Raw genomic sequence first — 72,089 nt, 5'->3', positions numbered from 1 at the left:
TATAGTTCTACAACTCGACTGAATTAGTTAATTAATCATTCGTGAACTGGTTGGGATTTTTATTTTTATTTTTAAAAAAAGCGAGTTAAAATAAAAAATGTCCTCTCTAAGTAGGAAAGCTTTTAAAGTACATAATTAAATTAAAGTGAGTAAAACTTACAGGTTACTTTAATTTCAAAAAACATTAAATGCATCATCGATCGTTGTTATTATATAAAAATTTTAAATAGAAAAACTACCATAAATAGAGGCTAAAACAGTTTTACTAGCCATCAGGGATGTTATACACGTCTACACTTGTCGTGATTTTTTTTTTTTTAAATTATTTCAACCCAAGATTTTAAGTTTAGGTAAGTATTTAATTAATAATTTTATATTAATTTTTATGTCATTCTTTGTATAAAATTTAATTGAGCTTGAAGGATAAATAATCACATAATTATTTACCTATAACAAACTTCATAATATTTAGTTATTTAATAATATAATAAAGGATAGTTAGAATTAAATTCATAATCACTTAATCATAGAAGCTTTGATATCATGTAAAGCAGTTAATTCAACACTAGTGAATACATCATTATATATATATATATATATATATATAGAGACAGGATCCTTTGACACCGGTGTCAAAGAAAAAGTTTGACACCTCATCTGAGAACCGTTAGATTAAAAAAAATCAACGATTCTGATTTGTAAGCATGTGACACCATTGATTTTTTTTAATCTAACAGCTCTCAGATGAGGTGTCAAACTTTTCCTTTGACACCGGTGTCAAAGGATCCTGCCTCATATATATATATATATATATATATATATATATATATATATATATATTGGCAGGGTATATATATAACCTTACTATACATTTTCCATGAAATTGATGTTCTTCTCTTACCTTTTATGACCGTATCTTCCATTAATATGAAATTTTAAATAACCGAATATAACAGTTTTAGTGAAATTAGATTAAAAAAGAATCTAAAAAAGTCATTTATTTAAATAAGGCCTAATTTGCAAAAAATACTTCCTTTATATATTTTTACAAAAAGAAGGGTTCTAAATCCAAGAGGGCACATATATTGAACGTCAACAAATTCAATAGGGTCGGCTATCCATGGACCACCGAACCCGTCATACGATGCCAAGGCACACAAACCCAACGATGCACCGCCCAATAGGGTCGGTCGGCTATCCATGGACGACAACATCACATAGGGTTCGGTACCCTCAACTCGAAAAGACTACCTCACTTTCATTCATTATTCACCGACCATGAATTAATCAGAATAAACCATATCTTCCCCACCTTCTCTTTTTTCTGTGTATATCAGTTTTGCCAACCCCACTTTCCTTTAAAAAGTCTGCACTTACCAGGCGCACGCAGCCAAACAATCACGCGCCTTGCCATTCCGCGGGACAAGCACAAGCCAGAGAACTATTGATTTTATTCTGTGAGTTATTTTCTTTAAAATTTAAATACTTGCTATTTCGCAGTATTTATTCTTTAAGTTGAACAAGGAAGAACCTTTCTCTGAAATGGAATCAAGTTTTGGAGGAGTATTCGAAGTCACGATAACACTGTATTATGAATAAATAATTTAAATTTTTAATGCTATGGCTTGTAATTTGAATAGTTGCACTTGCACCATATATATCATCAATTCTAATGCAATAAATTAATGAAAATTCATTTAAATTTAGTAGGGAAAAATATTTTATGATTTTAAATAAAATAAATGAATCATTCGAAAATTACAAAACTTTGACATAAATGAATATTTTCATACACTTATGTCTATCATCACAAATATTCTATCACAACTTTAATCATATTTTTTCTTTGAAATCTATTTTTGTCATCGTATATATAAACTTTTTGTTCAAAAATATGTCTATAAGCATTAATTTTTTAACATAATTCATAATATATCACTCTTTGAACTTAACATCACAATAAAAAAAATCATTATGAAAAACCTGGAAAATATAAATTATATGATTTTTTATCAGAAAAATATTTCTGCAGTTACTGCATGCAGATAAGTTATCTGCATTTGTTCCCAAAACGACGTCGTTTTGGTGTCGAAATATTAAAAAATTATTATTATAAATACTATTATAACTCTGAAATAAATTAAAATTACAAAAATACATTGATTTTCGTCCAAAACGACGTTGTTTTGGGTTCAATGCAGATAACTTATCTGCATTAACTGCAGAAAAAATGAACCCTTTTTCTTATTGTTCATTATTTATAATGCAAAATATTTACCAATATAATTTCTAAGATAAAAAATAAAGATATAATTTATAAATATAAATAATGTGAAAAAAGAATAAATAGCAAATAAATATTATTATTGTTGGCTAACTCGATTAACGGTAAAACAATCTATCCCAATTTTTACTTTTTTCTAAAACTCATGCTCCAAACAAATTCTTAAAAATTTGTATGGTTCTCTTGATTTGTCTATGTGAGAGAAGTTGATATGCGATTATAAAACTTAATGTGATCCCGAAAGCTTGTTGTAATTAAAATTTTCCAAAAGTAAAAAATAAACCTTGGATCCTCTTTCTAAAATCATATTTATAGGTATATTTTGTAATTTGATTATTTCTCCTAGGTTGTTAAATGTTAATAGACTTTTTTATTGGCCAATCTTGTACATTGTAGACTATATTAATATGGAAGATAATCTTGGTGAAGGTAGAGTTTCTTTTTTGCCTTCTTTAAAGTCGTATAGGGTTATTAAAAATTTGGATATATCCGAATATATAGACGATTGACACGTACTCTAAAATATAGAGGGGTAGACTATATAGACGATTGACACGTACTCTAAAATATATTGTAAGTGAAGAATCTTAATATTTATAACAATTTAAGAACTTTCCAATTTACTAATACTGAAATATACTCATAAGTAAAAACTATAATTTTCACCTTAAGAATATAAAATTTTAAATGATTGTCCCAATGCATCCCACGTTTCAATCTACATGATCCAATGTTGATGGACCACCGTACACGATACAATGTAATACTCACAGCGGAACCATGTCTATGCCATACGCTACCCATTGGCATTGACAGACAGTATTCAGTGAATATCCCACGAATTGCAACCAATGGATTTTGGACGACAAATGTGTCGATGTTTCTCCACACTTGAATTAGTGCTTGACATTTATGGCTCTGGTTTAGGTCATGTTTATCATCAATCAGCGTTAAGCACTTAAAATTCAGGGAAGTGTCTTCTCTCGGGTACCCCCCTATACTTTTCCAAAGTTTTCTTTGGTTTTTATTGCCTCACATCCTCATCTTTCCAACCCTAGAAACAAAAGCCTAGCAAGTAGCAATATCCACTAAGTGTGATCCATCATATACCACTATACCAGCCTTTTTCATCGGTCTTCAGTTTTCCGCTGTATACTTGATTTGTTCTGCCTTATTAATTAGTGAATAGGATGAGACTTTTATTTGTTCAACAGGTCCTTATTTTGCTAACATGATAGGCTGTGGGCGATTTGGGTGGCTGCACAGAGCAACGCAAGGCCATTTTTCGCAAGTAGTACCTGTGGCCCTTGCGGTTGATTTTGGATTAATTAATGGGGTCGTTATTATATTTTATGGGTTTTTTTCTTCGGGAAATGTGGGAGTTAGGAGAACTGAATTACCAAACAACCTATATATATATATATACACAAACTGGCGGACCCAGTCACAAGTGCGTACATGAACTTTTGAAAAATAAAATAAAAATTTATTTACATATAAAGACTGCGAGGAGAATTTGGCCATTGGGTAGTCAATAGTGGCCACAGTGGAAAGAGTCTTCCATGATATGCCTTCTCGGTCTCAAACCCAATATATATATAAAAAAAATATCAGTTATCCGTATAGTTTGTCTCAGTGTTTTAAAACTCCACCCCACCTCCCGGGTTAACCCTGACCCCTCTCCTCTGAGGGTTGGGGTCACAAGTTGGACCCTATATACACATCGACCCCTCCGACCCCCAAAACTCAGCCGGGTTTCAGTGACTCCCGGGTCAGAGGGGTCAAAGGGGGTCACTGCATATTTTTTTTTAAAAGAAAATTCCATGAAACAACATCATTTTATTAAAAAATAAAAATAAAAATGCTTGCAAACTTAAATCTAATCTTTCTCTTCTCTCCAAACGACCTAGACTTGTGGCATCTTGATAATTTGGTATCATTAGAATATGAGTTTTGTACTTTGGTATCATGATACTTTAATTAGGTTGTGTAATATTGACTTGTGGTTATAATTGGTAAATTATGTTAATGATATTTTGAATCTTTGATGATTGGTGATTTGCATTTTAATATTTTCATATAGGATATATATATATTTATATTTTTTTAATGGAAAAAATATTTCTGCAGTTAATGCATAAAGTTATCTGCATTTATTCCCAAAACGACGTCGTTTTGGTATTGAAATCTAAAAATTTAAATATAAAGACTATTATAACCTTGAAATAAATTAAAATTATAAAAACACCATGATTTCCGCCTCAAAACGACATCGTATTGGCTTACTGCAGATAACTTATCTGCAGTAACTGCAGAAAAAGCAAACCCTTTTTTAATATATAAAACTGGGACATCGTAGTGACCCCGGGACCCCCGGTTGAACCCGTGACCCCTGACCTCGGCCGGGTTGGGTTTTTAAACACTGGTTTCTCTCCCCTCCAATGTATTAGTGGATATAATTTTTTCGTCTTATTATAAGGTAAAATACACACATATAAAAGTATATTAAATTTAAATTTTATTTTTCTTTCATATTTTCACATAATTTTATATGAGTCTCATATATTTTCATGTGTATAAAAATAATTGTTCTATTATAATAATTTAGTTATTCTTGGTTATTATTATTTTATGTTAACTTGAAATTTTTTTTTTATATTCTTTTACTTTTAATGTATTTTTTTGGGACCACTAAGTGTGCGGAAATCCCCTCACTAAGTGTGCGGACAGGAATAAAATTTTCTGGGTCCGCCACTGTATATATGTATATATGTAGGATTTTATAAGAGTTATGTTGTAGGAAAAGTGATTGTGTAATGTTATAGAGATTCGTTTTGCGTGTCGTAATTTTTTTTTTTCAAAAAGTGTGGGCCCACAAAATGTTGTGTGTGTAGAAAAGTTTGTTGTGTAATGTTAAATGACAAAAGCAAACCCCATATATATATATAGAGGTAGGATCCTTTGATATCACTGTCAAATTTCAAATTTGACACCTCATCTGATAGCCGTTAGATAAAAAAAGATCAATGATACCAGATGCTTACAAATCAAAGTCGTTGATTTTTTTTATCTAACGGCTATCAGATTATGTGTCAAATTTAAAATTTGACACCGATGTCAAAAGATCATATCTCATATATATATATATATATATATATATATATATATATATATATATATATATATATATATATATGGGATTTAATTACGTAAAGTAAAGTATATTAATTGGATCTTTCAGGCGTTGAAATTAGAAGGATCCAGATTTTCTATATTCAACGAATAAAGTTAAAAGACACATGTACTATGCATTCTTTTTTATTCGAGGGTGGTAATTAAGAAATGTGCTTGCGTTTATTGAAACTCGTACACAGGTTTTTTTTTTTTTTTTTTGGTAAACAACTCGTACACAGGTATTTAATCTATTGTGAAAATATCATTAGGTGTATATTCTTCATATTCATTTCATAGATAATCCACCAGTACGACATCTTAAAATTTTAATACACTCATAATGTGAATAGCTACGCTGTTTTTTCGATAGAAAGTGACTCTTGGTAAAGTTGAAATCCTAACAATCTGTCCACTGGTTGCCATGAAAGTTAATTAGTGGTATCTTATTAATCCGCGTTGCCAGTTTAATAGTGGGGCTATTTGTTCTTTTTTTCTTGCTATCAATTTAATATAATTGGGTTCTTTTGCATAAATTAGTAATGCATCTTATTCCATCTGAGGCCGAATAGTTGGGTACCTGGTGCCGCGTCAATGCAATTTAATGAATAAGAAGGAACTAGTTCTCAACTTTTCGAGCAAACTTTGGGTGCTACAAATAGAGGTGACAAAGTGGACGGCCCGCCCTGCCCCCGTCTCACCCCGTCATCAATCTGTCAAAAAATGAGTCAGCTCGCCCCGCTCTGCTTTTGAAAGTGAGCTGAAAAACTCAGCCCACCCCGCCCCGTTTGGCGGGTTGCCCGCCAGCCCGAATTTATTTTACACTGACCAACCTCGGCCCGTCTATGCCCGCCATCAACCAACCAAAAAATGAACCCGCCTCACCCCGCTTTTGAGATGGGTTGAAAAACTCAGTTCGCCCCATCCTATTTGACGGGTTGGGCGGATTGGCCCGCCGAACCGAGCTTATTTTTCCGGCTCTAACTACAAATGCATGGTGCAGCGGTTAAAAAAGGTCAAAAAAATTTAGGATTTAGATGGAATGAAAAATTAAAGTGCAGGTAAAAATGGGAAGAAAATTTTCATTTTTTGAAAAAAGAATATACCTAAGTGGATACATCCAATGTATTGTATAGAAGAAATTTTCCAACTTTTCCCCTTCCTTTCTTACACATGGACATATAATTACATATTTAAAAGAGAAATATATTCACTTACCTAATGGTATTTACCCTTGTTTTTTTGGCAACTTTCAACTTTTTTAAAAATATAGTACACTACACCAACCAGCACTAAAAAATATTCTCCTTTAGATGAGCAAACCTAAGTTTGCATTTATTCCAAGACAAGAAATCCAATGAAATCCAGTATTAAAGTTGTTGTTATTTAAAAAAAGCAACCTAATTTCATAAGTACGAAAATCTAGCTAAAAAAGGTACATCTTATGTATATTTTTGGATACTTCAACTTTTTTAGATAAACTTATCGAAACATACAAAAAGACAACAAAAGTATTTTTCTAAAATCTTTGTTTATCAAGAAAAGCACAACAAAAGTAGCAAATTTTTCATCAATAACCATTAAAGCAATTAATATGGGGAAGTGAAAGTACTTTTGAAGTGTAGATTATTGAAATTACTAAATTACCAAGCAGATCCAGCACGTATTCCTTGCCCTGCTGCAAACGGTACCTCAAGTTTGTCTTCTCGTCCCGCTCCTGTGCTGTTATTGTCCACGTCTATACAAGTCCCTTAGCTGGCCATGACTAGACTAAAATAATGATTTCCGCCGAAACTTGAAAGCTAGCACCACAAACTCATTGAATTTGGTTTATTACTTTATATTAGGTGAGAATAACAAAACAGCAACGCGTTATCAAGCTGGCAACTCTGCCAGTTAACCTCACTCCACTCACAAACAATCCCCATAATTTGACTTCACCTTTACGCCCTCTCCTCTTTTATTTTGTCTCCTTCCCTACACCTTCCTTTCTATATCCCAATCCCCTCTTACTATATATACCTGCAACCATATCTCTCTTTTCCATCACCTCATCTTTCAAGTTACAACTTCTCACTTCTTACACTCTTTTATTTTCTATCTCTCTCTATACAAAATACAAACAAATGGCCTCTCTTATATCCTCATCTCTTCTCTTTAGCCTTTTTCTCACCATTTCCCTACTTCACTTGAGCTCGGCTAGGAGACTCGCTGAGTCAGAGTCAGAGTCAGACCAGCAGTTACAATTCAAATACCACAAAGGCCCTCTCCTAACTGGCAAAATCTCTGTCAACCTCATTTGGTACGGCAAATTCAACCCATCCCAGCGAGCCATCATTGCAGACTTCATCACATCACTCTCCTCTCCCAAACCCATCACCACCGCATCACAATCACAACCAACCGTGGCAACATGGTGGAAGGCCACGGAGAAATACTACAACCTCATCAACTCCAACAAGTCACCCAAGCTAGCCCTCTCCCTCGGTTCCCAAGTCATCGACGAGAAATACTCTATGGGCAAATCGCTCACTGATGACCAAATCGTGAAGCTCGCATCAAAGGGTCCCCAAAAACAAGCCATCAACGTGGTTCTCACAGCCGCAGACGTAGCCGTTGATGGACTCTGCTCCAGCAGGTGTGGGACTCACGGTTCCTCAATGGGTGGACGCGTGAATGGGAAGAGGTACAGATTCGCATACATATGGGTGGGTAACTCGGAGACTCAGTGCCCTGGTCAATGCGCGTGGCCATTCCACCAACCCATATACGGTCCCCAGAGTGCACCATTGGTTGCACCAAACAACGACGTTGGTGTCGACGGAATGGTCATCAACGTGGCAAGTCTGTTGGCTGGGACTGCAACAAACCCATTCGGGAATGGGTACTTCCAAGGACCCAAAGAGGCACCACTCGAAGCTGCATCTGCTTGCACTGGTGTCTACGGTAAAGGGGCATACCCTGGCTACGCTGGGGACCTCCTGGTGGACCCCACAACTGGATCTAGCTACAATGCGAATGGCGTCAATAAACGGAAATACTTGTTACCAGCTCTCTTTGATCCTAAAACATCAGCTTGTTCTACGCTCGTATAGACGCACGTCGTGCTTCCCCAACTCTAAAATTTTCCACTCTGTTTAGCTATTAGGCAATGAGATATTCTTTCATTTGTTTATTACTTTTGTTATAAATTGGATACAATTATAAAAATATGAAATTTAGTTGATGTTCTTTTTCTTTTTTTATCTTCATCTATACGCGCAACACACAGATTATGCACTCCACATGGCATACCTCGCTGAGGCTGAAAATCGGGAATTATTTTATTGTTTGTGAAGTATGTACATCAATATATTGAACTAAAACATGCTATTGAAACCCAAAGTAAAAAAGAAAATAAATTCATATCCCTCCGTTACTCTAATTAATTTTCCCAATCACGCTCATCAGGTTGAGGTTTTTCTTTTCTTTTCTTTAAAAAACATGGATTAGAGACGGAATTTAGAGACAAAAAAAAATCCATCTCTAATAGAAACGAATTCTGTGATGGAATAACAATCCTTTGCAAATAGGGAGGGAATTAGAGACGAAAATATTTTTGTCTCTGTTATTGATGGATTTAGAGACAGAAAACCAATCCTTATCTAATAGACACAAATTCGTCTCTAAATCTGTCTCTAATAGAGATGCCTATTTCTCCGTCTCTAATAGGGATAGATTTAGAGATAGAACATAATATATAAAAATAGGAATAATATTAAGGATATACGTTTGGGCTTAGTGAGGGAATTTAGTGATAGATTTTTTTCCATCTCTATCGGCGATGGATTTAGAGACGTAACTACATGTTACGTCTCTAATTCTGTCACTAATAGAAATGAAACTTTTTTGTCTCTATTAACGAGGGATCGTGTTCCATCCCTAAGAGAGACATTATTTTTGGTCCTCGTTTAAGACGAAAAATAATGTGTCTCTATTTGGGATGAATTTTGAGACGGAAGTAAATGACCCGTCTCAAAATCCGTCTCTAATAGAGATTGATAATTTTCTGTCCCAAATACGGACAAAAAATGATTTGTCTCTCTTAGGGATGAAACAAGATCCCTCATTAATAGCGATTGATTTTTCTGTAACTAGCGGTGATGGAATTAGAGATGCAAATACATGTTCCGTCTCCAATTTCGTCACTGAGAGAGATGGAACTTTTTTTATCTCGATCAGTGAGGGATTATATTTCCTCCTTATTTGAGACGAAAAATATTACGTCTCTATTTGGTATAGACTTTGAGATGAAAGTAAATGATCCATCTCAAAATTCATCTCTAATAGAAATAGATCACTTTCTGTCTCAAATATGGACAAAAAATATTTCGTCTCTATTAGGAAAGGAACAAGATCCCTCACTAATAGAGATGGAATTTTTTCTGTCTCTATTAGTGACGGAATTAGAGACGAAAATGCACATTCCATCTCCAAATTCGTCACTGACCCATTTTCAAAATAGTACAAGCTTGGACTAATTAAAAGACTTCTTTGGAAATCAAATCACAAACTTATGAAGAGAGACAATCGCGTCTGATAGACCCATGAGATATAAAAAAAGAAGAATAGAATGTCCAAAGATTTATTTCCTTTTAATAGAAAGGGAATGCCTCTTGGTCTTCTTCCAGAATCTGCTTCATTAATGGGGTGATTGTTCTTAATATATGGCTCTTGGTCGTGTTTGTGTCGAAGGTTTTAACCCGATTTCAAATTTGTGTCGTATTCGTTTTGAGCATTTTCGTGTTTGTGTCAAATTTATATTGTGTCGTGTTGTGTTGACTTGAATTGCCACCCCTATGACAAGCCGATAGGATTCATCATCTCTGCAAGTGATAGGTTATCCACAAGAGACCGTGGGAACTCGAATGATGTAAGAACCATCACCGTTAATTAAGGTAATTAATTAATTAAGTATGAGAATTAGGAAATAATTCCATAATTGACCCTAATAATTATTAAGAGGCTGTAATAATTATGATAAGTGATTAAGAATGCTGAAAGTCGCTTTACGGAAGAAAAGTGTAGATACCAGTTCTGCTAGTCAGTATAAATGCGTACCGAAAAAGTATCCCGAAAAATTATAATAAGTGCTTGATAATTACTAGAATAATATATAGGACTTGTAAAACGAGTTTCAAGTCAATATAATGAGAACTGGTGCCAGAAACTGATACTGGCTATGAAAAGCGCGTACCAGAAAGGTGCTCCGAAAAATATAATAAAAATAGGATCATTCTTGTAAAATCGAGTAGGTTAAGAATCCAAAGTTTGGGATTAAAATGCTAAGCGTAGCAATTAAAGTTAATACTGCGTGTTTAATGCTTAAGTGGCTATATATACTCATGTTAGGCTCAAAACCCTAGGTAACTATATTTCCTACGTGAGAATTGAGAGTGGTTGACCAGCCTTGAGCCTTGCTTCATGGTCTCTTCACCATTGTGAGGGTTTGTGACCTTTCCTTCCAATTCTTCTTCTCTTTTGTGGAGTAAACACTTGGGTGTGTGATTGGGAATGAGTATGAGGCTTCGTTTCTGAGTTTTGGTGGTTGTGCTGTGCTTGAGAGGGGGTTGTATTGGTGGTTTGTAGTGTTGGAGCCTTGGTCTTGGTGGTTAAAGCTCCAAGTGTCCATCTTTATGAAGATAAACCAAGTCTTGAGCACCATTTTTGTATTCTTTGGAAGTCTGAACCTTGGAGGCAGATTTGAGAGCTCCAAGAGCCTTTCTTTCTCTGTTTTGGACTTTGGTAAGTTGTACCAACCTTGATCATGTGTTTTGATGAGTAGAAGATGTGTCTTGGTATGTTTGAGGAGTTAAACAAGTAACCAATAGTTGTATAACCTTAATGTGCCTAAAAATGCATGTTTTAACGTGTGTAAGTGTTAAAAATGAAACCTTTGAAGGATATCTTCGCGAAAATGCAGAAACTGCATTCTGGCGCGAAATATCTGGATATTGATATCCGGATATGGGGATCTGGATATCCGGATATTGGATATCCGGATATTGACAGTGAGATATCCGGATATTGTATATCCGGATATGTCCCCGAGGAATATCCGGATATTCTGAGATTTCGTAGAACAGTAGTTGTGCTGTGTGTACAGTAGGCTATTGGGGGTTTGTGGACCCTAGAGTGATGAAGTTGAACTTCTATAATTAATGAACTAAGTCAGAATCATGTGATTAAGGGCTTGTGGCTTTGTTGGAACCCTTAAGACGTAAATCGTTAAAGGAGAACGTAGTCTTTATGTTAATGCTTTAGAGCTATGTATGTTGATATACTTGCTGGTCTTAAATCAGATTGTGATCTGTTGTGTGTTGGACTTGAGCTGTGAGGACTCTTGGCATTGGATAGTTAGCTTAAGAGGTAAGCTTTCGTGTCTTCGGTTTAGCCATGTTGTGGTTCCACCATGTCCCATGGGGGTATGGTTATATGAATGATGTGTTACATGCTTTGGATATTTTGAAATGCTTTTGAGCTGTTATATGCTAGTGCCTTTATGATATACATGTGGTGTTCCACCTATACGGTAAGCCTGAGTATGTGGTACATACAATAGGGTGAGGTTGTGGGTGAGGTGCAAGCGGTGTTCCTTGTACTACATGTAGGTGATAGACGTATTTCTGCATTTCTCTGGCTAGTAGAATAGTTACAACACACATGGCATGAATATCTGTTGCACTGCAAAGTTTTGGAACTGATATTGATATAAATGCTTTTAGAACTTATATTGCACATGTAAATGAGCTTGGGGTGGAAGATCCTTGAGGACCCCTTGTCTTTCCTGAGATTTCTAGTTTAGAGATCTCACCCCACGTTTGGGGAATGCTTATTTCAGGATCAGGTAATGTAGGGGTTGAGGTCCCATGCGGCAGGAGGCCGGAGCTGAGTTAGATATTGATGATATTATATGCTGACATGTTGGATGCTGGATATGCTTGCTGTTTTTATGCTTTTAGCTTCATGTTATGATTTTTTTTTTTTTTTTGTAAATTCATGTTATGATTTTGGATTATCTTGTTGAGACTCTGTTGTTTGTGTTGTTGATTTGGTGAGCGTGAGGATTGTCCATGCCACGTAGACTTGTTATGTCTTGTTTTAATTAGAATTGTATTAATGTATCAGGATATTTTCCGGATTACGTGATGTAATGTCGTGACTTAGATACTCACTTTATATTTTATATTGAGGTATTTCAGTTAGTTGTCTTGCAATTTACATACATGCATTGTTTTTATGAAATTGATTAAGTAATCAGCTCGGCTAAGTATAATGACGTCATAATTGAAAAAGAAAAAGATATTCCACAATTTTTAATTAAGCGCAGCTTAATACGATGTAATGTTAACAAGTCGGGTATACACGGGGTGTTACAAATGACTTCTGTAAGACTTGAGAATCTGTGCCCAATAAAGGGATTATAAAAGAGTCCATGAATCCATCTTTAGAGTTTATGGAAGAGGACTCCTAATTCTGTAAAAGCTAACTTCCAGTCATTCTAGAGTTGATACGATATCCTTGCTCTTAACTGGAAGATAGATAACGAGATGAAACGATGGATTGGCACAGTAACCCTATGGGAAAGATTGATCACTTGATCGTTCATCTAGCTTTGAGGCCACACAATATTGCTAATACTTTGTGTGATCATGTCAATCCTATTAAAGAGGCTTAATAAGCCCATGCTTATTTATATCGGTGGCTATTTGGGCCTAATATGTCATATACCTATATCACTAAGTTGGCTTGGACTAGTATATGATTTTGGGCCTATAAGAGTATAATGTAGAACCTATGAGATAGGATCTTGCAGGTGTTAAGTGGATATAATATTTGGAAAGTTTAAATATAATATTCATAAAGAATTAGATAAGTATTTGTAAAGTTTAAATATAATATTTAAATTAAATAAAAACTAGATCCTTATCTTAATTTAAATTTTGAATTTGAATTCGGATAGGATAAAGATAAGATAAATATCATATCAATGAACTTTAAATATTTTAAATTTCATTCATATCTTAATAAGATTAAAATGAAGCTTTATCTATAGGATTTGATTAAAAATAGTAATATAATTTGAATTCAAATTCAAATTATATAAAGACGCAATCCGTCTACGTTGCGATCAAATGTATGAAGCATAAATTCTATATAAAGATGAGACCTTTATATATAGGGAAAATTGTATATCATTATAAAAGATATAAAGTTATGTCATTTTAAGTAAGAGAAAGAGATAGATAAAGGAGGAGAGAGAGTGTGAATAAAAAAATATAAAGGTGTGAGTTCCACCTCTTTGTGAGAATGAAAGAATATAAGATGTGTCATTTATAAGAATAAACATTTTTTCCATATATATATATATATATGTGTGTGAAAATCATACTCAATATAGAATACTGTATACTGTATCGTACTTTATAGGTCAAAATTAAATTTGGTTTCAAATTACGAAGAATGGAATATTATTTTCCAGTAATTGATTGATAAATAAAAAAAACACACACAAACCAACATATGTTCCAATATAGTGTGTAATATTGGCCTAGTTGTTTATGTATTGGCGTTTAATATGGGAAAATCTATCGTGAGTAATACGTCTACTCATTGTGTGGCTTATATTAACCAATTATTTCTAAGCTTTATGTCCAATAATTTTTAATGATAATTTAAATTTTTATAAAATATATTTTTTAATGATACTTTATAGGTCAAGATATATCACTCATTATATATAGTCATATTATTCTAAATTTAAATATTAAAGTGAAAGTTATATATATGTTGATTGCATGTTACAAAAAAAAACCATACTTTAAATAAAAATATTAACCCGCCATCTTAAAAATTATTAACCCATGTTATTGTTTAAAAATTATTTAAGAAAATATTCTAACTTGTATTAAAAATTAAAAAATAATTGAAAATAAAAAGATAAGATTTCATAACTTCCCACTCACAACATCCCCTTAATTTCTCTTCCACCTCCCTATCTTTTCGATTCTGAAAGTTGAGTATCCATTGAGCATGGTTGAAGCAATTAGCAAGAAAAAATTATTATCTCTTTGGTAGGTGTTTTTATTTTGTTTAATCCTTTCACCTCTTCTTCTTTTGCTCATGTCGATTCATCTGAGTTATTTATTTGATTATTATGGCAAAACTAAACAGGGAAACATAACCCAAACAAGGTAGAAGAAGCTTTGCAATTCACCATTTTTCGACTAAATTTCCCCTGTAAGTATTATCTGCTACCATTTAGCAATATAATTACAAATGTGCAATCTAATTTAGTTAAATTGTACTGTTGTCAATTGATTGCTAGCTTAGTGCGTGTCGCCACACGGTTTTGCTATTACTATAAGCGTCCACCTTGAGGCCACCCGCCGCTAATTCAAGAGACATCATTTGTGGGATTGATTACGGGTTATCGTTTAGGCTAATGATTTTCTCACTTTTGGCATATGATGTAAATAGTAATAGACACTAATTTAAAGGTGGACCTGGCATTGGATGTATCTACAAATTCCTATACGATTTGTGACTTTATATTCATGGTTCTTTTCTATTATGAATTCTTACGAGACTATTTTTACATTTACATGCCAATGGTATTATCAAAACTAATATCTATATATATGCAAATTTTTAAGTCAGTTTTCATTTAAATTTGGAATTTTAAAAGGCAATGGTATTTTATTGTAATTAAGTTAAATCAAAAAAAAATTGTACCTACTCTAGTTCAGATTTAACTCCAACCATTAAAAAGTTTTGCATTGAGCCTGTACCTAGTTAATATGGTTTCCTTTTCCTGTCAAATCATTTAAAATACTTGTACATTATAGGCAAGGAAGCTCGAAGCTGAGATTGAAGTTACAAGGAAGGAGATAGAAAAACCAACAGAAGTTGAAGTTGACCTCAATTGAAGGCTTCATCAAAAGACTGATCATTTGATATAGAAACAATCCAAGGTGTGTCTTTCATACATCCGATTGTTTGTAATATTTTTGCAAATGCTCACGAATCACTGTTTGGTGGGAAAAGTCTTAAAACTTTGGTATTTGGTTTTAACTTGGTAAAGGTTTTAGAAGCTGATATAAATGTGCCCTTGATTCTACAATTGCCAAAATTGCAGTTTAATATTGATGTTAATATGATGATGTGTTATTATTGCACTACTAGAAAAAACTTGTATAGCGACGGAATTGTTATGGAAATTCCGTCGTTAATTTCATCCTCGCTACTACTTTCCGTCACAAATTCCCTCGCAAACGATTTTGCGAGAAAATTTGCGACGAAAAGTAGTATAGAGGATGAAATTAGCGACAGAATTTTCATAACAATTCCGCCGCTATAGAGATTTTTTCTAGTAGTGTTGCAAGTTGTTGGTGGTATGAACAAGAAATGTTGAATATATGATTTAGGTGCAGAGGCATGGATTTATAAGTCCACAAAGATTTCTGCCAGATCGTCAGGAATCTCTACAGATGAGTATGATTGCATGAGAGACACGATCACCAACTTATCTAGCCAAAACGAGCAGCTGAAGCAAAAATATGAGAACACACAACAACAAATGACTATTATGAAAGATCAAACAGATCAAAAATAACAATATGAAAGAGCAGCTGGCGATGTTGACGGCTCATTTAGGAGGGGATGTGCGCACTTTCACCACTATGACTCCGGCACTAGATGCACAACGTGATGATTATGATGATATTGATGCTCAGTTACATGGCGATAATTGATAGGATACATATTTTCTTTTCTTATTTTCATTTGTGAATATTATTTGTTGTCTCATACATTTGTTATTTTTCATGAATTCACGTTAAAACTTATTGTATTACAATGGTTGGATTTTATTTGGTACTTCATTTTCACTTAGTATTAGCTACTTCATATTTTGTGTTAGTTTGTTGTAGGAATATTATATTATAATTAATAAATTAATATTAAGTTTCAATAAAAATTAAATTTTCAATGTAATTTATTTTAAAAAAATTCAAATATTAGGGATGAAAAATAGAGAAAGAAATATTTGTCACCAATTGGGATGGAAATATTGTCACTAATAGATACAAAAATTTCAGTCACTAACAGAGACAAAAACAATCTGTCACTAAAAGAGAGGAAAAAAAATATTCCTCACTAATAGAAAGATAAAATATTTGTCACTAACAGAGATGAAAATTCTTCGTCGCTAACAAAGACGGAAAACTGTTTGTCACTAACAAAGACGAAAAAAATCCCTTACTAATAGAGACGAACAATTTCTATCCCTAATAGAAACAGATTACGCAATTTCATGTGCATAAATTAGTGACAGAAAATAATATTACAGAGACGGATTTATCCATCACTATCAGGAAGGGAAATATTTTTGTCTCTGATAGAGACAGAATTTTTTCCGTCTCAGATAGAGACTGGTTTATTTCGTCCTAAAGTTCGTCTCAATTAGGGACAGATTCATAATTCTGTCTCAATCTGTTAGTGACGAGCCATAATGTAACGGATTTTTGTCCGTCTCTAATTCCGTCACTAGTCTACTTAGTGACGAAAATATTTCACTTAGTGATGAAATTATTCCATCTCTAATTGATATTTTTTTAGTAGAACTGGTTGTTGAGGTTCTTAATATTGATGCATTCTTTGCTATTAGGTTCTTAATTTTCCCAATCACGCACACCCTTTAAAGATACTATCATGAATTGTTATGTGTCAAAAATTAACTCTCTTAAAAAAAATTAAATTGTTAGGTGAATGAATATTCAACATTATATATATATATATATATATATATATATATATATATATATATATAAAAGGTGATAATAAAATATTTATATGGTTTCAATAATAAAATTGTTTAGATTAAGATAACTTTTCGACATTATATGTATGTTGTAAAATTGCTTGCAGTTTCCAAATTTATATTCATACACAGAACATATGCATAAATGGCTACTAACACTCTTTACGAACTACTGTCTTTAGACTCTTGTTATCCAGGAGTTATTTTGAGTCCTCACTAATTCGAGTCAAGTTGGATGGAATCACTTTGGGAAATAAAGTTCTTCTAATGCTGTTTTTCTCAATTTACAAGAATTGAAATGGGAAGCTGAAAAATCTCACCTTCCACATTAGCGATTGAACGAGTATAGAAGTCCTTGTTTCAATTTCCCTTTTTCACTTTATGTTGATTCCTCTTGCGCGAATTGTGAAAAGAGTAGTAAGATGGTTCCTTTATATCTACCATTTGGGTTTTACTGTTTCTAGATTGAATATTTCCTTATTCCTTTTGTCTTAATGTAGCAAGTTGCAAGAAGTACAAATTGGTACACAACCACACGATATAGATCAATTTCACCCACTAAGGGCATCTTTCTTTCACTACACGGTTTTTAATTGTGGATGCGGGCTGATGCTCACTTCTTGTAATTAATTGCTATCTGAAACTACCAATTTAAAGCCCTGTTTCACTGAAACGCGACCCTCAATTGTTATTGAAAATAAGACAATGTAATTTTTGTAATTTTCTAGAGGCGGTGAGGCACCCTAGAAAACCTATGAAAAATATTGGCCTTCTCTTTATATATATAAGTACTTCTATATTAGGATAAAGGAGAACAAAAAAAAAAGGGTATAGTACCCCCTAGCTAATAGGGGTTTTTTTTATCTTAAAAGACCAGGAGAGGGACCATATGAGCTATGGCTCACCGAAAATGAATGCCCCTATTTTAAGTATTAGAGCTTTGCATTTCATGAAGTGAAAAGGTAAAAAACTTGGAACACAAATCATTCACAGGTTTTCTTCAAAGATTGTAACGAAACAATAGATTCAGAAAATATCAAGACAACTCAGCGTTTAGTGCTTGCTTTGACCATCGCTCAAATAGTAACATATCAATTACACCAATAAAAAATCTAAGATAAGTTTGTAAAATTTAATTTCCGACGAGGGCAAGCCAAGCTGCCTCATTTTCATTGATATACATCATGCATAGAGCATGTAAAAAGTCTAGGGTAGAAGCATTAGATACAGAAAATAGAAAAGCATGCAATTCCAGCTCTATGGTGATGCAGGCCAATGCATTCCAGCATCTTCGATACTTTCATAAAACCTGAACTCAAGCTCCTCTAGCCTTCCTTCATCATCCCACACCCCATCATAACTCTCACCTTCATCGTCATAGTATTCATCCATGTCCCCCCCAGCCACAAATTCCCAACCCAAATACTCAGAAGAATCTGAGATATCAGAGCAATCTTCCCAGTCATCCCTCTCGTAATAGTAGTAGTCTAGAACAAGAGGCCCCAAAACTTTCAGTTTTGGATAATTCTGCTTTACAAACACGTTGTCAAGTTTGACACCCCAAGACCCCCTCAGATCCAAAAGTTCAAGCTTAGGACAGTTTGAAAGAATTTGAAGAACACCATCATTGCTGATAACATGGTAAACCATTTCAAGATGCTTGAGCTTAGGCATAGTGGAGGCAATTGCAAATGCTTCATCATCTTCTAAAGGATTGCCTGCAGTATCCACTGGATGCATGTTCCGACACAAACCTTCAAGCAGTTTGCAGTTCTTGCCAATTATATCTAGCGCATGTGCATCAATTTCAAGACAGTAGCTCACATCTAAGAAAGAAATCATACAAAGCCTTCTAGTAACCAGCTCCACTATATGATCATTCATATTGCTCCTTGGCAGTCGCAAATTTTGGAGGGAGGCAGCACTTGCAAAAGAGTAAATGGAAACCACATAAGAAAGATGTCTAATTTGAATACAAATCCAGCTAAAACCACCTTAATTAATTCTAGTACTACACCAATTTGATATTCCAGTTATTTAATGCATGACAAAGGGGATATCAACATAGCTACATAGAGAATTTAGTTATGGCATTTTAATGTGAACCAGCAGAATTTAAAACTTAACTAAATGTCAACTTCATATTCTACATTTAGCAATGAACATAATAATCAGTGAAGTATTTAATCTTAAGAGTTCCTCTTAACTGCAATAAACACCAAATAATGGGGCCATGTAAATTGAAATCTAGCAATTCTGCTTACTTTTCTGCAATGAAAGTGAATATTTTCTCAGTCTGAAGACCAGAAACAGATAGCTTGCGGAGGGCTCCAGAGCTTCTTGTGATCAGCATCTCAACCATCCGGTCAAGGTGGTCAGGCTCGCAGCGGCGGCTCCACTCCTCAATGTCTATCTCTTGCCAGCAGTAAGGTCCAGTTACTGCTTTAGCCCATGATTTACATACCCTGGGAATCACCGTCAATCTTTCCTGGAGAGAAAGATTTGAGAAGATTATCCCAAGAGTGTCAGGCATTAATTCATCCCAACTACGAAAATCAGATGCTACTTCCATATGTCCTGCAACCGAAGAAAATCTTGTAATGTTATGTTTCGGGTTAGGACTCAAGAAGCAAATATAAATCCGCACCTTTAAAGCATTACTAGAAATGGAATTCCTCAATAGAAAAAGTCATATATCATATTACAAGACCAGGCTCAAAAAGATCTCTCACAACCATATGAGTAATAGTTCAAAAGCACATTCTATAAACAACTGGTAAGGGTATTTCTTTCAGAAAGGATTAGAGAAATTGAAAAATTGGATTTTTTTTATTTGGCAAAGCATGAAAGTAAACGTGGGCAAATATAAGATCATAAAATTTTGTAGCATTACATGTTCATATGATGGGAAGAATAGAATTGCCAGAACATTTGTATAGGCATAGCTGTCGGAAGGTTGGGAGAATGCTAACAATTATATACATGCAGTACAAGTCATTGATAAAAAGAACAAATACTCCAGGCCTTCGATGAAAAATAATCGGTAGATTTTAAAAAAAAATAAAAAAAATGAACTTTCAGTTTCAAGATTGCAAATCTAGATTACATAAACATTTCCCAGATAAAAAAAACCTTTTTTTTTTCTTCCCCCCTCCTTTCTCAGTTCCTAAAAACCCAGAGAGAGAGAGAGTACAAATCACTCACATACAACCAAATAGATTGGAGATTTACCAGTCCAAATCTTTGGCCAGTGCTCTGTGTTTCTTTCAGAACTCGAATTATGTAAGCATTCACCAGCTAATCCGCCACATGCGCAAGGAAAAAGAGAAGAGAAAGAAAAAAGATGCAAGGGGTAAAGCTCAAGAAAAAATGAAAATGAAAAAGAAAAAGAAAAAGAAATCCAAATCCACCCACCTCAACTTCAATGCAACAAGAACAAAAGTAAAGACAGTGTATCAAAACAAGCTACTTGTAGAGAAGAGAGTTAAAATGGGCCTGAAACACGAGATGACGTTGCGAACAGATTTTGCTCTGAACAAAAAAGAGTTTTTAGATATATATATACTTGGAAAAATAAATGAGAGGAGGAGGAACCCCATAAGCGGAAAATATCCCCTTTTTACTGCCACACTCAAACTGTCAAAATCGGCTTCGCCAAAAATATTAAAAATAATAATATTCTTAGAGAAAACATTTCATTTCTCTTTAAAAAGTTTGGCATTTATACCAAAATAAACTTCCATATTAATGGCATTTTATGTAGCTCATTTTAGTTGAAAATCAAACACCTGTCTTTAATACATTGTTTTTCTCTCTTCCATGTAATAATCAGCATTGGTGTGTTTGATTTTTATTGAAGGAATATATGGAAAAATGGGTGAGACTGTAGTATTATAGAAAATTCCCATTTTATGATGATACTATTTAATATTTTAGAAAATATTTATTCCTCCCTTCAATACGTTACTCTCTTTAAAATTATAATAAATTATAGTACATGGACTCCGTGGCATTAAAAAAATGAAAGAAATTAAAAAAAACGCGTATATCAAATTAAATAAGTCCATATAATAAATTAAATAGATGTAACGCTAAATTCTTGAGAAGTACAGTAAATACGATGAGAGAAGGGCATGGACTGGTCAAGGTGTACTTAATGTCAAGCTCCATTTTCCGGTGTGGACTTTCTTGTCCCAACACTGAATAACTTTGATCCTTCTTTAATGCTGTAAACACGATTTAAAATCATATCCCAAAACACAAAACAAAAAATAACTTGGTGGTAAATAAGTAATTACATGTAACAGTGTATTTATTCGTATTTGCTAGAGGTAGGTGGGTTTATAAAATGTGATTGTTCCTGGCGTTACTAACTACCCAGCACGCCAGACGAGTATGGTAGCTGTATGAATTTGATGGTTTTCATTGGAAAAAGAGGTTCATTGACCGTTATAGGTTTTCATTTTAGCGAAAGCAACCCTTCACGAGACTCGTGAAATTTGCAACCTGCCACAAAATAAGGCCAAAAGATTTTGAAGAGGGCCGAGCCATGTGAATACTCACGGGCTGGTTCATCTTCATTATAATCCGTGGATTTTAAACTATATTCAACCATCCCATTAGTATATATGTTACGAATTAACGTATGATATGTTACGAATTAACGTATGATATGTTTCGACAGTTTGCCACAGAATTTGCTTCCATAACAAACAATTGAATTTATCATAGAGTACACACATTATCAAGGATGCCTTAGCCCAACTAAATGTCAAAATAAAATGTACATTCCTAATTGTACAACTAGCTTGTAACAAGCAGGATTGTATGAACGAGTAATGTCATTTACAACGATTAAATGTAGAGTTGACGGAGCAAGATGGGGCAATGCAGTGCTGTGTACAATGTGTACTCACAGCTTTTCTCTTACACAACAGATGAATAGAGAAAAGTACTAGAAACAACTGTAGTAAGAGAGATACAAACTGAACTTAAGCTTACATCTATTTTTGCGTTACAAATCTCTTGTTAAGACTTTTTGACCATCGAGGCCTTTTTGACCAAATAAGTATTACTTTACGGATTTTTTTTATTACGATATCGATGCACATTTTTTTGGATACTTCTTTTTCAATAAAGAAATTTTATTTTATATTTATATCCCTATCTTCTTTTTAAATCACTTCTCACTCTTTTTTTTTTTTTTTTTTATCAAGGCACACCAAGGCCCGATCCACCGTAAATGACCTCTTACTTTATCTCTGTTCTAAAACATTTCATCAATTTGACTATTGACTGAATCATATATTTGACTACATGGTCTTATATTTGAGTATATTTCGTATTTTGTATTTATTTTTTTGAATATTTATTCAAGTGTAGGATTCAAATACTTGAATATTTATTGTTCCATGCAATATACTCGAGTATAGAGGTCATATACTCAAATAAATGTTCAAAAAATTTCCTACTCGAATTTTTCAACACGTAGAACTTGAAAAGTCACGTGGAGTAAAAAAAATAACACATGATTCGGACTTCCAAATCAAAAGTTATGGCTGTTGGAAATTTTACTCTATAATTTTTAAAATTTTGTAATGCCGATTGATTTTGTGATACCCACAAAACACCCCTTAAAGTTCCAGTAGGAAAATAATATTTACTCGAGTACAAGACTCGTGTACTTGAGTATATTACGTGAAACAACAAATACTCGAATATCTGAATCCGATACTCAAGTAATTGTTCAAAAAAACCAGAATACAACATATATTCGAATATAAAGTCATGTACTCAAGTATATGAGTCAGGTCAAATAGAAATATATTGGTGAAATATTTTGGAACAAGGGCAAAATAATACTTATTTTGATAAAAAAAAAAAAAAAAAAGAACACAATGATCAAAAAAATCCCCTGGTTTATGTGAGAAAGTTATCTATGGAAAATTTGTTCACTATTCTATCGTGAAGATTCACTACATTAATTATCTGAATTTATTTTACCAATTTTTTAAATAAATATTTCTGGGTAGAACAATCAAAATGATACAATTTTGAAAAATAAATATTAAAATAATATATTTTGACCAACTTTAATCAAGTGGATCTCATGAACGCGACATTGGCAAGTGCCATATTTATGTGACTGTATAGTTAAAAGTGATCAAAATTAATTAAATTATATCATTTTAATAAATAAACTTTAAATTATATTAAGATAATAATTTTAAATATATTATCTTGTTCATTATCCTGTTTTCAACTTATAAACTTGATAAGATTTACCTTCTTTAAATTATTTTAAAATTTCTCTATTGTGATATGATATATACGTGTCAACTTCAGGCAAGTGTTAAAAATATTATCTGTATATATTACATTGTTATCTATGAATATTTATTTCTTTATTTCATTAAGATTTGGATTAGGTCCGGACTTCTCTTTTAAGCCAATTAAGTTCTCTATATATTATACATCTTTGTATCAATTTAATACACAATACAATATTGAGATTTCCATATTCTCAAGTTCTTTTAACTTATTGGGCATTTGGTAGAGAAGAAAAAAATTTGTGCTTGTGAGTCACAATTTAATACACAATACAATAATATAATTTCTCACTGTCCCTGACACAACTTTATTGTCATTGGTTGAGGCTAGGTCACCACGGATGGCATTATTGCCTGTAGGAGTTGACTTTTCCCCCTCACTACTAACTATCTTATTTTTTGCGCTTTGGGATTTGTTGTTTGACTTCGCCACTCTACTATCCTTGATCCTGTCGCCTGCTACCTGTACATTCTTTTCCTTGTCAGCAGCGGTGACCTTTGCTTTGGAAACTGTAGCTTCTCCCTCTTGCTTAGAGTCGTCGGAGTGCCTTGGTTTCCTTTTCCCGGCACGGTAATTTTGGCCTGAAACCTTCTACCCTTGCCTCTTTTCTTGACCACCATCCAAGCCCCAAAGGCTTCTTCTTCTCCCTTATCCACGTTCGTCTTCTCTTCAACCACATCTGATGGTTTAACCCCTCCTCTTATCTCTTCCTGATTGGTATTCTTGTCAGTTCCTCCTGGGCAAAATTCCATCCTGTGACCATACTTACCACATCTGAAGCAAATCAGGTGAAGGCCCTCGTAGGCTATTGGAAACATTTTACCGAGAAGCTGGAATTTGTAGATGAAGTTTTTCCTCAGGTCAATTTCCACGCATAGCCTTGCATATTTTGCTTTCTCTGTGTACTCTCCCTCTCCTCCGTCTGATTTCCTTAACGAATTCCTATCCACTTTCAGCATTCTCCCAATCAAGTTCCCTATCCTCCACAAATGCTATGATGTGTAAAACTCCAAAGGTAACCCTGAGATTCTTATCCACACTGCTAGTGTAAGAACTTCCACCGTTAATTAAGGAAATTAATCAGTTAATTATGAGTTTAATAAGTTAATTCCATAATTGACCCTAATAATTATTATGAGACTCTAATAATTATGGTAATTGAGTAATAATGCTGAAAGCCGTTTTTCTGACGAAAAATGTATATACCGGTTCTGTTAGTCACTATAAATGTGTACCGATAAAGTATCCCAAAAAATTATAATAAGTGCATGATAATTCCTAGAATAATATATAGGACTTGTAAAACGAGTTTCAAGTTAAAATAATGAGAACTGGTGCCAAAAACTGATACTGGCTATGGAAAAGCGCGTACCGAAAAGGTGCTGCGAAAAACAAAATAAAAATATGATAAATTTTGTAAAAATGAGTAAGTTAAGAATCCTGAGTTTGGGATTAAAATGCGAAGCGTAGCTATTATTGCTAATACTGTGTGTTTAAGTTGTAAATCGGTATAAATACCCTTGTGTGGCCCAAAACCCTAGGCTAATTAGTTTTCCTGCGTGACTCCTTGGGTGGCTGAGTGCTTGGCACTGTTTCATTGCCATTCTTCATCATTTTGGGACCAAGCTACTACCTTTCTCTTGATTTTTCTTCTCCTTTTCCTTGTAAACACTTATGTGTAGCATTGGGAGGGTGTTGAGAGGATTGTTTCTGAGTTAGAGGGTTAGTTTGGGAGTTCAAGGTGCTGAGTTTTCTGTGTTGTGAGGTTGGAGCCTTTGTCTTGAGTGTGGAGGCTCTAAGAAGCTTTCTTTGAAGAGAAAGGTGCCTCCTTGTAGTGCATTTTCGTGACCCTTTGGTTGCTGCTCTGTGGAGTGGTATTAGAAGTTTCTTTTCACTGCCATTCTTTGTTTAGAGAAGCTTGGTAAACATACTCAACCTTTGATCATGAGTTTAATGCTTAAAAACTGAACCTTGATGCATGTAATGAGTTAAAGTTGGTAACTTAACGTTGGGTAATATTAAACACACCTTAAATCGTATGTCTAAGTTTCTGTATGCTTGAAATGAGCCACATTTGGGAGGGATATCTCGCGAAATGCAGAACTGCATTCTGTCGCGAAATATTCGGATATTGATATTCGGATATTGGCAGAGAAATATCTGGATATTGATATTCAGATATTGATATCCGGATATTGGCAGAGAGATATCCGGATATTGATATCCAGATATGCCCCCGACAAATATCCGGATATTCTGAGTTTGCGAGGAACAATAGCTTACTGTTCATCCAAAACTGAATTTTAGGGGTTTGTGGACCCTAGTTTGAGGAAGTTGAACTTCTGAGATAATTAATGTAAGTCAGAATCAATGGATTAAGGGCTTGTGGCTTTGTGAGGAGCCTAAAGACGTAAAACGTAAGAGAAGGCGTTGTCTTTGTGATGTATGCTTGTAGTGCATGTTTATTGATATATTATTGGTCCATATCAGATTGTGATTCTGTTGTGTTTAGGCTGTGAGCATTGGTTGGACTCTTGACTTGGATAGTTAGCTTGAGATGTAAGCTTTCGTGTCCTCGGTTTAGCCATTGTGTAGTTCCACCATACCCCATGGGGGAATGGCTATATGCATGCTGTGTTACATGCTTTGATATAATGAAATTCTTTTGAGCTGATATGTGCAATGGCTTTATGATATGCATGTAGTGTTCCACCTATACGGTCAGCCTGAGTATGTGGTACATACAAGATGGTGAGACTGGGGTGAGGTGCAAGCGATGTTCCTTGTACTATTATGTGTGGGTAATAGACGTATTTCTACATTCCCTGGCCAGTAGATTATAGTATTGACACACATGATATTCTGCTGCATTGCACTATTTTGGAAATGATATTGTTGAACTGTTTTGGAACTTATATTGCACATGTAAGTGAGATTTGGGTGGAAGATCCTTGAGGACCCCTAGTCTTACTGAGATTTCTTGTTTAGAGATCTCACCCCATGTTTGGGGACGCTTATTTCAGGTTCAAGAAGTATGGGGACTGATGCCTCTAGCGGCAGGAGGCCGAAGCTTAGTTGATGAGTTTGCTATTTATTTTGCTGATATGATGGATGCTGGATATATCTGCTGATGCTTATGTTTTTAGCTTGCTTTTAGTATGTTGCTGATGTTGAGACTGATGTTGGGCTTTGTTGCCTTTTTGGGTGAGCATGGGGTTTGTCCATGCCACTTGGCTGTTAGCACTGTTATGTTGAGTTGTATAATCTGATAGTTGTCCGGCCTACGTGTTGTAGTTCCGTGACTAGAGACATACTTATGTTTTTAATGTAATGAGGTATTTCAGTTAGCTAGTTTTTGCAATTTACATACAGGCGACGTTTTATTAATTGATTAATAAGCAAGTTGGTAATGATAATGACATCATAATTGAAAAGAAAAAGATATTCCGCATTTTTAATTAAACGCAGCTTAATACGATAATATGATAACATTACCAGATATATACGGGGTGTTACGGTTAGCCTTTTGAACTGATCGTCATAAGGATCAAACATTGGTCTCCACCTCTGGACAGTCACATTGTGTTCCACCACTATCCATGGGCCTTCATGTAGGACGTGGAAGTAATCTTTGGTCTCATGTAAGTTGATTACAATATAGCCATTGTCCAAATCGATTACTTCAAACTTTCCTTTAAGGCACCATAGTCTCGGTAGTCTAGCCATCAAGAACCTGTCGTTAACCTTCTTACCCAGGAGTTTAATTATTAGAGCATTTCTTCACTTCTTGCAGTCTTCTTTATGTTGTCTCATTGAGAAATGGTACACTGGACATAGTGGGTCCTTCTGTTCCTCATGTAGGAAATCTTAGATTTATGCGGAAGCGGTTTAGGACCTAGTACATTGGTATGCTTACCGAATCATCCTTGTTTCACAATTACCTCTCGGTGCGCAGGTCTCGTGTAGAATCTTCCCTTGTAGGATTCCTCTTCACGAACAGCTCACCTCAGCGCCGCAGCACGAACAACCTCTTTGAAGCTGGACTGTGGCAGATCTTCCAAACTATCTCTCGAGGAGGAAGGGGAAGTGTGTGGGCACTGATTAGATTCTGAGCTTGCCTCTTTCTCACAAAAGAGACCCTAGGAGGCTGATGACTTAAGAGGTACTATTTATATGGGTTCCAAGAAACCCTAGCTCATTGGGCTCTAGGTTCCTTGGGCTCTTCTCATACTAATAACCCATTTGGGCTTTAGTAAAAGAGCAAACCCAACAATCTCCCACTTGCTCTTTTGGATACAAACTTGAGTCGTAAAACCCAAGATCATGTAACCCATAAGTCATCATCTATCCGAAAAATACCATATCCCTTATCTCAAGCTAGCTTGGGGATCTACCATCTGTTATTAATCAAGGCTCCTGATAATCAACGAATGATTATCTAATTCGGTGCTACTCCACTAAAAGCCCGAACTTGAACTCTAAGATTAACAACACTTATAACATTAATATGCATCGCCCCTTTGTAGAATGTCTATAATTGTTTGACAAGTTTTCTGTAACTCAATCAATTATTTATTCCCTTGACTATGATAGTTTCTCTGATGGATTACATGCACTGGCCAGTGTCTTTAATATCCAAGTACCGAAACATATCAAGGGGACATATCCTACAAATTCCATGTTGTTTATCTCATAAATACCGATAATCAAATAATCTCACTCCCAAAATACCGAGTTATTGGTCGTCAATAGATCGAACCTCACCCGTTGGTAAATCAAAGAATGAAAACTATTTGATTACCTATTTATAATAAACTAAGGATTAAGAGCAATCACATAACTATAGTTAACTGGAGATTTGATACCTTATGACAAAAAAACAACCTTAATCAAATCTCTCCTTGATCCTTTCAATGTGAATGTTAATTCACACCAATATTTTACAATGATTCGGACAAAATCATTTCATAAAATATTGCAGCCTGAATAAAGTGCCCAACTTTATTTAACGGCTGTGACTCCATTCATGAATTGTGAGAACCTATGATCATGTCCTCCATGAACGTATCCATATGATCATATACTCCACAATTTGATCCGGACCTTTATGTTTGTAAATAGTGCACAAAATAAATAAATAAAACCTTATTTATGAAATTCAGAAAATTATTTTATTGTTTCATCGTCTTATTCCAAGAGCACAATAAAACCAATAACTCCCACTTGCTTAATACAAGTCTGGGATCCTCCTAAGACCCAAAGAAGTAACATGCCTCTCGAACACAAGTTCAGGAAAACTCTTAGTAACTGGGTCTGCAAGATCCACCTCTAATGCTATCTGAGTTTAGTGAAAAACTCATAGCTCGAGGTTGATTTTCTTGAGTCAATATCCACTTGAAATAACTGAATTTTTGAAAACTCAACTTTTCAAGACTCCCACTAGAATATACCAGCATATAATCTCTCGTTCTCCAAAGATACTTGAGTACATGCTTAACAATAATCTAGTATTCCTCTAGGTTCAAAATGGTACTACCTCGCCACTCCCACTGCGTGACAGATGTCTGGTTTAACGCCCAACATGATGTGCATGAGTCTACCTTTGCCAAAGCATAAGATATCCTGCTCATGCATTCTTCCTTCTTAGAAGTCTTTGGTCACTCCTTAGGAAGATGAATTCCACATCTGAGAATTATAATTCTTCTCTTAGAATTCTCATGTTGAATATTGGCAAGAGTTTTGTCAATGTAAGTAGCCTGAGGTGATGCCAACAACTTATTATTTCGTCTTTATAAGAGTTTTATACCAAGAATATAATTGGCTTTCCCAGTACTTCCATACCAAAACACTAACTTAGCCAACTCTTTATGCTTGATATTACCTCCACATTGTTTCTAATAAGGAGCATATCATCTACATAAAGTACCAGAAAAACTACTGTCTTCCATTGTACCCTTTACATACAAATACACATCATTCAACAAGGTTCTCTCAAAATCAAAATTTTGATAATCTGATCAAAACTGATGTTTCAAGACCTGTATGCTTGCTTAGGTCTATGAAATAGACTTTCACAACTTGCATACCATGTGTTCCTACTCATTTGCTATAAAACCTTTTGGATGTTATATGTAGATATCCTGACATCCAACTCCCAAAATGAAATCTCATAATTGAGACTTATAGCAACTAAGAGAATCTGGATAGACTCAAGCATGGCGTCTGGCAAAAATTGCCTCCAAGCTAGCTTTGAATGTTTTCACCTTCCTGTCCATCCTCTCTTTGCCTTTTATGTCCACATGCACCTTGTGGGTTTTACCCCTCTTGGTGTCTTTACTAGGACCGAACGGAGTTGAAATACAAGTATTTCATCTCATTGTTCTTAGCTTGAGCAACACTTGATCAACAACATCTTCTAGTGCATTATCGTAACTAGTAGGATCAATATACTCAACAAGAGACAACTTGAGAGTTAACAAGGTTCTCTCCCACTACGAATGTACTGCACTAGACCTTGTGTATTTATAGGTAAAACAAAGAGTGGGTCAAATGATGGATCTTCAATTTCTTGAGGATCCGCTTATCCTTGATATTGTTCCTTTACATGTGATACTAATATTTCTATTAGTTTCACTTATATATTATCATGTTGAATTTTCAATCATGGTTCTCTAGTTTGTTCACTTAGAGATATATCTATCCCCTCTTGAACAATCAAGGGAACAGTGGATGAAACTTCTAGAGATTCTGGAAATTCTTGATCTGAGATAAATCTCATCAAGAATAACCTAACTTAAGAGCTTATAATTTCTTATCTAGTCCTCCTTTAAGAAAATCATGTGAGTGCTCATTTAGATTATCTCGTCCTTAAGACTAAATAAGAAATCATCCCTAGTTCTCTTAGGGTAGCCAAAAGATATGCACTCTTCCATACAAGATTCCATCTCATTTGACTGCTGTTGTAGGACGTGTGCCGTAGCACCCTAAATCCGAATATGGTTTGATCTGGGCTTGCACCCTTTCCATAATTCTTTAGGTGTCTTTACAACAAACTTTGACGGAATCAAGTTAAGAAGGTACATTTCCTTCTCTTAGGCATCTCCCTTGAACAACATTGACAAAGATGAATAACTGAACATGATCTTCACCAAGTTTAGAAATGTTTGATTTTCGCATACTGCAACTTCATTCAACTAACGCATTCTTAGAGTTGACAGTTACGAAAACTATCTCCTCTTAAATCAGGTAAGACCTGAACTTACCAGACAGGTAGCCAACACTTTAGTCAGACCAAAGTGTTTTTGATTTGAACACCTACATGCTTTTCTGCCTCAGACTTAAACCTCTTGGAAATTTCAAGAAACTTTAGACTTATAGCGCACTTGGTTCATCTGTCCCAATCCAGAGTAAACATTCATATAATGAAGTACTCATCACCTCTTATGGTCTGAACGCTAAGTGGTCCACATACTTTAGTATGTACCAGTTCCAGTTGAATAGTTACGCAAACCTTTTTGGCCCTTGTAGGATTGCTTGGCCACTTTACCTTCCAAATAGGACTAACATGTAGCTGTTAGTTAAAAGATTCTTGAACTTTCAGTCCCTCTTTTAACTAAAACATGTTTCCTACTTGAGATAATGTGACTCAATCACAAAGGTCAAAGTTATGTTTCATTTGAAACTTTTATTTCTTTGGTGAAAATCCTTGTTCATCATCTTTTCCATTCAACATAACAAATTTAAAAAGGTTATAGGACATAGGTAATAAAGACTATTTAAACAATGTACCAGAACAAACAAGACGAAGATGAACTTCGAAATGTAACTGAGGAATCAATTGCATTGTCAACCCATGTTTTAACCAAAACAACTAACAAAAATTGAATTCCTCTTGAAATCTGGAACAAATAAACAGTCACCCAAAACCATAGTCTTATAAATAACTTGTCCTACTGCAAATGCAGACACAAGTTCTCATTTTCAAGCTTAAAATATCTATGTCCATTGTTGACAGGTATGCCATGTTTGAACTACTACAAAGAGTAACAAACACAATCAGTGATTCCTGAATCAATAATTCATTCACTGATCAGGCCTTGATATGCCCATGTCAGGTTCTTTTCATCACCTCTGGGCAATTTTTCTTTCAGTATCCCTTCAGTCTGCACTTGAAGAACTTGTCTTGCGGCTTCTTCATAGCAACTGGTTTGACAACTGATAACCAAGTCATTTTGTTCTTGTTACCACCCTTGGGTTTTCCCCTTTGGATTTAACAAGACTCTTAGCAAAACCTGCACCGACTGCATTCTGTCTAGCAGAGCTGCTAGACGCAGCAAACATGTCATTAAGAGTCTGAAGTATTTCTACTCCACTCTTAATCATGTACACTTGCTTCTGCAAGTATTTGGAAAGACTGACAATAATATAGTAGCGAACTACCATATCTGCCCTTTCCTAATCTGAGAAATGCATCTTAGTTTCCTTATACGCATCCTCTGCAGGTTGCTATGGCCCTCGCATTGTCAGGACAAATTTTAACTTCCATGTTTTAGAACAATATCAAAGATTTTCTTTTCACTTATTTATAGTTGGTACCATCTAGAGGTTTTCGACTCAAAATCATTTCTAAGCTATTTTCTGAAAAACATATAAAGCACACAATTACAAACAAATAATGCAATAAACAAACGAAGTGCAAGTAGATTCTCATAATTACTCTTGTTTATTGTTAACAATCCTTCAGTTTATCTTTACAAGGCTTACGATGGGCAAGTCACTTGTAAAAATCAAAATTATTATTTGGGCCTTCAGTGCCATTGCCAGAGCCTCGATGGGAGGGTTAACAATTTTACCAAAGTTGAATGTAGTTAACCATTGTTTAATTTCAAAATTATCCTTAATGTCTAAGCATTGCCGACGATGGGTCGTACAATATTTTACTAAAATTTTAAAATTGTTAAGATTTAATCTAGTGAAATCTGATTATCCTTATCCGATGGGGCTTCAACGATAACCATTTCACTAATAAACCCACAAATGGAGCCCGAAGGTTTTAAAATTAATTAATTTTTTAAAACCTTCACCCATTCAACATTTTTGTTTGAGAATTTTCATAAGCCTAGTCGAATTCATTGTTTAATTTCAAAATTATCTTTAATAACTTAGTATTATCGACGATGGGCCGTACAATACTTTATTAAAATTTTGAAATTACTAAGGCCCAATAAAATCCAATCATGCTTATCCGTTGGGGCCTCACATGATTATTTTATTGATAGGCCCACAATGCGCCTGGAGGTTAAATTAATTTCTTAATTTAAATCTCTTCCCATAGATATTTAAGTCCAATCTAATAAAATCCAATCATGCTTATTCGATGGGACTTCACATGATTATTTTATTAATGGTCCTATAATGCGCTTGAAGGTTAAATTAATCTCTTAATTTAAATCTCCTTCCATTCAACATAAGCAACATTTTCTAATTTCCAAGAATTATTTAATTGAGAGTATCCTTTGTTTGATTTCAAAAACTATATAAGTAAGAGCGCCGATAAACGTGCACTAAGCTTAACATAATTTTGAAAGCATTAAGGTCCTGAAATCCGGTCACTTTACGTCAGCGTGTGCTCCAAACAATCATGATACATGAATGTTGTATGCAGCGTGTGTTATTCCATGACCATTTCAAAAAACCCACAAATTACTCGCAAAATAAAAGAATTCTCTTAGGAAATTTTCTCTAATTATTTTTCTAGATTTAAATCGTCCAAATAGCTGACTTAATTATTAATCTAGATTGCAACAATCATAATAATTACCATTTATGAGGATAATTTGAAATCAAAATAATTTCCATAACGATTATTTGTCTTGATGTTAATTATTCAAAATTAATTAATTCAATTATTAATCTAGATTTTTAATAAAAATCATAATAATTATTAATTAATTTCTTAGGATAATTTAAAATCAAAATAATCCCATAATAACTATCATACTAGTCGCTGAAGACATAATAGCTATTATGCTCATGCAATCATACAAGTTATGCAACAATATGGCACCACCTAATCTATATGGCATGTTATCGCAATAAAGCATGTTATCAATCATATAATTTATATCAATCAATAAAAGCATTAAATAATAAAATCTAATTACTTTAATCCATGACATTCCTATTTTAAAGAAAATACAAAAAATGTTACAACTTTGGAATTCAACTTTCGCCTAGCCCATAGTATCTGTCTCAAGCCCCTTTAGGGTTTCCATGGGCCCAAAGCCCAAAGACCCAATCCTTTGACGAGAAACCCTAGGACGCAAAAGAGGAACCCTAGCCGTCAGGTCTGCCGCGCCGTCACCCAAAGTCAAATCAGGCCGAAACTCCAGAGGAAGGACTGCCACATAGAGACGAGTGCACCGCCGCCGGAACCACCCAAAAAGGTTGCCGGACGCTCCCTCACTCTCCCATTCTTTGCCGGAGAGTGGCGACCACTCTCAGACGCTTGTGGAGGCGCGTGGAGGAGCGTGAAGGCTCCGATGGCGGAGATCCACCCACCGTTCCGTCCTCTTTCCAACCATATATAGATCGCCCCATTCCGAGATCGGGAAGTCCTCAAAAAGTCTCCGAAAGTACTGACTGCACATCTTACTCGCGGTTTCTCGATCTTGAACTTTTACAAAATATTGAAAAAATACACAGAAATTTCAAAAATAAACAAAAACAGCAAGGAGGAAACCTAATCATATGGGATTAGCCTCCTTGTTACAAATCGAGAAATACACGAGAGACCCTAACCATGGATTAAAGCATTTTTACCGATTAAAATTTAAACTTTTATGAAAATGAATTATAAAATACACATGCTAGATTCATACCATAATCCTAGAACCCTAGGTGCCACATTTCAAGAAGCAAAACTAATTACATGAATAGTGAAACTAGATTCACATACCAATGTACAGCCAAGGCTCTGATACCAATTGTAGGAAATCTTAGATTTATGCGGATGCGGTTTAGGACCTAGTACATTGATATGCTTACCGAATCATCCTTGTTTCACAATTACCTCTCGGTGCGCAGGTCTCGTGTAGAATCTTCCCTTGTAGGAATCCTCTTCACGAACAGCTCACCTCAGCGCCGCAGCACGAACAACCTCCTTGAAGCTGGACTGTGGCAGATCTTCCAAACTATCTCTCGAGGAGGAAGGGGAAGTGTGTGGGCACTGATTAGATTCTGAGCTTGCCTTTTTCTCACAAAAGAGACCCTAGGAGGCTGATGACTTAAGAGATACTATTTATATGGGTTCCAAGAAACCCTAGCTCGTTGGGCTCTAGGTTCCTTGGCTCTTCTCATACTAATAACCCATTTGGACTTTAGTAAAAGAGCAAACCCAACACCTCATCCATTTCCTCGTCCAAGGTTGCATCCTCCTCTTCCTCTCTTCTTTGAGTTTCCATCCAGTTTTCTTTCTCGCTGTCATTATCATATTTCTCTCCATTTAACTGTAGCACTATATCCTTATAAGTGACCACTCTTTTTTCCGTAGTGATTTTAATGTTCACATTTCTTCTTGATAAAACCGTCATCTCCTCCACTGGCTTTGCAGCACCCCCAATTTCTGACATCTCTTCGTCCATTGTTGAGTCCTCCAACATGTTCTCTTTTGCTTTTTTGATGCTCCTCTCCAGCAAGTCTTCCTCTTCCCGTTCAGGTTCCTTTCTAGTACTGTTTTCTTGTTCCATCTTCTGGTTGAACTTCTTAAAAAGAAACATTCGACTTCACCGCCGTATACGGCGGAAAGAGGATTGAAGCTCTTGTTGACAAAAACCGGTACCTTCTCGGATTTCGATCCCTTCTGTTTGTAAAAAAGAACAAGGGAAAGTGTTGCAAATTAGACCCTTATTTCTATTATTAGGCTTTTTTAAGCTTTTTTTTTGGAATATAATTTTTTTTTTGGTGAATATAGTTTGTAATATAATTTCACTAAAATTGTTTTTGTCACAACTTTTTGATACTATTTTTTTTAGAAAAGCTATTTCGAAATAAGAAAGCTTTGAAGGACATAGTGAAGAACTGAAGATGCATTTACCGTTAGATTTAAATTAAAGTGTCTCTTGAAAAATATGAGTGACGGAGAGATATGAATTTATTTTCTTTTACTTTTTTTTTTTGTTTCAATAGCAAGTTTCAGTTCAATATATTGAAAAATATATTTCAAACAATAAATAACTTCCGTTTATAAGCCTAAGCATGGTATGCCATGTGCCCAATGCGTGTTGCGCATTCAGATGAAGGCGAAGTAATTAAGATTAAGAATAAAAAAGAATAAGAATATTAACTCAAATTTAACATTTTTATAATGTTATAGAAGGTATAACAATGAATGAACAAATGAAAGAATCTCTCATTGCCTAACAGCTAATTAAACGGGGTTGAAAATTTTAGAGTTGGGTTGGGGATGCACGACGTGCGTCTATACGAGCGTAGAACAAGCTGAGGTTTTAGGGTCAAAGAGAGCTGGTAACAAGAATTTCCGTTTATTGACGCCATTCGCATTGTAGCTAGATCCAGTTGTGGGGTCCACCAGGAGGTTCCCAGCGTAACCAGGGTATGCCCCTTTACCGTAGACACCAGTGCAAGCGGATGCAGCTTCGAGTGGTGCCTCTTTGGGTCCTTGGAAGTACCCATTCCCGAATGGGTTTGTTGCAGTCCCAGCCAACAGACTTGCCACGTTGATGACCATTCCGTCAACACCAACGTCGTTGTTTGGTGCAACCAATGGTGCACTCTGGGGACCGTATATGGGTTGGTGGAATGGCCACGCGCATTGACCAGGGCACTGAGTCTCCGAGTTACCCACCCATATGTATGCGAATCTGTACCTCTTCCCATTCACGCGTGCACCCATCGAGGAACCGTGAGTCCCACACCTGCTGGAGCAGAGCCCATCAACGGCTACGTCTGCTGCTGTGAGAACCACGTTGATGGCTTGTTTTTGGGGACCCTTTGATGCGAGCTTCACGATTTGGTCATCGGTGAGGGATTTGCCCATAGAGTAGTTCTCGTCGATGACTTGGGAACCGAGGGAGAGGGCTAGCTTGGGTGACTTGTTGGAGTTGATGAGGTTGTAGTATTTCTCCGTGGCCTTCCACCATGTTGCCACGGTTGGTTGTGATTGTGATGCGGTGGTGATGGGTTTGGGAGAGGAGAGTGATGTGATGAAGTCTGCAATGATGGCTCGCTGGGATGGGTTGAATTTGCCATACCAAATGAGGTTGACAGAGATTTTGCCAGTCAGGAGAGGGCCTTTGTGGTATTTGAATTGCAACTGCTGATCTGACTCAGCGAGTCTCCTACCTGAGCTCAAATGAAGTAGGGAAATTGTGAGAAAAAGGGTCAAGAGAACAGATGAGGATATAAAAGAGGCCATTTGTTTGTATTTTAATTGTATATAGAGAGAGAGCGCAAAGAAGAAAGTGTAAGAAATGAGATGTTGTAACTTGTGAGGTGAGGCGATGGAGAAGAGAGATGTGGTGGATATGTATATATAGTATGAGTGGGAAGGGATTAGGCTGTAGAAAGGAAGGTGAAGGTGAAGGGAAGGAGACAAAATAAAGAGGGAGAGGGCGTAAAGGTGAAGTCAAATTATGAGGGATTGTTTGTGAGTGGAGTGAGGTTAACTGGCAGAGTTGCCAGCTTGATAACGCGTTGCTGTTTTGTTATTCTCATTTTTCCCATAAAGTAATATCCATATTCCATTAGTTTGAGCCGTAAGGTTACAAGTTTCGACCGAATTCATTATTTTAGTATGATAAGTCATAAGTTGTAAGGATGCATACACGGGGACACGGGGCGTGGCCAGCTCAGGGGAATATGGACATGGACAATAACATCACAGGAACGGGACAATAAGACAAATTTGAGACTCGTTTGATTTGTAGAAAGGTATGCCTTTTAGTCCTCAAGGATTATGTGCTGGATCTGCTTGCTAATTTAATAAGTTCCATTTTCTAAACTTCAAAAGTAATTTCACTTCTCCTCGATATTTATTGTTCTATTAATTCCTATTGATGAAAAATCGTATGTTCATTTCATTGTGCTTTTCTTGATTAAAAAATTTCGGTAAATATTATTATTATTATTTTTAACAAAAGTAGTTTTGTTATATTTTAGCGTACTTTGTTCAGTTTTCCTAAAAAAGTTAAAGTATTTGGATCAATTTGAGCAATACCACTCTTACAATTACAACTATTTATTTATTATTGGATTAATTTAAAATCAACCGTCGAAAAAAGTTGTTTTAAATATTTTCAGATTTGTGTATATGTATATGGTGAAAAATTCTTGTGAATATATATTAGAAAATTTTTTAATATATAAGAAAAATAAATTAGCAAATAAATATTTTTATTGTTGGCTAACTCAATTAACGGTAAAAATCTATCCCAATTTTTACTTTTCACTAAAACTCATGCTCCAAGCAAAATTCTTAAAAATTTGTGTGGTTCTCTTTATTTGTCTATATTTTTATTGTTGGCATATATTGTTATAAATTAAGATTCAAAATGCTCCATAAATATTGTAATTAGGATTGTTCATGTATCACGTATTCCAACCAAAACGGATTTATGAAATTTCATCTTTGTTTGAAGAAATGTGACAAAATTCTGCAATCCAGATTTTGAAGTCACGGTCTCGGTCATAAGCTTCGGGTCCCAACCTTTAACTTAGCGTTTTGTACTTGTAAAATTCAGTTTGGTTGTTCGAAAGTTCAGTACAGAATACAAATTAACTTTGAAACAGAAAATAAGAAAGGAGAGGGAGGCGGTTAAAGAAAAAACTACTTATACGCAAGTTCAATTTGGGGGCCGGGGACCCACCCCGAGCCAGGAAGGTGCCAGCTTTCATGAGCCGTTGTTTTCCTTCGTAAATTATTATTGATGTTTAGAAAATGGAAATTGCTAATTTAGCTTACAGATCCAGCACATATTCATTCAGGGCTAAAAGGAAGGAAGCCCTTTAACAAACAATACTCAAGTTTGTTTTCTCGCCCCGTTCCTTTGTAGTTACTGTCCATGTCTATATTCACATTAGCTGGCCATGCCCTGTGTATCCTGACGAGTTGTCTAACTGTGACTATACCTAAATAATGAATTCATTCGGTCGAAACTTGAAAGCTTGCCGCACAAATTCACGGAATTTGATTATTATTAGATGAGAATAACAAAACAGCAACGCGTTATCAGGCTGGCACCTCTTCAAGTTAACCGCACTCCACTTTCGGGAACAGTGAAGATTTGTTCACTGTTCCTGTCTTTTTTTATCTAAATATCATGTCTATAGTTTTTTTTTTTTTTTCACACGGCCACGTGGGCAAGTTTATTGGGCAAAGAGGCGGACTATGATTGGTGATGTGTCAACTTTCTGGTGGTGCACAAATTCGTTACCTGATGTAGCGAATTTATGCAATTAATATTCCTGCATGTTCCCAGTTGTCCAGCCACGTGGCAGACATGCAGTGAAATTCGCTGGGCAGGCAGGCAAACTCTGCGTACCGACTACACTGACACGCATGCAACAAGTTTGTTGGGGTGAGCAACGAACTTGGTGCAATGATACATTTCTCACCCCTATATAACCCCCCCTCCCTATTTCCCCATCCCATCTCCTCTTTCCCCCTCTCTCTCTCTCTCACTCTATCTCTTTAATATTTTCTCTTCCTCTATATTTAAGGTTAGTATTTTTTATAACTTTATGTATTGTATTTAAATGTTGTTAATAAATATGTTTAGCATGAAACCTTAGGCTAGTTGACTTTATAGCTTTATGTATTGTATTTAAAAGTTGTTAATAAATATTATTAGCATGAAACCTTAGGTTAGATGTCACAATTGTGACAATAGGATAGAATTGTTTCTTATGATTTAATATTATTGTTGTTAGTTTTTTATATTTATATTAATGTATTAATTAATAATATTAGGCATTAATAATATTAGGAATTAGTTTATAAAAAACTTATATTAATGTTGTTAAATTAAGTAATTAATAATTTATAATTAGACATTAGTTCATAAAATATTGTTTGTTAATGTTGTTAAATTTAATAATTAATAATTTATCCTTAGGCATTAGTTTATAAAATCTTGTTTGTGAATGTTGTTAAATTTAGTAATTAATAATTTATCCTTAGGCATTAGTTTATAAAATATTGTTTGTTAATGTTGTTAAAATTAATAATTAATAATTTATAATTACGCATTTGTTTATAAAAAAATAATATGAATGTTGTTAAATTTAATAATTACTAAATTATAATTAGGCATTAGTGTATACAGGTTGAAATGCAGTTTAGAAAAATTTTATTTTAATGTTGATAATTGTATTTAATAATTTTTTGATTATGCAATATTTAATAAAATTAAATTAAAAAAAAATTATTAATTTATAGGGTTGCAAAATAGGTTAGATGGGTTTTTTAGATTAATGTTGTTAAATTTTGGTATTTAATATTTTTTTTATTATGCAATTCTTAATAATAGTAATTCAGGAAGCTGACACATCACCAATCATAGTTTGCCTCTTTGTCCAACGAACTTGTCCACGTGGCAATTTGGGGAAAAAGACGGTAAACGTGACATTTAGATAAAAAAGACTGGAACAGTGACAAAATGGTAAATGTTTCCCGCTTTCGTACTAATAATATATGAAGCACCGACACTTCAAAAACCCTGACGTGTCGTGTCCGACACTCTCGGACACTCCGACACTCCCCAACACTCCAACATGCGTTATAGAAATTCAAAAAAAATGTTCAAAGGTTGTGTTACGTTGAGTTTTTAGTTCCAACTATTAGATTCGTTGTATTACGATTACTATTTTATTAAGTTTAATATAAATATTTGGGATATCTTATGTTTCTTTGCAAAATTTATGAATATTATAATATTAGATTTATTTTTTTGTTAAATTATTGAATATTAAATATAATATTCACTACATAAATTAAAAATATTATTTAATATCAAAACTTGTCTTAACGTGTCAAAATCTAATATTTTTTAGAATTAACGTGTAAGAGTGTCGTGTCGTATCGTGTCACGTGTCCCGTGTCGGTATCGGTGCTACATAGCTAATAATGATTCATTGCATTATTTAAAGTTGGAAAATAGGAATCACTTAATTACATTTAATGCCACGTGAATCCCTTTTTATTTTTTTTAATAAAAAAAGTACCACCGAAGACTTTAAGATAAGCTCCACAATTAAAGTTCACCATTACGCCATCTCCCTCTAATTAATTAGGTCTCTTTCCGTTCACCTTCCTTTCTATTTCCCATTCCCCTCCCACCATTCATATCTACTATTAGCGGTGTTAACGGGTTCAATTGGACCGAACTTTGGTATTAAAAAGTTAAGTTTATATTTAAATTTGTCAGTGTGGCCTAACTTGTTATTTATTATAAATATAATTATCAGTTTGTGGCCTGACATATTTACAAAAGAATGATTTAATCTATTAAAAAAATAAGATAACAAAAAATTATCCAAACAAAATATACGATTAATAATACTAATGATTCTACAAAAATTCATAAATTTAATATATATCTAAACAACCTAATATAGAACAGAATCATTCAAAAAATCTGTTTAACTAATAAAATGGGATAAAATTGGTTGTGGAAAGATAGAAGGCTATTATGAGAAGTATAAAAAATATGAAATAAAAATAAAAATTAGTATAATAGGTCAGAGAGGCTTTAAGGCTGAGTTTTTGAATTGGAGTCTAATGTTTTTTTTATTAAATGAACGTTTATACACGTTTAAGCCTGTTTCCAACAACTGATTTTAGATATGTAAACTCAGACTCTCACGAGCTAAGACAAAGACCCCTTAAAAAATCTCTGATTCGTTTAACACCCCTATCTACCACCACATCTCTCTTCTCAATACCTTACAAGTTACAACATCTCATCTTTTACGCAGTTTTCTTTGGTCTCTATATACAAAATACAAATGGCCTCTCTTATATACTCATGTATTATTATCTTCAGCCTTGTTCACCTGCAGTTGCAGTTCCAATACTATAAAGGCCCTTACCTAACTGGCAAAATCTCTGTAAACCTCATCTGGTACGGCTACTTCAACCCATCCCAGCGAGCCATCATCCCAGACATCATCAACTCCATTATAAGCTAACGTAATTAATCCATGGAGTCAATTAATATTGAATGCGCATATTCTTCCTATGCTTCGAATGTTTGGTGGCATTTAAGAGAGTTTTTATTTGAGGCTGGAAGATAGGTGGGGGAGCAGTACCTCGACACATAGTTATTAATACTTGCCCAACATTTTAAGCTAGCTCTGCACAAATTAAGTCCAACCGGATAAGGTAGTAAGCAACATCTTAATTAGAACATGCTAATTAACTTGCTTCTCGCATCTATGCCATAAAGTAAGTAATTAAACAACGAATTGGAAGGTTCCTATTGCATTTTTAGTCTTAACGATCCACCTCACGTTTTCTAAATATTAGTAGGGACTTGCACCGGTAATGTTAGACACACAACATTTAGTCAAAGGTTCCCTATTAGGTTGTCAAGTCAAATGTAGGGGACCAATAATGTTATAGACACCGCAATTGTAGTAAATGGTTCCCAATGTCGAACCTAATAGGTTAAGTGACAAATCGATCAATGATCCACAGTACCTTGGTTTGTGGGTTTTCCTTGTCCGAACAATTTTCAATTGCTGGGATATGTAAATTGAAATTGCTGGGTTTTTTTAGGTTTCGGTTTTAACTTCGCTAGTAGAAATATGAAAATCGAAATTTACATATTCCCACAAACGACTTTAATGAGCTGTTATGGAGTTAGAGTTAGGTCCGTATAGGGATGTAATATCCCGCTGTGTATTCGTTCAAGGTAGCAGTTGTATAGACCATAAATCTCTGAGAGTCACTATAACTAAGTGCTATCTCAAGTATGCCAGGGAGAGGAAGAATGTATAACGACACGATTACTTTACAATTTAGCAAAGTAATATATCAGAAAATTAAGGAAAAAACAAGTATTATGTTGTAAGAAAATTTTTAAGTCATATCATAGAGACAATCAATTGTAAAGGTCACTAATTTTAAAATAAAAGAAAAGTAAAAAAATTAATGAACTCACTTTTACGTGTCTGTGAGAAAATTAATTATGTCATATGAAAGAAAATATTACTCTAAAATTAATGGACGCAAGATGTCTCGTTATGTGGAGAAGGTAATATATATGGATGGGAGAAATATTTCCCAATATTATAAGAGAAAAAGAGTGAGCTTTTAAGTATGAGGAATTGCTCCTCCACGTACGTTAGGTAAGCTGTCAGAGAGTCAGTGAAGAATTCTTTATAGTGAAATTCACATGCTCACTATATGGAGCCGTAGGGGAGTGACCCACCTTTACTGAGTGACCCAGATATGTTGCGCTAGGAATCAAGTAGTTAAAGTGGTACAATAATGATGTCTACGAATTCAATTTCATATTTCATTTTAAAAAAGGCTCACAAAAATTATGGGTGGACATTGAAAAGATTTGTCCCTCGCTTCATTAGGGGACATATTGCTGTCCCACAGGACACAATATCGAAAAACTAAAAATACCTTCGATCACCACTAAATATTTCTATCCACTCTCATCTCACATGTCGATCATGATATAATTTTACAACTCTGTAGTTTTATGTTGTTGTTCCGATCTAATTGAATGAATGGTATCAAGCAGCGTAATTTAAAACATCAAATCTTTAAATTTGCGCGAATATGCAAAAGCATTTGAACTTGTTAGTTTGAATTTGCAAACCCTTTAAATCCAGCGTGATTGAAGGATAAAAGGACCTTGGTAAGAACACATTGCTAATATTCTACGACCAAATAAATAAAATCATATTTAGAGACGAGAGGAGACCTGGTTATTAGAACGAAATTCATCTATGTCCAATCAAGATGCTGATCTTGCTTCTTATTAGAACGTTCGAATATTTAAAATCAAAGAGAATAAAGAAAATAAGCAACAACCCAACATCGTCAGCGAACACAGACACAATGTATATGAGAAAGATAGGCTCTCTTTGATAACTGATTTTAAAAATATTTTTTTGATTTTCAGAATAAAAAACAAAAAAACTTGTTTGGTAAGAAATGTTTTGTAAAAATAAAAACAAAAATAAAAACTGCAACTATTTTTTTATTTTTAAAATCAAATTTAAAAACATGTATGGGTTGTATTTGATTTTAACTTTCAAAATAAGAAAAAATATAAAAAACACTTGTTTTATAACTACTCTACAAAATAATTTTAACAACGAAAAAACCAGAAGTCAGTCAAATAGGCAGATAGTCTAGCCTATGCCTGTGATGTGATCATTGCAAATGCTTTCATGCTAGGGTTTTTTGTTTTTATTGAACTAGAGGATGCCTATTTATATTGGTTGATCTTGGCCCAACCCAAGCCCAAGTTCTGATAAGTTAGCTGACATATAGGCCCATTTATATTAGAGTTTTTTTGGTGTGGTAAAGTTATATCAGAGCTTTATGTTAAAAGTTATATTTAATCGTGTTGTTTGTTATATTTCATGATTTTTAATAATAATTTTTAATTATATTTTTAAAATACCGTTATCGTAAATTTTATTTTTGAGTACTATAAAAATTTCATGAAATTTATTAAAATATTTACTCTATTTTTTAATGAAATTTCTAAAAATAATTCAAAAATTTATTTAGTTCACAAGGTATATTTTTAGAGAAATATTTATGTTGCACAGGTGTTAATATAACAAATTAGTACTATATGGAAAGAGAATTGAATTTTTTTTGGTGGATGAAAAGATAATTGAATTTGTTAAAAACTGCTATATAAAAGTTCTAAATGTTTGCAAATTTTTTTTTTCTAAATTTAGCTAAGGTCGGCACAGTTAAGGATTTGATCCATCCTCAAAGGTTTGAATTTAAATTTGAAAGTTATTACTAATTTACTATCGTATTACAAACAATCTCATATATATATATATATGAGAAGAATATTTCTTCGATAATTTGAGATAAGTTTATTTCCGGCCATCCCAAAATTACGTCATTTTGTTTATTTATTTTTTTATATTAATTAATTCACTTTTGAACGGTTATAATTCTCTTTTTCTCTCTCTTCCTTTAACAATTTATCTTTGTACAATTATGATTTAGTAGCCGGAGATAAAATTATCTTAAGCAGCTTGAGAAACGATAAGTCATATATATATATATATATATATGAGACAGGATCCTTTGACACCGGTGTCAAAAAAAAAGTTTGACACCTCATCTGAGAGCCGTTAGATTAAAAAAAATCAACGATTCTGATTTGTAAGCATGTGACACCAGTGATTTTTTTTAATCTAACGGCTCTCAGATGAGGTGTCAAACTTTTTCTTTGACACCGGTGTCAAAGGATCCTCCCTCTATATATATATATATATATATATATATATATATATATATAAAACCGTTCATTAATGTGGTATTATATAATTTAATTTTTCAATTTTTGATTTATTACAAACTATTAAAAACCAATAGTAATATTTTTTTTCAAAAAAAAATTGGATTTAATATTTTAATACAAAATTGAAATTTTTAATATTTTGTATCTCCACACGTGTATTTAATCTACTATGAGTTTAAGTACACGTGTAAGTAAGTATTAAGGGACTGGGCTATAAAAAAAAAAAAAAAAAAAAGTATTAAGGGACTCGTGTCAGTGGTGTGGTTGAAATACAGGTTTGTTTGGAATAGGTAGGTTGGTAGGAAAAGATGGAAGAAAAGTGAAAGCAGCACACAAGAAAGGAAAAGGAGTGGAAGGGGGTTGGTGGATGACTTGGACAGCGAGTAGAAATCTTCCGCTTCAAAATAAAAGGGTATATTGGTCAATTTACTGCAAGCCGAAGACCACTCGTGCACCTTGATGCATGCACGTGTATTAACTGGGAACTGCAAAGTGTACAGTCAAGTTCCTTTCCATGTGGAATTTGAATTTTTTCGGTAGCTCCAGGTCTGGCTTTTTGACCCTTTTGTCCCTAATTAAATAATTAATAATCAATTTGTCCCTCCCCCAGAACTATCCACCATCCTGCCCCCATTTATTCAATTAAGTTGCACTTTTAATCGACTAAATTGACTAAACTCAGAAATTATGAAACACGAATTTTAGTCGACTAAAAAGTCACCTTAATCGACTAAATTGTTTGTACTTTTAGTCGACTAAGCACATTATTTAGTCGACTAAAGTACCATGTCGAATGGAAGTGCACCCTTGTGTTTGACCTTATACATCATCCAACAGATATAGTGCCTCCAGTTCACCGAAGTACCATGTCGGATAGCCCACATGATGGGAATGTCATGCTCCAACACCCTGGAATGATTGAACGCTCGCGGAAACAAAATGTGAGTGATGACATAGTGTAGTATGCGAGACTCCACAGTAAGCAACCCCACCGTATAGGCAATGTGTTGCCCACAGACTCTCCTCTGCTCCTGCACGACATCACCGCGTGTATATCCTGGAAGTATGGTCCCGCTGTCTGCGTCATATTCCACAGTCTGCGCAGAATCAAAGTCATACCCCAGTGACTCCAACCATACCGGAGCCGTCATGATGATGTCCACCCCGCAGACCCTAGACCTCAGCTCACCTGATGGTAGCTGAGATTATGGTAGAAGACCCGTACATGCAGCTCAGAATATGAACACGACAGTTCAACCAAGGTCCTAAGATGTGATTCCTCCAACCACCTCACAATGTTAAAACCTTCTTGTTCAAAAAAGGCTGTATCAAGTGATTTGGCCCCACAAATCGGTCGGTTAACAAAGTCACGGATAAAAGATTCATGAACCACCGGGTCATTCTCGAACAAGTATCCGAATGGGAGGTCGACAGCAGCGGGGTCTTCCTCTTGTGGCCTTGACGAAGACGGACGTCTTGTCGTAGCTTCTGTCGTCTCTCATTTCCAGTGCTAGACGATCTTCTACGGCCAGCCATGGGAACAACTGTACCTACAATGCAAGTGGAAACAAAAATCAATGAACAATAACAATATCAAAAAATTTAAAATTCAATATAAAAAACAAAACCTAATCCTAAAATAAAACAGAAATCAGAAACCCTAACCCTAAAACAGCAACAGAAACCCTAACCCTAACCCTAACCCTAAAACAGAACACAAAAACCCATTCCTAACCCTAAACACTACAACCCAAACAAAACAGCAACATAAACCCTAACCCTAACCCTAACCCTAACCCTAACATAACCTTAACCCTAAGCCTAAGGCACCACATCAACCCTAACCCTCACCCTCACAACAAACTTAGCACCCTACCCCTAACCTAAATCCACAAAACCGCAAACAGAAATCAAATGCATGGAGAAAACCAAAAAAAAAACTAAACTTAAAACCAAATGCAAGTCAGAATACGTTACCTAAATGTCGATTTCGCAAGTGTGAACCAAGGAAGCTTCAATCGCACCTTCAAGGGTTGAGATTCAGACTTGGTTGGAGAGAGGGGACGGAATGCAACGATTTAGTCGATTAGGGTTTCAAAATAACCCCCTTTGCGAAATGGGTTTTTTTTAAAAAAAACCTGATCTGCGATCTTTAGTCGACTAAATAATGCTCTTAGTCGACTAAAAGTGCAAACAATTTAGTCGATTAAGGTGAGTTTTTAGTCGACTAAAATTCGCGTTTCATAATTTCTGAGTTTAGCCCATTTAGTCGATTAAAAGTGCAACTTAATCGACTAAATGGGGGCAGGATGGTGGATAGTTATGGGAGATGGGCAAATTGGTTATTAATTATTTAATTAGGGGCAAAAGGGTCAAAAAGCCCTCCAGGTCTTGCTGTAATTTGCGTGGTGGCTGCATAGAAAAAGTTATAAATTACAAAGTTGATCCCTCCAAAATACTTAAATCATGTGTGTCTATTTACTGAAAAGTACTTGTTAGCCCCCTTATATGTTAAAAAGTTTTTTAAAAATTTTACTGGACATATTTTTTTTTTTTTTATAAAAGACCATAGACGGTCATATTGGTTTTCTAAATAATTTTTTTGAAAAAAATACTAATAATAAGTTAAATTAAAAAAGATGGTCCTGAACTATGTTGCACCGACACTGATACGGGATACGGGATATGACACGACACGACACGACACTTCGACACGTTAATTCAAAAAAATGTTAAATTTCGACACGTTAGGACACGTTTTGATATTATATAATATTTTTAATTTATGTAGTGTATATTATATATGTATTCAATAATTTAACAAAAAAATAAAGCTAAACTTATAATACCCATCAATTTTGCAAAGAAACATAATATATCTCAAATGTTTATATTAAACTCAATAAAATCATAATCGTAATCTAACGAATCTAATAGTTGGAACTCAAAATGCAACGCAATGTAACCTTTGAACCTTTTTGAGTCTTTGCAATGAGTATTGGAGTGTCGGGAAGTGTCGGAGTGTCGGTGAGTGTCGAAAAGTGTCGGACACGACACGTCAGAATTTTTGAAGTGTCGGTGCTTTATAGGTCTTGAACACTAATTTATAATTAAACTTGCAATATAGCAAAAGTATGAACAATCGATTTAGCGGGAAAAAAAACTTAAAATACTCAAACTTGCTAAAAAAATCAAAAAAGAACTAAAACTTATTGAAATTGAAAATTAAATTTGAAAATACTTATATGAAATATTTACTCTTTACTAAGTTTGATTCGACATCATAAATACTATTAAAGTATGCGAAATAATGAAATATCATATGAAATATCATATATAAGGATGTTAAGATGAGTTGAATTAGATGAACCAATCAAAATAACCTTATAAAACATATAGATTAGGCTGAAGAAATTTAAATCTAAATAATTTTTGGCTTGAATACTACATGATAATTTGCATCTTACCTTAGTCAAGGAACTGTAACCGTCCTATAGCTGACAAAACCAATGTTATTAAATACAAAACCAATGTTATTAAATGTGGACCAAGTCATCGAGTATTAGATCAGTGAATTATTGGTTCAACTAATAGATCACTAACTAAACCATATAACCTAGATAGATGTATATAATTTATATTCGATACTCAAAATATCTTCATAGTAACTTTTATGTTGTATAGCAAAATTCATAATTATGTTTATCCAAAATTATGTCTGACAACAAATGTAAGGATTGGTTTGCGAAATAAGGCCTCAACATGAAAAAGGATATTACCAACTTCAACCAGCCTCCTCCTCATATGACCAGTTTATTGGATGAGAATTTATTTATTTTTCATAACTGTGTAACTCTTGCATCTTTGTAATTTATTTCTCCAGACTTAAGCCCTTCCCTAATTATGGAAAAAAAGAATTATCTATATGGTCATTATTAAAAAGTAAATTAATATCACTTTTCAAATTTCAAATTAGCTCTCCCCTTTATCTTCTATGCTTTCAATTTTTTTTTTTTTTTTTGTATAACATGCTTTCAATTTTCAATCCAACTTACATGAGTTTTTAATTTAAATTTCATCTTTTTTAACTTTAAATGTTTGATTTTTTTTTTTGGTGTGCATGAGTGTGATTTGTATGAATATTTGAGAATTGAAAATAGTGCACTGCAACTTAGAGATTTTGCATTTTATTAAATATGCATGACCTAATAGAGGAAAAACTGATTGGGTCATCGATTTTGACAAAAACTGACCGGGTCATTGATTTTAACAAAAATCAGCCAAGTCAAATTGATATATTCTCACCAAGTCTGTTGCATGATCGTTCCATTGATTAACTCGAACTCATTAAGTCACAGGTTCATTGGTTTTCAGGTTAACCTATCCAGATCGAGCTGAGGTATTAACACTGGACGAAACTGTACATCCAACCACGCTGTGCGTCCCACAGTCACCACCAAATTACAACTTCAATTATTAAATTGTTAAATGTCAATAATTTACTAAATTAAATACAGTTAACTTACCTTAACTATACTAACTATTTGCAATATTGTTATAGTTTAAAATGTAAAAAATTTAAGTCTATCAAATTTAGAATATTATTATTAAAATTAAGAAATTGATCAAAAACTAAATTTTTAATATAATTTATAAAACCTTCTATTTTCCCCTTGTTCAAGAACATAAATGGTAGAGATGGAATTACTTGATTCTTCTTCGAGTGTGTTTTCAAGGCATGTATATTTGAAACTTCTCACTCATTTCCCAAATAAGAAGAGGCTTCATTTTGTGCCTGTGTGAAGTCATTGACGGTTTTTTTTTTTTTTTTTTCTGTAAATTATAGTAGCAATGACCTAGCTAGTGGGAGACACGAAGCACTAGCTTTTGGGTTCTCAATTAAGTCCGTATGCTGTGAATGACAGTCACTTGGCAAACCTTTGCTTTATATTATTTACTAAGAGAGAGTTCAGTGGTGTGTGCATAAAATCCAGTGACACGCATCCTTTCCTTTGCAACAAAAACTTTAAGCACGAGTTCGATTTAAATTTGCTGTCCTTTTTTAATTTTAATTTTAATTGAAATATTTTAATTCAATAAAAGAATTCTCTCATTTTTTTAATACAGAATCACTTTCTTCAAAATGGATTTTTTTTTTAATTATCAGATTCTTTTTTATTGAGGTATCATTATTTAATTAATAAACAAAACATATGAGCCTTCACCTAATCACCAGCCATGCTTAATTTCGCTGGTAGTTTTACAACAGGGATCCCACCTCTTGAAGAGTTTTCGCATAATGCGAAGGAGGAATTTAGTATTTCGTCTGAAGGAGTAAAATGAAATAGATAAGAGATAAGGGATTTGAAAATAAAAAAAAATAAAAACTGTATCATGTTACAGAAAATTTGTTATGTCATACTATAGACATAACCAATGTAAACCTTGTGTCTATATCATGACACAACCAATATGTGTCTTGTGTCTATAGTATGACATAATCAATTTTCTATAACATGATATAACTATTTTTTTTTTTAAAAGTGGTTCAATAGATAAAGTACTTGTTGTTAGCAGGACAAGTCAACGGAAACCAAATTAACAAAATGGTAGTAAATCGCAACCTATCTACACACCAAACTCCCACAACAACCTAAAGCAAAAAGACTGCAAGATTTTGGGATTTGTCAAAAGGGACAAGGCTTGCCTTGTGATTTATCGGCTCGGCCAAGCCGGTCTTTGTTGTAGACATTTTTCATGACGAAGTCAAATCCATCATGTTATTCTGTATTGTGTTTTCATTTTTCAATGTAGTTACATTTTTGGGAGATGTAATATATGACAAATTATTTATGGGAGATGTCTTACCTCATGCTATAGAAATAAATATTGTAGATCTTATCATTTTCTAAAAAATCAAAAAAAGAAAAGAAATGGTACATCTTTTCATGTCTCACTTGCATAAGATATTATTATTTTTTTTTTTATAACTTGGAGGTATCCCCATTCAACCTCTTCCGGTCACCTTACTCTCGGGATACGGCCCTGTAGGTTAGCCTCTTATTGGAACAACGGGTGCATTGAGCTTCACTACCGGAGTAAGGATGAGACTAATCCTCCATTCGAGAAGAGAGACACATCCTCTGACCCTCAAAGATTTTTCAAGAATTTGCTTGAGACAGAGTTTGAACCCTGACTCAAGCAAACCCTTGGAAGCTCACTTGTCAATATAAGATAATTTAAACCCATTATTTATAGCTCATTTTGCTAACTTTTTGTACTTAGCATCGGGATTTTGGATGGATGGCTTTGGTGGGCTTTATCTAAAAAGAATTAGGAAAAAAGAAGGAAATTTAACAAGAAAATAGGGATATAAATGAAAGAGAATTTTTTTTTTTTTGAAAAAAAAGCACCCAAAAAATCATGCACAGGGTGCATATTAAAAAAGTCTCTATTTCCAATGTTGTTAATTGTTTTTTGTGAAATTATTTCCATTCTGTTTAATCACTAATAGTCTAATTTCTATTTACAAAAAAAGAAAAGAAATAATCTAATTAGATTATTTCTATGTTTGCTTGGATACGATAAGTAATTCACTTAAAAAGTTGTTCGTGTGAATATTACAACATTGGCATTCATGTGAGGCAGTTTTGACATCTGAGTGATTTAAGATTTTTCTAAAATTACTACTTTTATAAGTTTGGGACGAATTTATGAAAAGTTTTAATTTTTAAGGAAGGAGTTGAAGAGTAACTAGTTTTGGTTATGCTTATCTTGATGGTAACATCTCAAGTGAGTCATGCATAATGGTTTGGATTTGAGTATGGAAAAACAAGGAGTGGCAAATTAATTTCAAGCATACGTGATACGTGACAGCAACAGCATTGTAGATTGATTTGCAGCAAATGCGGTGGAGAAAAGCCATTAAATCTGATTCGAGCATCGATTAAGTCTGGTATTGAGTCACTGGTCAGATTGATTGACTCGGATATATAAAACTTATATATAAATATGAAGATATAAATTTAATTATATTTTTCATATTTAAAATGAGTTAAACAATATTTACTAAATAAGCTCAAAAATTATTCAATCACACTTTTATAAGTTTACGAAGCAAAATAAATGAAAATGCACATTATTACTATGTAAATTTAAACTCAGAATCTCTATACGCATATCTCTAATGACATTGAATTCATATTTTTCAAATTTATCTACATTTAAATGACATATATCACATTTTCTTAATTTATTGTTCCGTAAATTGTTTCAGTATTGAAAGCTGAAATTTGAGATCATTATAGAAGAATATACTAGCAAATAAACTGATAATTTTTTTTTAAATGAATTCTACATTTTTTTTTGACAAAATAAAACAATTTTGGTCTTCTGATTTTCTGGTTTTTTTATGTAAAAATACATGACCCAATCGGGTCATCGATTTTGATCGAGTTTGATCGGTTTTGTTCGGATTTGACCAAATTTGACTGGATCACATGCATAACCAATCTAATACTTGATTCGAACTAATTTGATGACCAGTTTATCAGATCGAGCCGAATTTCACAACTGTGAGAAAAAGGAAGGAATGCAGGTGTATAACTCGATGCCTCGTGTGATGTGATGCAGTTATATAAGGCTGATATAATAAAACCGGTGCTAGTGAAGAGGCTCTATTGTGATTCTTTTGTTTGCTTTGGGGCACCGGTCCTCCTTTTTTATGAAACATAAAAATAAAAAATTAGTGACACTTACAAAGTAAACAAGAAATATTAGATCTAGGAAGAGAAATAAAAAATATAATTTATACCTTAAATTAAAATAAAAAATAAATAAATTCTATTTAAGCCTTCCATTAATGGAAAATGTAATGTTTATCATCATTTTAGCTTTATCATTCCTATTACCTGATTGGTTATTGTTGAATCAATTTGAGATTAACAGTTGAAAGAAAGAAAAAAATAACTATGATATCAAAATATTGATCCAACAATAATTAAACAAATGCTAAGAGTGGTAAATTTAAAATGATAATAAGAATAACTCCCCTTCGTTAATATGTTTACATTTGCTTTAAACTTTTTAAATATAATTTTTTGTAATTTAATATTTTGTCTAAACTAAATCTCAATTCATATAAGAATGATTAAAATGTCGTAAGTTCTCAGACAAATTAATAAAAATTTATATGCATATAACAAAGCTCTCTTGAATCCTTGATAGGTTTTCAACGGTCTAACTCTCGCCCTTAGAGGTGGCAATACGGGTCAACCCGACACGACACGACCCGTACACTATTTGACACGACCTGTTTTGTAAACGGGTCACAAAACACAAATCCTGACACGACCCGTTGCGGGTCACGGGTCGACACGACACGACCCGCAAAATTTAAAATTTAAAAAAAAGTGGGATTTTTTGAAAAATAAATAAATTAAAAACAATAAAAAAAAAAGATTAGCTTATGTTTTTTGAGATTTTTAGTTCCTTCTTTTCTTTTCTATACTAAACAATGACTATATATATCAATATATAAATGAATAAAAATAATAATATAATAAAATATTTAATAAAAAAATAAAAAAATGACACTGTGCGGGTTGACACGCGAACCCGCGGGTTGACACGTGACCCGACACGAAAAAAACCGGGTCACATTTACACAACCCTGACACGATACGCCCTGACCCGCGGGTTGACACGACACGTGATTTGGCGGGTCAGGTCACGAGTCAAACCGCGGGTCAATACCTGTATTGCCACCCCTATCGCCCTTGCTGGTCTTGCCCCTCCTTAGTCCTGGCGGCTGATGCAATGGGCATTGCTTTTGTAAAGACGCAGTTCAATTTCTGTTTTTCATTTTTGCTTAATTTTATCATTGTACCCAAAAAAAAAAAAAAAGTCTACTTCAATTTAATATTTGTTATCAATGATATTTTAAATAGTTTACAATTTAAGATATTATTCCCATTTTAAGATAAATGCACAGATGATTGACATAATTTAAAGGAACATGATATTATTTCTATTTTTTTCATGCTTATTCTAATTTTTTTTCAATACTATTAAATCAGAATTTTAAGAGAAAAAAGTGAAAGTTAGTTGAGATTTTAATATAATATTATTAAGATTAATAGGTAAAGTGTGTATATTTTTTGTTGTTTACCGAAAAAAAAGTTTATATAAAAAAAGAAGACACAATATTTTATATATCCCTAATTTAAAATTTGTTTTTACCTGAAGAATAGAGATGTGTTTGATTCATAAATATGTTCAGCCTTAAATAGAGTAACCTATATAAAATGATGTATAAATTATGAGTTTTACAAGAGTTATGTTGTAGGAAAAGTGATTCTGTAATGTTATAGAGATTCGTTTTGCGTGCCATAATCTTCTCTTTTTTTTTTCTTCAAAAAGTGTGGGCTCACGAAATGTTGTGTGTGTAGAAAAGTTTATTGTATCATGTTAAATGACAAATACAAATACCATTAACTATACAAATCATTCTGCCAACTAATACATTTAAATTTAAATCAAAACTGAAATACATTTAGATCTAAACAGATACATTCAAATAAAAGCAGCTTTAATTGTTTACCACAAAAAAAAACAGCTTTAATTATTTTTTTTAAAAAAAGAAAACTTACAAGTAATTTTTATAGTATAATAGGGACATTAAAATTTGTGATTGTAGTTGCATATAAAAACACTAATTCACTCAAGTGACAAAAAAAATGTTATTATTCAGCTGGGCCATTAAATCTACGGCGCGCCGTCTACGGATCTGCGACTAAAAAGTGACGATTAGTTAGGTGAAGAACGGCAAAATAATGGGTTTAATATGTTATATAAGATAATTTTATTTCTTAAATATTTATAAATAAATAATTTATTATTTGTCATTTTAAATAACATAAGTTAGGCCATTTTAAAAAAAAGACAGACACAAAAAAATATATTTTTATTTAAAATTTAAATTAAAAAAAAACCACATACTTAATCTTCCATAATTTTCATTCTTTGTGTCTATCTCTCTCTTAAAATAAAAATTTTATATCATTTAAAAAACACTTTTCCCATGAAATTCACTTCTTCTTTTTTCTTCTTATCTTTAAATGATTTTATATACTTCTATTCTATGTACTTGGAGGAGAGATAAACAATCAATTTGACTGCACTGCCAAATAACACATGACATTCCCCATAATACCCCTGAGAGAAACCTCAGTTGACGAAAACACCCTTCCCCCAACAACCCCCGCACCACGTCTCCACCCGACACACAACCCAACAACAACAACAACAACGAGGGTAAACCATTTCCTTATAAAACCCTCAGCAAACCTCCCTCGTCCTCTTCAGGCACCTCTTAGAAAGCGTGACCTGAATCCCCTCGAAGCCATTGTTTAATTATAATACCAACAACAATGGCTATCTCCACTACCAACTCTCTCATTTCCAACAAATCCTTAATCCCAAACTCAACCAACCCCCTTATTCATTCCACTCCCACCAAACTCAACCAATCTTCTTTTCCCGGGTCCGGGCCCAGGCCCAGGCCCACACCTTCCATTGTAGCCGTCCACGCCGCCGAGCCCGCCAAGAACCCCGTCGTCTCCGACAAGCCACCGAAACCTCAACAGACAGCCACCCCAGCCCGTAATGCCGGTCAGGGAAAGTGGGCCCCAGAGAGCTGGAAATTGAAGAAGGCCCTCCAGCTGCCCGAATACCCGAACCAGGAGGACCTGGACTCGGTGCTCCAAACCCTCGACGCTTTCCCCCCAATCGTGTTCGCCGGTGAAGCCAGGACCTTGGAGGAGCGTCTGGGCGAGGCTGCCTTGGGAAATGCCTTCCTTCTTCAAGGTGGAGACTGCGCTGAGAGCTTCAAGGAGTTCAATGCCAATAACATCCGTGACACCTTCAGAATCATTCTTCAGATGAGCGTCGTTATGATGTTCGGTGGCCAAATGCCAGTTATCAAGGTACCCCCCCACACACAAAAAAGGACAAAAAATAAAATAAAATCATTTTTTTCTTTCTTTTGTGATGAAGATGAAAATGTGAATTTGGGTATTGTTTGTTTAGGTGGGAAGAATGGCGGGTCAATTTGCTAAGCCGAGATCGGATCCGTTCGAGGAGAAGAACGGCGTGAAGCTTCCAAGTTACAGAGGGGATAACGTTAACGGAGATGCGTTTGATGAAAAGTCAAGGATTCCTGATCCGCAGAGGATGATTAGAGCTTATTGTCAAGCTGCTGCTACTCTCAATCTTCTTAGAGCTTTTGCCACCGGAGGTTATGCTGCTATGCAGAGGGTCACTCAATGGAATTTGGACTTCACTCAGAAGAGCGAGCAGGGAGACAGGTATTTTTTTAATTTTTTTTTTAATTTTTTGCAATTACAGTCCTTTTATTTTGTAATTTGTATTTGGGGTGGATCAATCCATCGAATTGGCCGTTTTCACTGGTTAAAGGTTCCCTGATGTACTTTCGGGTTTCTGGTTATATGAAATCTAGATCAACCTTCTTTTAATTGTTAAGATTTTATAAAAAAAGGATAAAAACTAATTTGATTTAAATAAAAATAAAAAAGAAGCTCTTTTTGTTTCATAGGAGAAAAGGTAAAGAGATTATTGGTGTCTGATAAGTGGTGATACATGTTTACATTGGAAGGTTGTGGGAATTGGGTTGTTGTTCCTCATAAGTGATGATGCTGACTGCTACAGCACAACTTGTCATGGTCACTATTTTTGTGAAAATTTGTTAAATCAACGTGAGTCACATGATTTGTTCACAAAGTGATATCTGATGATGATGGATGATGGTTATGCATATGATTTCTCTCGCATATATCACTTAAGGGAGAATATTCCATTAGTATTCCCTATTTACTCAGTAACTCCTTCCCCGATATTTGTGAGATGTGATTGAAATCATACGTGTAACTTGTTTTATTTTCCATAAAGTTGTATCACACGAAAGGACCCGCTGTGCACTCAAAGTTACTCGATTGTATGCGTATTTGTGTTGTTGATGTGAGTTTGCACATATACAGCTAAATTTAATGGTGCATTAAAGAAGTGAGAGTTCAACTATTTCCTAATTTTGTAGTATTTAACTCAGATAAATAATATAGATTGGTGGAGTATATTTTCGGAAGTTACATATATCACAAGATGACCGTGCTGGATTTCTTTTACGGCCTTTGTCATTTCAACAACATAATGTTTACACTTTAGTGTATACTTTCTAGTCTGGGATGATAGAGTTAGAGTGTGTTGGATGTATGCTTTTGTTGTATAATATCTAAAAAGGAAGAAGTTTAGAACGTCGTAGTGAAAATGGTGTATAAATAACAATATTGTTCTTTCACTGCTTTTGTTCATGCTTTCCAGTCTGGGATGATAAAGTTAGAGGTGTGTAGATGTATGCTTTTGTTGTTTTATTATATAAAATGGAAGAAGTATAAAAACGTTGTAATGAAAACGGTGTACAAATAACAGTATTGTTCTTTCACTCCTTTCTAGATAATAGTTGCTACGAACAATGTGCCTGTATACTCTCTTTTTTTTTACCATGGTGTAGGTATGTTAATCTTCAAGTATATGTGTGGCTTGAGGTAAATTAAATCTCTTTTTGGCATGGTAGGTACCGGGAGCTTGCTCACCGAGTTGATGAGGCCCTTGGATTCATGGCTGCTGCTGGGCTCACAGTGGACCATCCTATAATGAAAACAACTGAATTCTGGACATCTCATGAATGCTTGTTATTGCCATACGAACAATCACTTACTAGGTTGGATTCAACTTCTGGTCTCTTCTATGACTGCTCAGCTCATATGCTTTGGGTTGGGGAAAGGACAAGGCAGCTGGATGGTGCCCATGTTGAGTTTTTAAGAGGAGTTGCTAATCCTTTAGGAATTAAGGTTTGGACATGATTCTTATTATCCGACTGCACTTTCATTTTATGAGTTCATAAAGAAGCTTGATCAAGCAAATTAATTCACTTAGCATAATCTCCATGATTCTCAAATCTCTTAGTTTTTTATTTTTCATTCCTCTGCATCTTAGTGGTTTTATTTGCTTTATTGGAGTTATATGATTTTTGATGCATTGACAGACAAGTGATAAGATGGATCCTAATGAGTTGGTTAAACTCATTGAGATCTTGAATCCCCAAAACAAGCCGGGGAGAATCACTGTGATCACAAGGATGGGAGCTGAAAATATGAGAGTGAAGCTTCCACATTTAATCAGGGCAGTGCGTAGAGCAGGACAAATTGTCACATGGGTCAGCGATCCCATGCACGGAAACACCATAAAGGCTCCATGTGGTCTTAAAACTCGCCCCTTCGATGCCATCAGGGTATAATTACTGTGATTCTTTCTCTTTTTAATTGGTTATGAGTGGCTGTAGTGTTGGATAGCTTTAAATATGTATATGTTTGGATTAAAGTCAAATTTTAGTTGTTGTCGTCTTCCTTAACAAAAAATGAAATCGCTTCACTGTGCTAGTCATAATATTTGGAGAAAAAAATTCTTAAAACTTATAGAGTAGAGCTCTTTTTGATCCCTAACAAAAAATATGGTTCTCATTTTTGTCTTTTATAAAAAAAAACTCATATTAGTCCTTCTTTGGGACTAAATTGGATCTTCATTGAATTTTTTAGGAGATCACATTTTCAAAGATTTTTGAGAAGATCACATTTTCAAAGAACTGGAATCGTAAAGGATCAAAAGTTGATTTTTTTTGCAAGCGATAAAAGCGGGGATCGTGGTTTTTTTAGGGACCCAAAAACAAACTTTACTCGAACTTATATTTGAATTTTGAAAGAAAGAGAAAACATTGAAAAAGAAGGTTGGGAAATAAGTACAGACCTGTTTACTTTGACGAAGTATACGTATTTTTAATTGCTTCTGTACTGGTCTTTAATGATGGCTACCGAATTCAAAGGCTATATAATATTTAGAAGCTGGAGTGGTTGGTAATCAAAGGGGTCTACTTGTAGTAGGTGAAATAGTGAAGTATTCAAGCCATTCTTTGGTTCTTTGGTCAGTAAGAAATGCCATTGTGGGATTGGGTTGCATTTCCTTATCAGTAGGTGGGATTGGACGTTTGGGACCCACATGGTTTGTAAATGTATATTCTTACCAACTTATGGAAAGAAACATCATTGTTCTGAAATTTGATTATGATTATTGATGCCACTAACTTTTTCCACTGAATTAATTGGACAGGCTGAAGTGAGAGCATTCTTCGATGTGCACGAACAAGAAGGAAGCAACCCAGGAGGAGTTCATCTAGAGATGACGGGTCAGAATGTGACTGAGTGCATTGGTGGGTCAAGGACGGTCACATTTGATGACCTGAGCTCACGTTACCACACACACTGTGACCCTAGGCTCAATGCTTCACAATCTCTTGAGCTTGCCTTTATCATCTCTGAACGTCTAAGAAAGAGTAGGATCAGTTCGCAGCAGCCTCTTGCCTCTTTAGGTCTGTAAAAGGGGCTTTCGGAATCAACAAAATATCTTCTTTCTTTTTCCTATATATTTATCTATGGCTGTCACTTTTATGTTACACGTGGATGTGGATGTGGACTTGGACTGGTTAGATAGTTAGCTTATGTTGTTGTGTACTGTATTTGTATGTGTATACTGCCTGGTAATACGTTTGAACTTGGAAGGACCAGAGAACTTATTAATAAAAGAAACGAAAAAGTTTCGATTGCGTTTGTAATTCAAGTCTCTATGGTGACAAAGCACTTGCTTGCTCTTGTACTTTTACTGGGGTGGGTTGTTCAAGTTGCCACTCACTCATTTTCTGATATTTCTCTTTATGTGAACATTGCTTCGGGGATGAGTTGAAGGCTTGAAATAATAGGTGCATGAAAGATTGGACGGTGACTATTTCGATCATGAGTGAAGGGGCTAGATAGTCCTGCCGTTTTCAAATTGCTCTCGCTGTAAATATCATATATTATGGCTAGTTCCTTTATTGGTTCTATGGGCAGTAGCCCACATTTGATGAAAGTGACCTTAGTATTCCCATTCAGGCTCGTTTGGGAATTATTCACGATCTAGCATAACAAGTTTTTTTTGGATATAGGGCATGTTTGATTACTTTTTTTTGGGCATGTTTGATTAGTGTTTTAGAAAACTGTTTTTTAGTTTTAAGAACGAAAAAACAAAAATAATATTCGGTTTTTAGAATAAAAATTAGAGAACACCTCTTTCTGACTTATCTTTGTTCTGGTTTTCAACTTTATCATCTCAAAAGAATGAAAATGACAACATATTATTTTCATTAATGACAATTTTCCTATTATAAAATCATTCTCAGTGATTTTCCATACCTTCCCTTACTACCCCTATTTCTTCTCTGTTGATTGCTACCAAACCTCGACGTTTCCTAGGCGGGGATGAGATACTATTGTTCCATCTTCTTTCAACAGAGGATGAGATATATCTTTAATAATTGTCGTGATGCAATGATTTTATTTTAAAGGGTTTGTTTATCCAAATTTGATTGCAGCGTGAACGTTTAATCCAAAATGGTTAAAAATAAAGTCAGCTTTGTAAATGAGAAATAAAACATATATTATCGTCCTCACATTATATATTGAGTTTTCCAAACGAAGATAAATGATATAACTGACAGAATTTAAGAAGGTCATTTCTTTGGCAAGGTCATAAGTGGTATACAATTTCTAAATTTTTTTATTAAATATTTTATTTATTTTCATTTTATGGTTACAGTGTCAAAATGCTAAATTCTAAACATATGAACAAAAGCATATATATACAATTGAGTTCCAAGAAAGAGTCTGCCGCATGCTTATATTTGTTGTGGTTTTACCAAGACGACAAGCTAGAAATAGTTGATTTAGTTGACTATGTAGTTATTGAAAAGGATACTAGTTTGGAATGAGCATATATATATATAAGCAGCATTCTATTAAATTAAATGCTTGATTGTAGACAATACATAGTTCATGGTTGTGCACAATTCGATTTCTGCGTCTAGATAATAATATTCAAATATTATAAATCTGAATTTGATTGATAATACTCTTTGCAATTTTGTTATTTAAAGTATATGTGACTATTTTTTTTAGAATGGAAGATATGTATCATACAAAAATAGAGACTAAGAATGAAATTTGTAACATAGTGAGAACAAACTTGAATGATGAAAACTTATTAAAGTTATATGTTGAAGGTGTAGCAGATATTATAATATATTATGATCATATTGCAAATTGGATGTGGGCATGTAAAATTGTAACAACTTTGTAGTTTAGTTTATCCAATTTGACTTGTTAAATTGTAGACTTTAGTCTTGGATAAGCTATTTACAGATAACTGGATGTTTGTACGTATGATGATTAATAGCACATTAAACTCTTAACTTTTGTTTGTACTTGTGTAATTGTGTTGTTTTAAGAATGATGAACTTTTTGGTCTAATCACATGATGGTATGATTAGCTACAACTCTGATTTAATCATATCAGCTTTGATGTGCTAAAGATTATAGTAACTTAGCAGAAAACAACTTATATAGTAACCTTACAGAAGCCAGTAGCTTAAAAGGATGAAATCAGCATTGTCATCGCGCCTCCTTCCTCTTAAAATAATGAAATCATCATTTCCTTTCGGCATCAAAGTCATCAATTCAAAGACAACAACATTGTATTAATTCTCCGTCAACAGGAATCATGATCAAAGTTCGAAAAAGCCAAAGCTTTACATTCCTTAAGAGTGTTTTGATTACATATTTAGGCATAAAGAATAAGACATGTCTCATCCTCCAGCACTGTTTAATTTTCTTGAATGCTTGTTGATTTGTGCACACAATGTAGACTTTGATCTACATGCATATGAAATCATTTTGGATGCGTTCATATGGAGAATTAACTGATCTTTGTACTGGCAATGTTTAGAACTTTTATTTTGGCTAATTATCAAGAATATAAGCATAGTGTTCGAGTTAAACAAGCCTATTGTGCCTGCACAATAAATATGTTTTGCTTTGTTGCTGTGATCCACGGATAGACTAGGCAATTATAGAAGTAACACAGTTGGAATTCTTCATTTTGTTTCGTAATTGTAAGTGCCATTGTATTTTGGATGGCGACAATGTCTTGGGAGCAATTTTTAGTCCAAGGGAAGAACTGAAATCAGCAAAGTTATGAGGGAGGCATCACGGTAGAGGGAAAAGCCTCCAAGGATAGCCATGCTGCTCAATTTCCACAATATAGAATCCAGTAACATTAGTATACTTCTCCTATTTCCCATATCTCAGTTCCTGAATTTGATCATATCCACATGTGACAACGCATGATGGGGAGATGGTAAAAAGAACAGAAGGAAAAACCCTTGAAATGTCAAAACTAATAACAAGCCATACAATACAAGTGGAGCGACTGATCTTAATTTAAAAAACAACCAGCAAGGAATTTCAGCCCCCACTGAGCATATCTATTCACATTTTCATAGCAAACAATAGCTCAGCTTGTTCATGCATACACTTAAAGAGGAGGGCACACAAAATCACCGCTTGTGTCTATATCTTCAATATCTGCATCAGCATCCAAGTCATCCAGGTCCATGCTGCCCCCACTAAGAAGGCCACCAACCTTGGGGACGCTAAGAGGTTTTCTTGCCTCTTGTATAATGGACAGGACTTCCTCAACACTTTGTAATGGATTATTTACATCATTGATTTGCCAGCTTCCACCTTCTATAAATTCTATGGGTAAGTTCCTCAAAAACCATGGATGGTTTTTAATTTCTGGTATCGTTATTCTCTGCAAAATGCAATGAATGACTTAATGAAATTGTAAAGGAAGCAAGATGCATTGCAACACAAGATTTTCAGCAAGATGCCTAAGATAGAGAAAAGGATAAGCATCACTTGAATTTGTGCCCAGAACCCACAAACCACATATTCTTGAATCCAAAATAGAGAAAAACAGCATTTAAACATGCCCTAGTATGAGAAAAGCATAACTTAAAAATTTGCATGAAAATAAATATGAAGAGCAGTTATATAAGCAGTATGCTGCAGCACAACAGCAATTAAACCTTGTAGCTTGTAGAAATTTAAAAATGAAGAAAACAACAATTAGATTTTAGACATGAAACCAACTACCTTCTCAGGACTGGCCACAAATATTTGTGATAGAAGATGTCTACATTCCATGGAAACTCGTACATAATCAGGGACTGAGTACTGGACACTAAGTATCCTCTGTAATAAGCAAACACCATATCAGAGAACGTATAACTAAACAACTTACTCCTATTTGTAGACTTCATTTTGCTTAATATAGATATTCAACAAGTTTGCAGTTATCACTCACGCCAATGGTTTTTCTGAAGTTCTTGGGATCCTCTGGGTCGTCAAAAGGATAAGCCCCAACTAACATCACATATAAGGTGACTCCACAAGACCAAACATCTGCAATCTACAGCTTACAATGACAATATATAATTAGCAAAGAAAACAATGAACAGGATACACAAAGGACCACCTTTCTTTAGATAGTTAAAAAAAATAAAGCCAAGACCAAGACCAAGGATAAGCAATAAGGAAGAATAAAATTTTACCTTTCCATCATATTCTTTCCTCATCAGGACCTCAGGTGCAATGTAAGCTGGAGTTCCTACCGTAGACTTAGGTTGTGAATGCAATACAGATGACTAAAAGACAAGGTAAAAACAAATTAACATCACTTGCCAAAGGTGGCATAAACTAGAGCTGTAGTCCTTGTTAACGTTGCTACCTTTGAGTAACCAAAGTCACAAATTTTGACTCGTGGTGCAGTGCTTCCATCTAAGAGTGTGTTTTCAAGCTTCAGATCTCTGTGACAGATTTGCTGCACAAGCATTCCTTTAAATAAAAATATCTTTTCATTGTAAGGTACATGATTCATGATGAAGGAATAGTTTATTTTCGTACCATTGAATGACAGTAACTGACTCCTGATATCAATTGCTGAAAGAAAAATCTTGCCTGATGAAAAGTAACAGGATTTAGGACCAAAGATTCTGAATGAAATAATGTATATATACAAGCTTAAGAGAAAAAATTAACCATAGATGGACTTTGTTCAACCTTTTGGATGACTTCATCAAATGGACACCTTTACAGCAAGATAAAATCTAAATAACATCTTAATGAACTACATAAATTATTCAAATTATACCTCCCCTTTCTACATTACCTCATCCTCACCGAATCTACCAGCATTGCATATCCTGTCAAAGAGTTCTCCTCCAGCAGCATACTCCATTACTATGGCTAGGTGTGTTGGTGTCAGCAGGACCTGCAAGTAGAGTCATCACATAAAGGATTTTTTCACGTTAAGAGAGAGAAAAATATAAAAATATTATAATAAAACTTATTATTATTTGTATAAAATTGATTTAACTTTCGTTTATCTCTTTCTCTTACGTAAGATGAGAGCTGCTAAATTTAATTTTAAAATTTAAATTATTAGAGAAACTATCTTAATAATTTTATATTATATTTTTTAGGGAAAAGTTCACGAATGCCCACGTGGTTTACTTCAGAATCACTTATGCCCCTGTGGTTTTTTTCTTATCACATATGTCCCTGTGGTTTGTAAAAAGGTATGTTTTTTATCACATATACCTCGTGGTTTCTTATTTTTTATAAAGCACAGGGACATATGTGATAGAAAAAAAATCACAGGGGCATAAATGTTTCTGAAACAAACCACGTGGGCATTGGTGAACTTTTCCCTATTTTTTAATACAACGTACTTATATATTACAAAAAAAAAAAAACTGGCAAAGAAAAAATATTTCCCAATCGATAGACATTGAATTAAACCAAGAAATCAGTTAACATAATCGAAAAACAGCAAAAATAGTAGGAGTCCTGAAGACCAAAAAACGAATCTCATATTTTGTTGAATTTTAATATTCAGCTAGAAAAAAAAAAAGATGACACGTCCAATTTCGGGGTAAAATTGGACACCTTTAGTGATTATGATTAGGAACATGAGTTTACTAACCTCTTTGAATCTAACAATATTGGGATGCTTCAATGATCTATGGTTCATGATTTCCCTCTGGACATGCTCATCAATCTGCAGAACATATCTCCAAAGTGAAACAGAAACAAAATCACACACACACACACAGAGCACCGAACACAGATAAAGTATTATCGACAAAGAGAGAGAAAAAAAAAATTAAACTGAAAATGAAATTGAAAGGGTAAAGAAGATGAAGCAGACCTTCTGGCCTCTCTCAATAAACTTGACAGCAAAAAATTCTTTGGTGCACTTGTCCCTAACCAGCTTGGCCACAGCAAACTTCCCAGACCCAATATCTTTGATAATATCGTAGCGCTCCATGTTTATTATTGCCCAATTCGCAAGCCTTTTGATCAGTGCAATTCTACACAACCCAATATTCTGTTTTTGACATATAGGGAATGAAAAGCGTAGCTCATTAAACAAACGTGTATTATTCCATAGAGACAAAAAAAAAGAGTAGGTTTCGGGGTTTTGAAAATGTCACCAAAGTCTTAAACTTTACAAAGACGCAAGCCAGTGTTTGACACGAGTGTGAATGCTGCTGGTGATAAACAGAGTGTGGCAAATAGGAAAAAAAAAAAAAAAAAAAACATAAAGTAAAACAGAACAACTTTTGACGCGTGTTGAATTCACTGACATGACTCATGAGGTCAATAAAATACACTCAGGTAACAATTAACATGGCGCCAGTGAGAGCCATACATTCTGTTATTTTTAATAAAATATGTGTCTTTTGTAATATAAGAAAGATATTATAGAAGTAAAGAATTTGATTACTAATTGTGCTTTTTAAGAAAATAAAATTATAAACATTAATATATTAAAATTGCATGTTTAATACTTTTTTTTATTAAATATTTTTTAACCAATACCTTTGAAATATTCATTATGGAAAAGTGAGAGCAATGTTTTAATAACCTTAATGGGGTAAGAAAAGATAGATTCCACTAGTGCTGACTGACTGAAGCAGGTTTTGACGTTAAAGATTTTTTTTCTTGTTCTAAGTGAATTTATTGGGTTTTTGAACAAAAAATTACAAATTTTAAAAAAATTCACTTGTTTAGTTCGTTGACCAAACGTTTTATCGGACTAATGCAGGAAGATATATTTTAGGTGGTTACGCATTTAGTCACTCACCTGACATATGCGCATTTCTGACAAATCTGAACACGTATGTACTAGGTATGTGTCTAAACACGTCTGTACCAGGTGCACGTTTCTGACTGTGACGCAACTATGCCACGGAATGCGTGCCTGAATATGACGCATCTTAATATTGTGCTCATCAGACTTGTCAGAAACACGCATCTAGTACAGACGTGTTCAGATTTGTCAGAAACGCGCATGTGTCAGATGCATGACTAAACGCGTAACCACATGAAACGCGTCTTCCTGCATTAGTCCGAAAAAACATTTGGTCAACGAACTAAACATGTGAATTTTTTAAAAGTTTGCATTTCTTAGATCAAAACCCCTTTATTTATAAAGCAAATAAATAATTATTTTAATTTTAATTCATTTTCAAATAAATCTTAATTTTAATTTATTGAAATTTAATGTTATTTGTATTCTTATTTACCTTTGTTTACATATCCTAAAACTTTATACATATTAGATTGGATTTTTAGGTGAACAAGTACTTTTAAATTAATTTTCCAATTAGATAAAAAAGAATATATTCATTTTTATTTAGTTTTAAATATTTTCAAATTTTTAATTTTCAAATTTTAATAATAAATATATTTTCAACTATTCACTTAAAATAAATTTGTATAAAATATCATCTTCTCGCCAAACTTTTATACTTCCCTCGTTTTTGTGTAACTAAGTTTTTTTTAAAACAAAAATTCTACTAATTCATCAATTACTGGACTCATCTAGTTAGAACAATCTCATTTCAGTTTATCCACGTATTTGGTGATAGATAACTAATTTTTAACAATACCAATACTGTGAATATTCCCTATAATTGATATATTTTGACTATTTTAAAAATCTTTAAATGTTTTATTTTTATCTTAATTAAATGGAAAGATAAAATTATTATGGAGAGTTAATTAGAAACAAGCTACTTATATATATTTTTTATTTATATTTGATCTTGTAATTTATTTCTTATGTAGCAATTTATATTTATTTGTGTGATTAAAAATTTATATGTCATGTTCTTTTTATAATTTACAATCATATCAGGGATGCCTCTTGTATATAATTATTTTTATCAATTAATACCTTTATTATATTATTCCACATTATATATTAAATTTCATCATCGGATGATGGTATTATATACACAGTCAGTGAACTCAAATTAAATAATTATTCGTGTTTTGGTTTGGTTTGGTTTGTTTTACGATGTTAATATCATAAGATTTATTACTGTAATAATTAATATCAATTAATTATTTGTAGCTCGATTATTATAGTTTAGTCTTTATAACATTAAAATGTTAGAGATTTGTTTCTTGTCACCTCACTTTCACAAATGTTTGCGTTTTCGATCTCTTTGTCCAAGAGAAGTTAAATATTGGGGACAAAAAACTAGTAATTGCTAGTGTGGGGATAGGATGTCGTGTCAATTGGGCCGCCACGAAACCATTGTGAGTGACAACTCCAAGTACCATTTACGATAAGATTCCTGCAACTTTTAATTTTCTCTTTCCAATTACATGTATTGTAAAAATTTTGTATTTATATTTCGGGGGAGAATTATATTTATATATATTTTTTTATAAATTTTTATAAATTATATTAAGTATTTTAAAAAATTTATAAACAAAAAATTTGTAAATATAACTTTCTTCGTATATTTTACTTTTGTATTAAGGAGAAGGATACATTTATTACTATAAAAATTTATCATCCTTACAACTAACCTAATTATCGTTGATATTTGTGAATCTAATAATTATAATTTATTGAAAATTATTGTATCGCACTTATTAATTAATTATTAATTTTCAATAAATCCAATAAATTATAACCGTTAGATTGACGAAAATAAACAGTGATTACGTTAGTTAAAAAGGTGATAAATATTTTTTGTGATAAATATATCCTGCCCCTTGTATCAAATGGATTAGTTCCAATTAATCTTTACGAAAAGAGAGAAATATAAATTTTTAACTTGATAGGTCATTTAAAATTTTAACTAGAGAGAATTCATTCCCTTACAAAATGGTGAATCGGGAAAGGAGAAATGAACTTTTTCTATTCATATTGTTTAGGGGTGTTAACGGGTCGAGGCAAGTCGAATTTTGGTATTAAAAAAATTAAACCTATGTTTAAATATGTCAGTCTGGCTTAACCTGTTACCTGTTATGAATATAATTATCGAAATGTGGCATAACTTATTTACAAAAAATTAAAGTCTGATTTAGCCTGTTAAAAAAAAGGCAACAAAATTTATCCAAACAGAATATACAATCAACAACACTAATAATTTCACAAAGATTCATAAATTCAATGTATATCCAAACAACGTAATATACAATAAAATCATTCAAAAAGTCTGTTTAACCAATAAAATGGGGTGAAATAAGTTGATGAGAGAGAGGGCTATTATGAGCAGTATAAAAAATATAAAATAAAATAAAAAGTTAGTATACTAGGCCAGCCAGAGAAGCTCTAAGGCCGAACTTTTGAATTGAAGCCTGAGACTTTTTTATTAAACGAGCTTTTATACAAGTCCAAGTCTGGTTCCAACAACCAATTTTAGACATGTAAGCCCAAGTCTTCACAGCCAGGTCAAAGGCCACTGAAAGACCCCTCGTTCGTTTACCACCCCTAATATTGTTATTGAGTTATTACATAAATAATTAAAGAAAAATTAATAACAAGTATCAAAGTTAAATAATAATTCTTCCAAAATTTTAGTTGTTGTGTGATGTGAGATGGGTGTTTTATATATCGAGATGATTGTTAATCATTTTAAAGAATATAATTTTGTGTCATTTTAAGTTAAACGACCTTATTTTTATAAGTATATATATTTAATTTTTTTTAATATTTTCTCTCATTTATAATACTCTCTCTTTCTCTTTACTCCTAATTTTGTATATGAGAGAGAATTTAAAAGACTAAACAAATATATACTAAAATACGGTAATTTTACTTAAAATAACATAAAATTATATTCTTTAAAATAGCAAACTTTTTTCCCCTATATTCTATAAGAAAAAGTTAAGAAAAACAATGTGGTTTGCTCTATAAATTTTATATTATCATATTTTTTATCACTTATTTTCTTTGTGAGGGGCTTTTTAAACTTTTCCGTTATAAAAATTAGAAAATGAAAAAACTTGTCATAAGGAATCATATAGACTAAACAAGTCGTTTGGGTGTATAATTACAATTGCAAATAGAGAGTTATATGCAACACGAAGTCTAATGAAAAACCTTGATGATTCAACAAATACTTTAAGTACTGAAATATAATCTAATGAGGTTTTGGACTTAGCTTTGTGAATTGATTCCATGACATTGCTGCTTCTTTTTTTGACTTTTGTACTTAACTTGTTGGATTGACAATATTTGACATTTTGTTTGAGTTGATACAAACACTCTTTTACCATGACTTGTTACTTTAAACATCTTTTGAATATTGTCCATCATTTGTTACCTTTAATCTTGATTTTGCTTTTCTCTTTTTTCCTTATTGCTCTAGATTCCTTGCTAGCTTTCTTCAAAAATAATCTATGTTCTTGCCACTTTGATATGTCATTATTTTTCTTGTGTGACTCTATTATTATTGAGTCTTGAGTTCCAAAGAAAAAATAAGAGGACGAGGAAAGTAAAATTGTGACAAAGGCTAACTTAATGGTAAAATTGTGTGACTCTATGTTCTTGCCACTTTGATATGTCATTTTCAACTATTCCTCACACACCTTTATAGTATAAGGCCATGAAGAAAAGAAAGAGACAAAGGCTAACTTAATGGTAACTAAGTAAGATAAAATAATACACAAACACTACAGCAAAAACTAATTCCAAGGGCAGTTTCTTGGAGTCGGTTACACGGAAAGCCGTTGATTTTAAATTTTGTCTCCTAAAAACAATCACGCAATTAGAAATAACAGTGTGTCAAAATTAGAAAAACAAATTGCTTTCACTAGTCAGAAAAATCCCAAAGCTTTAGCTTCGTCTGCTTTAGCCGAAATGAACCTTTATAAACTTCAGCTTTAAGTTCGTCCTTCGTTTGTTCATCTTCCGAGACCACCAAATCTTGTACACAACAATCTTTGTGTTATCATAGCTTCGATCTTCAAAGCTTTCGTTGTGTTAGTGCTTCATTGTTTTTCTTCATCTCCTAATTTGAGGGTAGACAAATCCAAGGGCATCAAGCTTTTTCTCCACAATAACTTCAATTCCGAGAAATGTGAAGCCATAATCGCTCAGCTGACTCGTTTATCTGTTAGATGTATGCATCTCCTTACATTCTCCATCCTTTTCAAATCTATGAATGAGTTAATCCTTGCACTGCAATATAAGGATTAGTGCATGTAACATGTTTGATTAAATGTCTCTGTTTGAGTTTGACATAAATCTGTTTTAGAACTAAATTGTTGATTGCTATGTTACTTTTTATAATCTTTCATTGTTTGTTTATTTTTGTGACAGATCTTTCGTTGTTTACTGATTTGACTATGTTATTTTTCTCTTGCTTCTACGCCATTAATTTACGATAATGGTTGGAGACATGCATTACATAAACTTCTTGGTTAGATAAGAGGTGAGAGCACGTTAGATGGAGAAGTAAAAAATAGTGTTAATGAAAAATCTTCTAACATCAACATCACATCCAAATAAGTTTTTGAGTCCCTCGTCTATTGAGCTACAACCTGATCCCCATATTAACTTCTGTTTCATTATTTGATAGCAAATTAAGCACCGAAATTGGAAATGTCTGACATATTTACTGGCTCAATGATTCATAAAACCTATTTTATTTATTTTCAAGCTCAAAGTATAGAATTCTTACACGAGTAAGAAGAACACAAAAGTGTATCTATTGTCAGCTTACTCAGTTCATACAAACAAATACCAAACAATGTCCTTACTTTGGACCAAAGACTAAGTTCAATAATACCTAACTCAAAGTATAGGAATCCATGAATAAAAAAAAGGAAAAAAAAATATAGAAAAAATGATAGTCGAAAATTTATATTTCACTGGAATTGGCTGTCCTATAGATTATAGAATGATCAGAAATGGTTTGTTGAACTCGTTATTATGGATTTTTCAAAGATGCAAAAGTTGCTTATTAGGATATAATCTTTTATGCTTAGGAATTTACAATGGGGGTATGGAAAATGGTGATGGCTGGGATGGTGGACGTGGCTATGGTGGCAGAGAGCGAGGCCGTGCAAGGGGTCATGCTTTCCGGGGAAGAGGACGAGGCTATGGTGCCCAGCCGGTTGGGTACTATGACTATGGTGAATATAATGCGCCACCTGCCCCACGTGGTAAGCATTCAAGTTCATGAAATTTAGATTTAGATAATAAAGATGAGTTGTTATGCCTAAAATACAATTGTATTATCAGATGAAATATTGATTGATACCGTGTGTGTGCTAGCACAGTGAATGGATTTGTGGTTTTAAGTCTAGTTCTTATATTTTGCTGTGCCATTTGCATTACATTGTGCTTCCTATTAAATCAGGCTATGGAAGATACAGAAGAAAATTACTTCATTCAATTCATCTACCGTTTTCCTTGTTGTCTTTTTAATTTTCCTCCATGCCTAGTGTTCCACCTTGTGTTTGTTTTCAATCTTTTGTGTTATTGAAATTACATGTTTGGTTTTAGATATTGGTAGGCTTTCCTATTAGCTAATACA

The 72,089-nt window shown here is 33.8% G+C and overlaps 5 protein-coding genes and 1 long non-coding RNA gene across 7 annotated transcripts; 3 read left to right on the top strand and 3 right to left on the bottom strand.

Annotated features, from left to right (window-relative positions):
- Window positions 1-7,383: 7,383 nt before the first annotated feature.
- Window positions 7,384-8,598, top strand: LOC133307707 (protein PHOSPHATE-INDUCED 1-like). The gene has a single exon (XM_061508259.1). The coding sequence runs from the start codon at window positions 7,582-7,584 to the stop codon at window positions 8,548-8,550; it is 969 nt and encodes a 322-aa protein (XP_061364243.1). The 5' UTR covers window positions 7,384-7,581; the 3' UTR covers window positions 8,551-8,598.
- Window positions 8,599-14,488: 5,890 nt separating this feature from the next.
- Window positions 14,489-16,324, top strand: LOC133307717 (uncharacterized). The gene is made up of 4 exons (XR_009751076.1): window positions 14,489-14,568; window positions 14,669-14,734; window positions 15,343-15,468; window positions 15,922-16,324. It is a non-coding gene; the product is annotated as an uncharacterized LOC133307717 (long non-coding RNA).
- A 2,054-nt stretch (window positions 16,325-18,378) lies between these two features.
- Window positions 18,379-20,837, bottom strand: LOC133307709 (F-box protein FBW2-like). Of its 2 annotated transcripts, XM_061508261.1 has the most exons (4): window positions 20,730-20,837; window positions 20,547-20,612; window positions 19,580-19,892; window positions 18,379-19,239 (listed from the first exon to the last, which is right to left on the bottom strand). In XM_061508261.1, exons 3-4 carry the CDS (start codon window positions 19,885-19,887, stop codon window positions 18,573-18,575), a joined length of 975 nt encoding a protein of 324 aa, XP_061364245.1. In that variant the 5' UTR covers window positions 19,888-19,892; window positions 20,547-20,612; window positions 20,730-20,837; the 3' UTR covers window positions 18,379-18,572. The 2 variants fall into 2 exon arrangements, with proteins under 2 accessions (XP_061364245.1, XP_061364246.1); XM_061508262.1 differs by having other exon boundaries at window positions 20,547-20,832.
- Window positions 20,838-36,123: 15,286 nt separating this feature from the next.
- LOC133307710 (protein PHOSPHATE-INDUCED 1-like) lies at window positions 36,124-37,080 on the bottom strand. Its single transcript, XM_061508263.1, has one exon. It carries the CDS (start codon window positions 37,078-37,080, stop codon window positions 36,124-36,126), a length of 957 nt encoding a protein of 318 aa, XP_061364247.1.
- An 18,434-nt stretch (window positions 37,081-55,514) lies between these two features.
- LOC133307699 (phospho-2-dehydro-3-deoxyheptonate aldolase 1, chloroplastic-like) lies at window positions 55,515-59,871 on the top strand. Its single transcript, XM_061508247.1, has 5 exons — window positions 55,515-56,163; window positions 56,267-56,544; window positions 57,828-58,104; window positions 58,299-58,544; window positions 59,417-59,871. Exons 1-5 carry the CDS (start codon window positions 55,609-55,611, stop codon window positions 59,681-59,683), a joined length of 1,623 nt encoding a protein of 540 aa, XP_061364231.1. The 5' UTR covers window positions 55,515-55,608; the 3' UTR covers window positions 59,684-59,871.
- A 2,429-nt stretch (window positions 59,872-62,300) lies between these two features.
- LOC133307704 (serine/threonine-protein kinase SAPK2) lies at window positions 62,301-65,724 on the bottom strand. The gene is made up of 9 exons (XM_061508254.1): window positions 65,450-65,724; window positions 65,225-65,299; window positions 64,409-64,510; window positions 64,144-64,197; window positions 63,968-64,060; window positions 63,792-63,884; window positions 63,545-63,649; window positions 63,334-63,432; window positions 62,301-62,989 (listed from the first exon to the last, which is right to left on the bottom strand). Exons 1-9 carry the CDS (start codon window positions 65,567-65,569, stop codon window positions 62,711-62,713), a joined length of 1,020 nt encoding a protein of 339 aa, XP_061364238.1. The 5' UTR covers window positions 65,570-65,724; the 3' UTR covers window positions 62,301-62,710.
- Window positions 65,725-72,089: the final 6,365 nt, after the last annotated feature.

The sequence above is a fragment of the Gastrolobium bilobum genome, unplaced genomic scaffold (assembly GCF_033153095.1).
Source record: "Gastrolobium bilobum isolate Gb01-03AN ecotype WA unplaced genomic scaffold, APGP_CSIRO_Gbil_v1 utg11339, whole genome shotgun sequence".
Taxonomy (NCBI): Eukaryota; Viridiplantae; Streptophyta; class Magnoliopsida; order Fabales; family Fabaceae; genus Gastrolobium; species Gastrolobium bilobum.
Note: the sequence above shows the minus strand (reverse complement) of the source record. Positions and strands in the feature narration are given on the sequence as shown.

What these genes read in the sequence shown, in the direction of transcription:
- LOC133307707 (XM_061508259.1), top strand. Translation starts at nt 7,582, where the DNA reads ATGGCCTCTCTTATATCCTCATCTCTTCTCTTTAGCCTTTTTCTCACC.
- LOC133307709 (XM_061508261.1), bottom strand. Translation starts at nt 19,887, where the DNA reads ATGGAAGTAGCATCTGATTTTCGTAGTTGGGATGAATTAATGCCTGAC. An exon ending in TTCACTTTCATTGCAGAAAA is followed by an intron (nt 19,240 to 19,579) that starts GTAAGCAGAATT and finishes CTCTTTTGCAAG; the next exon opens with TGCTGCCTCCCTCCAAAATT.
- LOC133307710 (XM_061508263.1), bottom strand. Translation starts at nt 37,080, where the DNA reads ATGGCCTCTTTTATATCCTCATCTGTTCTCTTGACCCTTTTTCTCACA.
- LOC133307699 (XM_061508247.1), top strand. Translation starts at nt 55,609, where the DNA reads ATGGCTATCTCCACTACCAACTCTCTCATTTCCAACAAATCCTTAATC. An exon ending in AAGAGCGAGCAGGGAGACAG is followed by an intron (nt 56,545 to 57,827) that starts GTATTTTTTTAA and finishes TTGGCATGGTAG; the next exon opens with GTACCGGGAGCTTGCTCACC. An exon ending in CTAATCCTTTAGGAATTAAG is followed by an intron (nt 58,105 to 58,298) that starts GTTTGGACATGA and finishes ATGCATTGACAG; the next exon opens with ACAAGTGATAAGATGGATCC.
- LOC133307704 (XM_061508254.1), bottom strand. Translation starts at nt 65,569, where the DNA reads ATGGAGCGCTACGATATTATCAAAGATATTGGGTCTGGGAAGTTTGCT. An exon ending in TCAGTTACTGTCATTCAATG is followed by an intron (nt 64,061 to 64,143) that starts GTACGAAAATAA and finishes ATGCTTGTGCAG; the next exon opens with CAAATCTGTCACAGAGATCT. An exon ending in GTGACTTTGGTTACTCAAAG is followed by an intron (nt 63,885 to 63,967) that starts GTAGCAACGTTA and finishes CTTGTCTTTTAG; the next exon opens with TCATCTGTATTGCATTCACA.